We start from the raw sequence: 72089 nt of genomic DNA, 5'->3' as shown, positions 1-72089 counted from the left end.
AAAGCACGTTGATGCTATGGTATTGTTTTCTGTTTACATATAAATGTTCATCGACACTTGGAGCCCCAATTCTAATGTTTGTGCCATCTATGGTACCCACAACACCGGGAAACCTACAGTTTTCCATGAACTCTGCTTGTTTTACTTGCACTTCTTGGCGAGTCAATAGGAATTTTACAAACTGAGTTACAATATCTGGTTCTGATAGTGCATCAATTGTTTGAGTAATGACACGGCTGATTGATGCTTGCGAGGTCCCAAATTCGTCACTGCTGCATTTTACCTGTGGCTAAATATCATAGGGTAATTGCCACCTTCGTCTCAGGACTCGGTGGTCGATTCCGTTCTGTTCGGGATTGAAGTTTGTCCCTCACTAAATCAGCCATTTTTATTATACCAGCACGGTTCATTCTGAAGCGTTTGATGAGTTCGTCGTCATTGTACTCGTTAAATATGTCCCGTCGCTGTCGATAAACTCGCAGTCATCTTTTTAGTTGTTGTTGCTCCGCCATCTTCTCTACTAACAGGAACTTGTTAAGAGCTTAATAGTCCTCCTCAGCACTTTTATCTTAACAGTACTTTTAAGGCCCTAACAAGTTTTCTGTATCACTGTTAGTGCTTAACAGCTAAATGTTAGCCTTAACAGGAATTTGTTACCCTTAACAGCTATTTGCTAACAAGTTTTGTGTATACGGCCCCAGGTGATGTGCTACCGCCACTTCGTATGTGCCGAACACCACTCCTTTCTCCACCCGAACTTTGGAACGTACATGAAGTAACCTTGTCTGGCGGGCATTGTACGAACAACCACTGTGAGGCGTGGAATCAAGCCTTCACACAGATGATAGGCTACGACCATCCTTCCATGGGGATCGCAATCGAGGCTCTACGAAAAGACCAAGCCCTTGTTGCAATAACACTATTGGAAAATACCCGAGGCCAACCACCACAAAAGCGCCAGAGGAGACATACAAAAGACCTTCAGAAAAGGCTTTCCACTTTCTGCAAAGACTTCGAGGCAGGCCAGAGAGACATTGAGGCGTTTCTTAAAGGCTGTGCCTACTGCATCTGCTTTTAATTCGATTTAGATTTATTCTAAGTAGTGCTAACTTTCAAATGTACTATTTCATAACTTAGTGCTGACTTTGTATTTTTCTATACTAAAAATCTGCTATTCATAATATTTAGTATATTGTAGTATTTTCATACAATATCATGTAAACTGGTGCTTTGTATTATTTCATACTTAATACTTTTATACTTTATACTGCATAGCTAGCCTCAATTATACTATTGATTTCCTATTGTCATATATTATTTGTGTTGAATTAAAGCAATTTCCGATTGTTTTATTAATATTCAATATATTGTATTATTTTCATGTACTGTCCCAACAAACATGAAATAACCAAACCAACATCATATCTACTCAGGCACTGCCGATTAAGAAATGTCGGGCCGGTTACGTAAACTCAGATTTCCAGTGTTGGTCCGACTTATAAAGTTATCTGCATGCACACTGGACTATGTCAGCTGGATGCTGGCCCAAAGCAGGGACAATTAACGGGTAACCTAAATCGGGCCTATACAGTACTACATACATACATACATATACCAAGGCTTTTTCCCCCTTACAAGGGGGGGTAGCCAAAAAGGAAAAGGCATAAAATCATTCCCACCCATTCCATCCCTGAATACACTCCACACCCCTCCACCCTCCCTCTTATCTTAGCACCTCCTGAATGACGGGTCATCCCTGCACCTTGTCTACTGCCCTGGGTAAGAAGCAGTGTCGCAAGACACAGAACATCCACAGCAAGGCTGCTTCAATAAATCGGCGACCCCCCCTCTCCGTCCCCCCATTGCATAAAATGAGAGGACGGGGAGAAATCCCTTCGGGCTGCGTCAAATTTTGCTCACACATACTACCTCACCCCCATCCACCTCATGCAATCACATCATCATCCATATACAACCATTCTCCATTCACCCCTGTCTTCTGTCCTCTCCCGTCCTTCCTCAACAGACATTCCCCTCTTCCCCAAAGCCCCCTTCACCCCATCCATCCACCTCATCCTAGGACGTCCCCTCATGTTCACTCCCTCCACATCTGCTTTCCATACCTCTTTTACTAGTCTTTCTTCACTCATTCTTTCCTTGTGTCCAAACCATCCTAATATTCTTTCATCAACCCTATCTCCCAGCTCCTTTTCTACCCCTGTTCTCCTCCTCACCTCCTCAATTCTCACTGTATCTAGCCTAGTAACCCCCATCATACTTCTCAGACACCTCATCTCAAACACATTCAAACTCCTTCTCTCTTCTTCTCTTATGTTCCATGTTTCTACCCCATACAGTGCTGTTGGCACAATCACAGTACTAAATTGGGCCAATTACGTAAACTCAGGTGTCCTGAGTTGGTCCGATTAATAAAGTTATCCGCATGTACACTGGACTGTGTCGGCTAGAAGCTGGGCCAATGCAGGGGCAATGAATGGGTACCCTAAATTGGGCCTACACTACATTGGGCCACATCCGTTAATTCTTATTCCCAGAATTGGTCCAACTAATAAAGTTATCTGCATACACACTGGACTAAGTTCACTAGATGCTGGTAAGTGCATTGGACCAGTAGATATAGTTATTCATTTTCACATTTGACTGCATTGGTTAGACATCGATGCCATTGATGAAAAACTACTTTTATGCCTTTGCTTCATGTGCATAGCTCAATATCAGGCTACATGCCACCTCACTCACCCTTCACCCCTCCCACTTTAACCTATTTCCACACCTGATACATATTTTTGGATGCATTCCAGGATCTGTTAAATGCACCAAGAAGTGTAGCAGGTATGGAAAAAGGTCAATGGAGCAGGGGTGAAGGGCGAGTGTGCATGGCACCTAGTCTGGTCCTGAATCATACACATGACATGTAGGCAGAAAAGTAGTTCTCCATCAAAGGCTGTGACGTCTAACAGATGCAGTCAAATGTGAAAATGAATAACTATATCAACTTGTCCAATGCACTTACCAGCATCCAGTTCACTTAGTCCAGCATAGTATACAGATAAGCATCTAACCAATACAGTCAAATGTGAAAGTGAATGTCATGCACTGCTGATGAAGCTCACAAACTGAAACACACCTGATTATATACAAGTAGACTTTATTAAGAGAAATATGAAAACCAATTTTTAATTACAATGCATACTGCAATAAAAAATGAAAATCTAGTATAGGCCTTATGGTCTCTTGCAGTCTCCTTCATTCTTATGTCCTTACGTAGACTAGTTTCTAGTAGGAACTATATACACATTGATATATATATAACTACATATATATAACATATATATATATAACATATTATATATATATTATATATATAACATATATATATACAGGTAAACGTCGACTTACGATGGCCGCGACTTACGATTTTTCGATTTTACGATGACGACGACGACGATATGATATATTTAACCCCTTCCATACGGTGCCGCACACGTAGGCGTCATGAGGAGCAAGTGGATTCGCGACGCTGCCATATCGGTGTCTTGATTATATTTATTGTAGTCGCCCCTGTGTTTTTACATTCTCTCAAATGTGCCATGAATCCCATTCTCTGTGGTTTTCAAAATTCGCGGGTGAGAGAACGATCAATATAAGCGGTGACTATATTTTATGATGCGAGTATTATTACGACACGTCGTACGGCTGGCATTGGCTGCTGCCCGCGAGATTTAAATTCCGTACTGAAAATACATATTATAGTGTTTGAATATGGTAAAAAGGATAAAAATAATTAAATAAACTACTGTACATGTTTAATAGGCTATATTCAGTATCTCTGTGACCACGGAACAGAGTGATACACAAATTGGGGATCGACTTACGATGAAATCGTCTTACGATGGCTCTATCGAAACTTAATGCCAAGGTCTAAGTAAACAGGTCTAACCGCTGGAGCAGTTCTGCGCAGCTTCTGACGTTGTTTGGATGCGTCCATTTTCTCTTTGTGATACACTGAAGAAAACTGTGAAACGCCAAGGAAGACAGGAACTATAATATTTTATATATTATATATATATATTATATATCATATATATTATATATTCATATATATAGACAGGAATTATAATATTTTATATATATCTATATATATATTTTATATAATATTTGTCAGAATATAACTAATTGAGTGGAGCGGTGCGAGCGCAAGGCGACGTCATTTTCGAACGACGGACCAACTTCAACTGACAGCTATAGGACCCGCTAACCCCACTTTGAACAGCCAGGTGACGTTCACGGGCTCGCTGCGCCAACTCCCTCGAAATTCGGTCGGAAGTGGTTAGACCTTATATTCTTAGATCTTGCTTAATGCCATCGTAAGTCGACGTTTACCTGTATATATATATATATATATAAAACATATGCTAATGTACTCTTTCAGTATAAAAAATATAAAATATTCTCATTTCATATTCTCAAATTTGAAAATATCACATGAATATCAGTGTTGAACAAATTATAGTATTTAAGCCATTAAACAATTGTGAAAGTACAGTGTATGAGCGGTTTTCAAAGGAAACATATATATATATATATATATATATATATATATATATATATATAACATAATATGCTAATGTACTCTTTCAGTATCAAAAATATAAAGTATTCTCATTTCATATTCTCAAATATGAAAATATCAAATGAATATCACAAAGTGTTGAACAAAATATAGTATTTAAGCCATTGAACAATTGTTAAAGTACAGTGTATGTGCAGTTTTCAAAGGAAACAAATATTAAGTAAAAAACATTAGTTATACTGCCCCTCTACCACATAAGTATTGAATGCTTTAATAGTGCTATAACAGACCAAGGTAGACATTGCAATATAACTACAGAACATGACTACACCTACAGGTGTTTCTATCAATTCCCAGTCAATTTGAACATGTGGCACCTTCAGTCATGGATATAAGATGTAAAGCTGAAAACAACTGAGGATAATCTCATATTTATTTCCATTTTGTATCCATGACTGCAAGGATGCCAAATGTTGATACATACATACATACATATACCAAGGCTTTTTCCCCCTTACTAGGGAGGTAGCCAAAAAGGAAAAGGCATAAAATCATTCCCACCCATTCCATCCCTGAAAACACTCCACACCCCTCCACCCTCCCTCCCATCTTAGCACCTCCTAGATGACAGGTCATCCCTGCACATTGTCCACTGCCCTGGGTCAGAAGCAGTGTCGCAAAACACAGCATATCCACAGCAAGGCCGCTTCATTAAATCGGCGACTCCCCCCTCCGTCCCCCCATATAAAGGAGAAGACGGAGAGAAATCCCTTCAGGCTGCGTCAAAATTTTTGCTCACGCACACTACCTCACCCCCCATCCCCCCGTCCATTCCACCTCATGCATCACAACATCTTCCATATACAACCATTCTCCATTCACCCCTGTCTTCTGTCCTCTCCCATCCTTGTAAAAGCAAATGTTGATATTAGCTGGAATTGGGGTCATGGACACAGGATAATGCAAGACACAATCATCCAAGTGATTAACGAAAAAGCTAATTGGGTCAGGGATACAGTAAATAGAAAAAATGTATTGTGGTATATGGACTAAAAGAAAAACAAGGATTGGCGAGGTACATGAGAGAAAAAGAAGAAAAAGAGATAGCAGTAGAAATCCTAAATGAAATTCTGGGGGGAGAAAGAGATGCAAGCATAGACCTGGAAGAGACTTATACAATAGGTCACTATTCTAAGGATAGAAATCGACCTCTAACGATAAAATTAAGGTCACAATTGGTAATAGAAGATATATTTGAAAAAGTAGGCAACTTGGCAAAGAGTGAAAAGTACAATAAGATAGGGATAAAAAGAGAAATGAGTACTGAGGAATTAGAAAACGAAAAGTCACTAAGAGAAGAAGCAAAGGAAAAAACTTGATGAGAACGGAGACAGAATGCAAAGAATTCTATTGGAGAGTAATTGACATTATGTTGAGACAATGGCACATCAAAACGAAAAAACCAAGGACCGAAAAAATAATGGAGAAGGAAGAAAATTAAAAGTGACCTATACTAACATTGACAGATTAATTTCAGGTCTGAACGAACTTAATGATTATCTGTTAGAAGAAAAAACAGACATAATGGGAATTGTAGAGACTAAACTAAGAGGTGAAATACCATCCATCGTTATTGGACAAGGTCTATACAATTACTGGATAAAAAACAGGGACAAGAAACAGGGAGGGGGAATCATGTTCTTGGCCAAGAAAGACCTAAACGTGACAAAAATTGCAGAGGGCAAAGGTAATGTTGAACTGATCATGATAAAAGTCGAAGGCAAGAATATGAAAAGTAGAAAGTTTGTGGTGACCTATGTGCCTCCAAAAACGAATGCTTGGAAAGAGAACGAACATACAAAAATGCTAGAAGATACAAGAAAATCACTAAATGAGATACTAATGGGTAAGGGTAATCTGGTAATTATGGGGGACTTCAATTGCAAAGAAATTTGTTGGGACAGCATGACAGTGCGAGGAGGAGATGACTTGTGGGGCAATGTACTGCTAGACATAACCATGGAGTACACAATGACCCAATGGGACAGTGAAAACACTAGGTAAAACACTAGGTACAGAAACAATGAGGAGCCATCGAAACTACATACATACATATACCAAGGCTTTTTCCCCCTTACAAGGGAGGTAGCCAAAAAGGGAAAGGCATAAAAACACTCCCACCCATTTCATCCCTAAATACACTCCACACCCCTCCCACCCTCCCTCTCATCTGAGCACCTCCTGGATGACGGGTCATCCCTGCACCCTGCCCACCGCCCTGGGTCAGAAGCAGTGCCGCAAGACACAGCACATCCACAGCAAGGCCGCTTCATTTAATTGGCGACCCCCCCTCTCCGTCCCCCTTTGCATATAAGGCGAGGACGGGGAGAAATCCCTTCGGGCTGCGTCAAAATTTACTCACACATACTACCCCACCCCCCACCCCCTGCCCATTCCTTCTCATGCAGTCACAACATCATCCATATACAACCATTCTCCACTCACCTCTGTCTTCCATCCTCTCCCTTCCTTCCTCAACAGACATTCCCCTCTTCCCCAAAGCCCCCTTCACCCCATCCATCCACCTCATCCTGGGACGTCCCCTCATGTTCACTCCCTCCACATCTGCCTTCCATACCTCTTTTACTAGTCTTTCTTCACTCATTCTTTCCATGTGTCCAAACCATCCTAATATTCTTTCATCAACCATATCTCCCAAATCCTTTTTCACCCCTGTTCTCCTCCTCACCTCCTCATTTCTCACTCTATCCAGCCTAGTAACCCCCACCATACTTCTCAGACACCTCATCTCAAACACATTCAAACTCCTTCTCTCTTCTTCTCTTATGTTCCATGTTTCTGCCCCATATAGTGCTGTTGGCACAATCACTCCTTCATACAGTCTCCTCTTTGCATCCATTCCCAAATGTCTATTCCTCATTACACTCTTTAAACCACCAAGGCATTTACTCGCTTCTCTCAATCTACATTCTACCTCCACCTTCACTCCACCTTTTCCTGCTACACTTGCACCCAAGTATCTAAAACTATCCACTTCCTCCAGTCGCTCTCCCTTAATGTTCACTTCCAGTCTACTGCCACTTTCACCCCTTGTACATCTCATCACCTTACTTTTACCCACATTTATCTTTAGCTTTCTTCTATCACATACTCTCCCAAACTCTGCCACCAGCTTCCTCAATCCCTCCTCTGACCCTGCCACAAGCGCAGTGTTGTCCGCAAACAACAGCTGGCTCACCTCCCACTTTTCTCCATTTTCTTTAACCATCTCCAATCCCTGACCCACTACCCTAGCATTCACCTCTCGCACTACCCCATCCATGTATAAGTTGAACAGCCAGGGCGACATAATGCATCCTTGACGAAGCCCCACCTTTACTTCAAACCACTCACTCTCTCCATTTCTAATCCTGACACATGCTCTACTACTCTCATAAAAACTCTTGACAGCTCCCAAAAGCTTTCCTCCTATCCCATAAATCTGCATAACCTCCCACAGTGCCTTTCTGTCTACCCTATCATAAGCCTTTTCCAGATCCATAAAAGCCCAAAAAACATCCTTCCCCTTTCCTATAGCTTTCTCACATAATATTTACAACAGAACCTGAAATAGTGGACAATGTCTAGCACAAGACACCAATTGGAAAGAGTGACCATGTACTCATAGAAACTACTAAAGGAAGAAATAGACATGGAGAGGAATGAAAGGTATAGGAAAGGAAGATTGATGTATGACAAAACAGACTTTGCAAAACTAAGGACATTCTTCCTGAATGCAAACTGGGAAAAATTCTATTTGGAAGAGACAACAGTGGAAGAGAAATGGAATATATTGATGGATAATTACAATGAAGGGGTAAACAGGCATGTACCAAGACAAATGCGAGAGTTGGTTCAACAAAAGATGCAGTGAGGCAAAAGACCAAGGGGACAAAGCTTGGAAAAGGTGGAGAAAAGACAAAAAACAAAGCAAATGGCAAATTTATATAAACTGTAGAAATGAGTACTTTATGTTAATGTGAGAAGAGAGGAAAAAAGGAACCATGAGAAGGATATTATAGATAAATGCAAAGATCAACCCAAGCTATTCTATTGGTATGTGAATGGTAAACTTTAAACCAAACAGGAAATGGTGAAACTACACCAAGGAAATATAGAATACACAGAAGAATTAGAGATGGCCAAAGTCATGAACAGCAACTTTAAATCTGTCTTCACCAGAGAGAAAATACAAAATTGGGACGTAGATAATAACAAGCAATCTCCCCACATGAGTGAGTTTACAACATCACAAAAAGAAATATCAGAACATCTATCAAAACTGGACATCAGAAAATCACATGGCCCGAATGGTATTGCAAATTGGATTCTAAAGGAATGCAAAGAAGAACTAACGGACAAAATACACATCATAATAAATAGCTCACTCAAAGAAGGAAAGATACCTAATGACTGAAAAAATGCTAACATTGTACCAATATATAAAGGAGGAAACAAGGAAGAACCCACCAACTATAGGCCAGTATCACTAACAAGCACTATAGCCAAAATTTGTGAGAAAATCATCAAGAATAGATGGGTAAAACATCTGGCAGACAACAACATATTAAACCCAAGACAATTCAGGTTCAGACAAGGAAGACCATGCACTACAAACTTAATATGCGTCTACTCAAGGCTAATAGACATAGTGCAAGAAAGAAATGGATGGGCTGATTGTGCATTCCTAGACTTGCAAATAGCCTTTGACAAAGTACCATACAGAAAATTACTAAAAAAACTGGAAGACATAGGAGGAATACAAGGGAACCTACGAAAATGGATGAAGGACTTCCTGACTAGTAGAATGATGAGAGTAGTGCTCAGAGAAAAATATTCAGATTGGAAAGAGGTGGGGAAAAGAATACTTCCACCAAGTATTCCCACTTGGATCGTAAGAGGCGAGAAGAAAGGGACGGGAATTGGGACTAGGCATCCTTCTCCTTGTAGATCCACAGGGGAAATTCCTAAAAGAAAAAAAGAAGGCATAAGAGGGGCTGGAAATCCTCGGACCAGCACCCTAAGGTTTGGGTCTTTTAATGTGCGTGGATGTGGTACAGATGAGAGTAAAAGGGAAGAGATAGGTAGTATGTTTGTGAGAAGAAAGATGGATGTGTTGGCTTTGAGTGAAACTAAGTTGAAAGGGGAGGGTGAGTGTAAGTTTGGGAGTGTAAGTGGGAGGTTATCAGGAGTGAAGAGAGGGCGAGGGAGGGAAGAGGTGGCTATTCTAGTAAGTGAAGAGATAGGTAAACGTGTAGTGGAGTGGAAGGAGGTTTCCTCAAGGATAATGTTGATGAAGGTGAAACTGGGAAAGAAGATGTGGGTCTTTGTAAGTGCATATGGGCCTGGCAGTGAGAAGAGTGTAGATGAAAGGGAGGCCTTTTGGATAGATCTAAATGAGTGCATAGAGGATTTGGGAAGAAATGTCAATGTGATAGTACTGGGAGACCTTAATGCTAGGGTGGGAAATGGTCCAATGGAGTGGTTGGGAAATGTGGAGTTCCAGGAAAGAATCGTAGTGGAGAGTTGATGGTGGAAATGTGTCTAGAAAGAGAGTTGATGATAGCAAATACAGTGTTTCAGAAGAAAGTCAAGCATAAGTACACATGGGAGAGGGTGGTGGAGGGAAGGGTGGTAGATAGAGCGCTAATGGATTATGTAGTGGTAAATAGGATTATGATAGGAAGAGTTAAGGATGTACATGTGCTAAGGGGAGAGGGTGGGGGAATATCAGATCATTTTTTGGTGGAAGGTAAGTTGAAAGTGGAGGATAGATGGAGGAAGAGGAAAGGGACAAAAGGTAGGGAGGTTCTTAGAGTGAACTCTTTGAATGAGAAGGAAAAGGAGAAGGAGTACAGAAAGAAGCTGAAGGAGGAGTGGGAGGGAGTAAAGGGTAGAGTAGAGCTGGGTGTGGAGGAGGAATGGGGATGGTTCAAGGAGGGAGTCATAAAGTGTGCAAGGATGGTGTGTGGAACAAGAAGGACAGGGGGGAAATAGAAGAAAGGGTAGTGAATGGTGGGATGAGGAAACAAAGAAGGTTGTAGAAGAGAAGAAGCGAGCTTTCACAGATTGGTTACAAAATAGGACGAGGGAGTCATATGCGAGGTACAAAGAAAAGAAAAGAGAAGTAAAGCAAAAGGTAAAGGAGGCAAAGAGGAGAGTAGATGTGAAATGGGGTAAGAGTTTGACAGAAAATTTTGAAAGTAATAAAAAGATGTTTTGGAAAGAAATTAAGAGAGGAAGAGGAGGCGAATCAAGTAGAGAAGAAAAGGTAAAAGGTGCAGATGGAGAGATGATAATGGAGGAGAAGGCAGTGAGGGGAAGATGGGCAGAATATTTCAAGGAGTTGCTAAATGTGAAGGAGGATAGGAAAGGAAAGATTGCTGCAGTGGGAAGTGCAAAGAAAATGAGAGTGATGAATGAGGAGAATGGAGGAGAAATGAGGAAGGATGAGGTGAAGGCAGTTGTTAAGATGATGAAAGCAGGTAAGGCACCTGGTCTGGATGGATGCCATGCAGAATGTCTGAAAAAGGGAGGTACAGTGATGGTGGACTGGTTGGTGAGGTTATATAATGTTTGTTGGACAGAGGGTAGAGTGCCGGAGGACTGGAGGAGTGCCTGTATAGTTCCACTTTACAAGGGAAAAGGGCATTTTATGGTAAGACAGATATGTGAGAAAGCTATAGGAACGGGGAAGGATGTTTTTTGGGCTTTTATGGATCTGGAAATGCCTTATGATAGGGTAGACAGGAAGGCACTGTGGGAGGTTATGCAGATATATGGGATAGGAGCAAAGCTTCTGGGAGCTGTCAAGTTTTTATGGGAGTAGTAGAGCTTGTGTCAGGATTGGAAATGGAGAGAGTGAGTGGTTCGAGGTAAAGATGGGACTTCGTCAAGGATGCATTATGTCGCCCTGGCTGTTCAACTTATACATAGATGGGGTGGTCCGAGAGGTAAATGCAAGGGTAGTGGGCAAGGGATTGGAGATGGTTAAGAAAATGGAGAAAAGTGGGAGGTGAGTCAGCTATTGTTTGCGGACAACACTGCGCTTGTGGCAGGATCGGAGGAGGGATTGAGGAAGTTGGTGGCAGAGTTTGGGAGAGTATGTGATAGAAGAAAGCTAAAGCTAAATGTAGGTAAAAGTAAGATGATGAGATGTACAAGGGGTGAAAGTGGCAGTAGACTGGAAGTGAACATTAAGGGAGAGCGACTGGAGGAAGTGGATAGTTTTAGATACTTGGGTGCAAATGTGGCAGGGAAAGGTGGAGTGAAAGTGGAGGTAGAATGTAGATTGAGAGAAGCGAGTATATGCCTTGGTGGATTAAAGAGTGTAATGAGGAATAGACATTTGGGAATGGATGCTAAGAGGAGACTGTATGAAGGAGTGATTGTGCCAACAGCACTATATGGGGCAGAAACATGGAACATAAGAGAAGAAGAGAGGAGTTTGAATGTGTTTGAGATGAGGTGTCTGAGAAGTATGATGGGGGTTACTAGGCTAGAGTGAGAAATGAGGAGGTGAGGAGAACAGGGGTGGAAAAGGAGTTGGGAGATAGGGTTGATGAAAGAGTATTAGGATGGTTTGGACACATGGAAAGAATGAGTGAAGAAAGACTAGTAAAGATGTGGGGGGAGTGAACATGAGGGGACGTCCTAGGATGAGGTGGATGGATGGGGTGAAGGGGGCTTTGGGGAAGAGGGGAATATGTTGAGGAAGGACGGGAGAGGACAGAAGAATGGGGTGAATGGAGAATGGTTGTATATGGATGATGTTGTGATTGCATGAGGTGGAATGGGCGGGTGGATGGGGGTGAGGTAGTATGTGTGAGCAAAATTTGATGCAGCCCGAAGGGATTTCTCTCCGTCCTCTTATATTATGCAATGGGGGGACGGAGAGGGGGGGTCGCTGATTTGATGAAGCGGCCTTGCTGTGGATGTGCTGTGTCTCGAGACACTGCTTCTGACCCAGGGCAGTGGACAAGGTGCAGGGATGACCCGTCATTCAGGAGGTGCTAAGATAAGAGGGAGGGTGGAGGGGTGTGGAGTGTATTCAGGGATGGAATGGTTGGGAATGATTTTATGCCTTTTTCTTTTTGGCTACCCCCCTTGTAATGGGGAAAAAGCCATGGTATATGTATGTATGGAAAGAGGTGATCAGTGGATTACCGCAAGGATCTGTACTGGCACCAATAATGTTTGCTATCTATATGAATGACATGGATGAGGACGTGAACTGTTACATGAGCTTCTTTGCTGACGACGCCAAACTGTTAAGGAAAGTAGAAACTGATAAGGACTGTGAAGCACTGCAAGAAGACCTAAATAGGGTATGGAACTGGAGTCAGAAATGGGAAGTGGACTTTAATACTAAGAAGTGTAGCATAATGGAGTTTGGAAAAAGCAAAAACAGAATATCAGGAAAATAGACAATTGGAACCAAGGAGGTAAAGAAAGTAGGATCCGAAAAAGATTTGGGAGTAATTATCACGAACGACTTGTCCTATGATAAACAGATTAACAAAACTGTCGGGGAGACTCACAACTTGCTAAGATCAATAAAAGTGGCATTTGCATACTTGGACAATGACACGATAAAAAAAATATTGGTTACATTGATAAAGCCTAGACTAGAGTATGCAGCGACATTGTGGTCCCCCAGTGCCAAAAAGAATATAAAGAAGATAGAAAGAATCCAAAGAGCAGCTACAAAAATGGCACCTGCACTTGCAAACCTATCATACGAGGAGAGATTGGCTAAACTGGAGTTACCGACACTGGAGCAAAGAAGAGAGAGAGGTGATCTATTGACCATCTACAGAATCATGAAAGGCACAGAGATACTTGATAGCGAGGACTTACTTAACTGGGACAAGAGAAACACAAGAGGACATGGAAAAAAAAAACAAAAAAAAAAACATAGCTATAGAAGAGAAATGAAGAAAAACAGTTTTCCACATAGAGTTTTGGATACTTGGAACAAACTGGATAGTGAAATAGTATGTGCAAAAACCATTCATGAGCTTAAAAGCAAACTAGACACTGCGAGATACAATGGCGGGACACCATGAGCATAACTCCCCTTCCCGCAAAATACAACTAGGTAAATACAATTATATATGGCACAATTATTCCTAAATTAAACAAATCCATATTGTTTTGGTGTGAACAAAAGTATAATTAAACAAATCCATATTCTTTGGTGTGGACAAAAGTATATTATCATCTGATATGAAAGAAAGGCCAGATATACCTTATGAAAGTAAGTTAATTATGGTATGCAGTGGTCTAGCTGTTCTGCATTGGGCAGCAACAATTAGTGTATATGTACCACCTGGACAAATGTTTACCATATTTTTCGGTGTATGACCCGTGGCTTTTTGCCTCAGAAAGGGGCCAAAATTCGGGGGTGCGGGTGATATAAAGGTGTGGGTCATCTGTGGATTCTGGTTAGAAATTGCCCTCTTACGCAGTCAATAAAAAAAAAAAAAAAAAATGAACGATTAGTTTAGCTGGGTGCCCTCTCGGATCTAGGATTTGTGGGGGGACCGACCGGATTCGTCGTATGAAAGTTGATTAAAGTCATAATACAGCGTGTACTATCGAGACAAACAACAAAGAGAAGGTAGGATTTGTCTTACCCGCTTTACATGCTCTTGTTATTAATAAAGGCATTATCACAAATAAAACAGGCTTAACTAAACAGCATGAACACAATACAAGTGACCGGTACCAACACCAACATCGTGTGTCGCGATCAAACAAAAACAAGTGGCGGCCATTTTCGCAATTACAAATTACAAACTGTACCTGATTCCTTAATGCTAAATTTGTGCATTACATGTGGGTCGTTCAAGCATGGAAGAAAATTAAAGAATCGACTATTCAGAACGGTTTCCGTAAATCAGAAATGTGCCATCCTGCAATGTTCGATGCATGCTACGACTCGGAAAAGGAATCGGACGAATCCGAAATCGAAATGGAAACGGATGAGGTCACTGCATCAGAATTGGCCGATTTATACCACAACCTCTTCCATGACGATACAGAGGATGAGGAATTCGATGGCTTCGTGAGCGATGATACGCCTTCATAAACATTGACTGTCGTCTGTGATCACTGACTATGTTTTATTCTAATAACGATGTGCTCCATTGACTCTGTTCATAACAGTTCAGTAATGTGCTCTATTATTGTTCTATTCTATTGAAAACTAACCATTGGAAATTGTTTGGTTTAAAAATTAATTACCAGTGTTTGTATGGCATTTATAAACCAATTGATTAATTACCGGTAAACAACCAAACAGGGTTTTATGGCATTATTTACACAAATTTATGAAGGTTCTTTGTAATATATATATAAGTGCAATAAAATATATTGAAATGTAATTTGTTGGTTATTCTTCATCTTCATCACAATCAGAAATAAATAGGACTGGAGGAATACTGTACTAGTATCATGATCATGAATCGCAATGCCGCGTCTTCGACCCATCCCAAAGGCATCGTAAGATCAGTTGCACACTTTCGAGATCACCCCTCTTTCATCGAAGCTACCACTACATCTAGTGGCAGCTTCAGAAACCAAATTGTGACGAATCCTGAAAAGCAAGATATCACCAAGAAACCTGCTAATATCGGAAAATATATATATATTTTTTTTATAAATCACATAAGCATTGATGAAACAGAAAATTTAGAAAAAGCCTCAGCTTTGAAATTACTTTGATCACCACGTCAACGGCCGGCCGTAACAACAACGGCCGTGAGCTGTGCCTGTGGCCACCCATGCATGGGTAGTATACATTGTCGGATCTACACTGCCGCGCACGCCATATGACTGCGGGTCATACAGCGGTGCGGGTCTTGTGTGGATTTTCACTAAGGTGTAAGGGGGTGCGGGTCATATAACGGTGCGGGCTATAGTCCGAAAAATACGGTACATAAAGGAGGCCTATGATGCGTCACTACTGGTGGAAGCATTGATATCTGAATGCCTCTGAGGACCACCACATCTGTCATGCATTCCTTAAATACTTCATGATGGTTTTTCCAATTTCATCGTCTGTGGTTTGGAAGTTTCTGTTGTCAAGCAAAACCCCTGCAAATACATTGAGGAAAACTTTATGTTAATGGTCTTTATCAACAGCATTACACATTGTTAAATTTTATGTTTAAATTTAAAGATACTTCATCATGGTATTCAGAACTTAACAAGTTATACAATAAAATCAGCAATGAAAAGTTAAACTTAAAATTGGTTTCCAACCATTCCTTATTTGCTCAGCAGTTAAGCTCCAAAAACTTTTTGTGGTGCAGTTACTGTACATAAAAATGGTGCAAGTAAATACTGGCAAGAAAGACTACATGAAGGTTATACCTTCTGTTTCCTCTTCCAAGTTCTGCTTCACTTTGAATATCTCAGGAATATTCTCCATTCTTTGCCATTGCTTGAGCTTGACTATACTCAGCTGAAATGCAAAGAGGAAAGTTTTAGTAACGAGATATTATTTGTAAAAAATAACACACTGTGTAAGCTAAAATATCTGTTAACTTTACTAATAATAACATATGTCAGATATACTATACTATAAACATACCACCTAATTTATTCATTAGTATCAGAACAGTTCTACAGCATACATTCATACACATTAAGATGGTAAATACAGTAGTACTCAGTTTTCAGCCATCAACTAAAATCCAACATATCTTCTGGTCTTATGAATTCTGATCTAAAATAAGTAATCACTTCTGCTACAGCTAAAAACTAGAGTGTATAGTCTGTGTCACAGTACTCTTCTTGGAACTGGAATATGTTGAGGCCAGCCAGGTGACCATGTTTGTGTGTTGTGTATAGGCAATTCCTTCTTGAAAACAAAGGAAATTCACTGATCTATAGATAACTTTTCATGGCTATTATATAGCCGATTATGGCTATTATATAGCCGATTATGGCTATCATATAGCCGAGTATGGCTATTATATAGCCGATTAAATGAAGCGGCCTTGCTGTGGATGTGCTGTGTCTTGCGACACTGCTTCTGACCCAGGGTGGTGGGCAGGGTGCAGGGATGACCCATCACCCAGGAGGTGCTCAGATGAGAGGGAGGGTGGGAGGGGTGTGGAGTGTATTTAGGGATGAAATGGGTGGGAGTGTTTTTATGCCTTTCCCTGTTTGGCTACCTCCCTTGGAAGGGGGAAAAAGCCTTGGTATATGTATGTATGTATTATATAGTCTAGATGTATCTATACAAATTATACAGTAATGTACTGATACAATATAGTTTCACCTAAATTTGATGGTAGCAGCAATACTACTACAGTATGTGGGAAAATATCATTGTCAGTTTCCATATTATTGTGTTGTCCAGAAGACCTCTGATGTCATTGTTTATTTGGCTACCATATTTGTCTCTCCATATACTCCTATTTCTAGCTTACTGCTTCCAGTCCATCAAACCAGCCTCACAATAAAAACAAATACAACAGTGCCTATAAGTCACACATTCAAAGCAACCAATTTAAAAAATAATTTATGGATCATTCAATTTGCTATTTTGCCAACTGAACTATTCAAACTTATTCATATATAGGATATTTAGAAATTAAAGTTACTTACCACATTTACAGAGTACTCTTGCATCATACTGTATCCAGCTTCCTTCTGGGGTGAGTTTCTCCTGGATAGCTCTGTTGAGCTTTGAAGTGTCACAGTATCGTGGCCAATAACATTTCCCATCCAGCAGCCAGGTATCAGGAACCACAGCAATTTCATTTCCTTCCTCAAAGACAATAACTCCAAATTCTGCCATACCTTCCTGCTTTTAAATACAATTGGCTTATAAAAGATACATGAAGGTTCAACATGTACTGTACAGTAACTGTGCAACACAGTCCTCACTGCTCTATGAACATACTGTATTGGTAGCCCTTACTCTATACTGAACTATGACTCCTCTAAGAAGATTTGATCGCCCTCCTTGGCACCTGATGAGTAATGAGGTAAAGTCTAAGTTAGCAATGCCGGATAAGTCTGGGCAGGAATCCCCATTCAGTACATAAAGCAAAGGTTACTCTATCCATTGAGCTAGGTCAAAAATGTGGTATCAGTACATGGCTGTAGTACACTAGCCTATATAATAATCTCAGTATGTCTACTATCAAATCAAATAAAAAATATGGTAACATTTTACATCAGACAACCATTTTTCAACAGAAGGCGCAGTTCATTGCTGGTGGACTGTGTGAAGTAAGGGAAAAGATGCAAACTTTGGCAAATGAGACTGAAGGGGGAAAAGAATACATTTACATTCAATATCTTTATATGAGCATGTTCTTATGCTCTTACTTTCATTACTAACAGCATATATACCCAGAGAACTTGACTGTACAGGATATGTGTACAAATCTTCATAAACTTTGTAGATATATGACAAATAAATGTCTGGGTCTCCTTCATATTTCAATATATCCACTACTTTCCCAACCTTACTATTAATAATTATGCCACAGTTAGCTGGGTTCACTTTGATACAAAAGTTCTTAAGGTATAAAACTTTAAACTGTACACAAGGAAAATCACTTGGTACTGGCCCATTTCTGTGGACTACTTTTGCAACTGGATATTTAGAATTCTTCTCTTCAGGTTCATATGCCTTCATTTCATAAATTCTATTAACTATTTGCATGAGAAAACAGTTAGGTTTTCTAAGCAATTTTTTTTAGGTATCCAAGATAATTCTCAAAAGGAAAGGCACTGAATTTATCAACTGATCCATGTCTATTTACATCATCTGTTAAATGACACAAATTATGAATGTTGTACATAACATGCCTTGAACCATACACATTTCTAAAGTGGTTTACAAAAGCAATCAAATATCTATGTGCTTTTTCCAGTTTCTGGACCTCTGGGTACTGAAAGCAGAAATGTGCTCACACTCAAAAGAAGAAAATTTTTAAAAAACATTCTCATCAATGTGTTTCTGGAGACAAACTGGTCCAGTATACAAAAGAAAGGCTCTGAATTCTGACTACGATGCAAAGTCCAGGAGGAAGACACTGCAGCAATTGATATAAATGGTAAAACTGTAAAGGCAGTCACCACCAAATTTTGAGAAAAAATGCGCAACACTTTCCACTTACCGCAATAGACCAACGCCAACTCCTGTAAAGTTTGGCACCAAAACAAACGACCATAACAAAGGTTCCAATATTTTTTGGCATAGACGTAACATGTTATACTACTTACTTAGCATATTACGCATACCAGTCGAGGATACAACTATTCGCTGCGCTCACAGGGTATAAATCCATATGTTATCAATTATTATAGATATGAGAGATAACCAGTTATTTGAATATATTTTCTCCTGTTATTAACAAAAAAGTAAAACTATAGGTAAGGGTAACTGGATTATTTTTATGTTTTTTACGATACTTAAATAGACAAGAAATAGTATAATGTCATGCACATAACCACGCAATGCCTGCATGGAAAAGTTACTTCAATGAATGTTTTCCAGAAACAGAAACATGGCTTGTCAGTACGTTCTATGTCAATGTGGGATGTTTGAAAAAAACAATATACCTGTGATATTATGCCAGCTACTAAAGTTCCCTGTCAGGATATGAAAGCTCTTGTTCATGCAGTGTCCAAAGTATAGGTATTGACAGTAATTATGTTAAAATGTAAATTGTCATGTTAAAAGGTAAACTGGCCTTACACACATGAAAATAAATCAGCCCTACACAGAACACTCAGTGTTATTTACGAGAAACAATATTTTAAATTAATTGGCCCTACATGAAAATCCCAATATCATTACATATTATGGAATATGATGTCATACTGAATTGGCCCTACACAGAACTCCCAGTATTAATACGGATTACAGGAGACAATATTTTCAGTAAGTTGGCTCTTCATAAAACTTCCAGCATTATTACGGATTATGGAATATGATGTTATAATAAATTGGCCCTACACAGAACTCCTGGCATTAGAATGGATAACGGAAAAAGCTATTAAAACAAATCGGCCCAATATCAAAGACCTGTAATGGATCCAGACAACTTATACCGATGTGAGGAATTAATTGGTCCAACCTTCTGAACTAAGCCCAAAGTTTGCCTTAATTGGCCCGTAATGCCCATGTTTGCTGGGGTAGTGTCAAGTAAACTTATCTTTTAAGCAATAAACACAGTTTCATTTTCATATCGTTATCTTGTTTTCCTTAATTGGGGCTTTTCTAGAATTTGGGGCTTTTTTCCACCTGGGTATTTTCAAGGTGGGGCTTTTTTCCATCAGGGAATTTCCTAAGTGGGGCTTTTTTCCTAGGCATTTTTGTTTTGTCTTTTCGTTGGGGCGTTTTTCTGAACCGCTTGTCTAAGACAGCCAAAAAAATGTTCTAAGCAATCTTGATTTAGTCTGTATGTTAGTAAAAAGGTTACATTAAATCTTTCATTCAACATTTTGTATAACTTTGAGAGGGACATTGAAGAAATGATTAATCCTTTTTGAAATTGATATAAGTGATTTTTTCCACCCACTCTCATTTCTTTAGCAGTTTTAATCATATCTTCCAAAATGTGATTTTATTCTTCCAAATCCCACCCATAGGCATTTCTAGAGGATTTTTTTTAATCTATACGTACCCTTGCATTAAAGAGATCAAACCAACGATCTGATAGCATAATGAATTAACTAGTCATTTCCCAATCATTACTCTTTAAAAGGCCTTGTTCATCAAAATACTTAATTGTTTTACCTGTAGTTTCAGACAACAGTTGTGCAGCTAAGTGAATATTCATTCTTCGATGACCTTGTACATCAATGTGTTTGTCGCCAAGTCGGAATGTTGTTTTTAAGTCTTTTACACTCCTTTTGATTATCTCACAAATGCAAGAATTGGTCTCATTTTTGCATCCATTTTTACCATCCAATTTGAATCCAGAATCTAAAAGATTGTTTCTAATTAGTTTTATGAGATGTGGAGCATCAGCAAAAACAAAAATTTCCCTGTCACTAGAAGCTGGATTTGTGAAGCTATGGTTATCAATGGTGACATCAAGTGTTTGTAAGAGTTTAAGATTTGTTGATCCCATATCCGATACCACAGCAACAACTAAAAATCCAGCTTCTTCCACCTTAACAATAATGTCATACAGTATGTACTTAGTCATATTAGTGTCAAAGTCGTAGTATACTGGCTGTTTCCAAGGGCTTGTCAGTCTCCTTAACATAGCACACTGTAGTCTCTTTTTAGGTTCATATATTACATCAGTGCCTTTTTCGTATGTCCAGTCTGATGCAACACTTGTCTCATCAAAAGATAGTATACCAAGGCGCTCAATATCTGACATTTTTTCTGTTTTTTTCGGTTCAAAAGCTGAATTACTGCTAATAACACACCAGGTTGTAAGTCCAGCTTTGCTATATATATAACGGAAAGGTTGTTTGATATTTGTAGACTTTAAAAAATGCCACTGGAGTCGTTTTTACTCAAATGAACTACAGTCGGCACTGCCAAAGCTCAGTGTGATAACCTCTTTAGTGGTGGCTGGGGACGAATTTAGCGGTCCGAAAGGGGGGCCTGGTCATATATATAACCCCCCCCTACTCCCTATGCCCTTAGGATATAACAAACCCCTCCCCAGCCCCGTTTATTTTTTGTATAATATCGCCCATTCTTGTACAAGAACAAAATCCGTGGTGCGTCGCAGTGTTTTACAGGCAACGGTGTCGCCAATAGTGGTTGCACTGACTTCACAACTCATCGGTTAACCCAGATGAGCGGCCATATTGCAGATATTGGAATGTAAACAAACAGATCTGACGTGTATGTTACAGGCAAAGCTTTTTGGTTACAAATACATCTGTCATGGCAAAAAGGAATTTTTCTAAAGTAAAATTGAAAGACACTTTAGATAGATATTGTGATGGGCTTAACAAGGAGGAGAGGGCGAGGTATGAGAAGAAATTAGCACTTATTTGTGGGGAACATCCATATGAAATAGATGATGCAGCATGGTCTGTCAATGATTCATTGCTACCTGCAATTACCTACCCGGACACAGTGAACTATTTGGTGTTTTCACAGAGTCCTTACACATCTGAGGATTTGAAGAACTTCAAAGCACTTGATGCGTACAACCAGTTTGTGAGTGGTTGGGTCAGGGATACGACAACATGCATTTTAAACAACAGATGCCTGGTCAAAGCAAAGGTGAGGCAATTACTCTTAATTAAGTTTCATGAGAATTTTAGTTAGGCTTAAGTTCAGTTTACATAGCCAGGACTGGTACGAGTTAGATCTATAAACCAAATCAGGTGACTAATGTTGGCAATGTATATGCTAGGATCATTGTCTAATTGCAGGCTTAGGCAACATATTTAACCAACCAACCTGTTAAAATCTACTTTTAATAGACAAATAGTAAAAGTACTTTAATTTAATTTCAGATAGATAAAAAATATCTTCTTGTTAATCATTTGGGCTAATTCTGAATTTTAACTTCCTGAATTTTTTTGTATTTTTTTATCTATTATATAAGTGCATGTGAAGTATGTAATTCTAGGTGCCTAACATAAAAGCAACTTGGCTTAAACAATAAAAGTAACTATTTGATTGTTATTAGGACTAGTAATAGATATTACATGAAATATTTTCAAGCCTGAAGCTCTGTAAATAGATGATACAATTATACATGGTAATATATTGTATTAGTGTTATGAAAAATATCACATATTGAGCTATATAAAAAACTTATCAAGTCTAAGATATTGCAGTCTTAATCTATATACATAACCGAAACTGTATATATTTTTTCTAGATATAAAAAGGTTTAAGATTTAACAATGCGTATACATTTATTTTAAGCACAATTTTATCTTTTTAGGATATGTGCCCCGTGGGGCTACAGGGAGAAGGATGCCTAGTCCCTTTCTTCTCGCCTCTTACGATCCAAGTGGGATACTTGGGATACTTGCAGGGATGACCCGTCATCCAGGAGGTGCTCAGATGAGAGGGAGGGTGGGAGGGGTGTGGAGTGTATTTAGGGATGAAATGGGTGGGAGTGTTTTTATGCCTTTCCCTTTTTGGCAACCTCCCTTGGAAGGGGGAAAAAGCCTTGGTATATGTATGTATGTATGTACAATTTTATCTGGAGTATGAAAATTGAATCTTACAGAAAATAATATGACAATCTAATCAGCCTTTAAACACATACTTGTCTGGTATTTATTAGATCCAGTTGTCATAAATATTGATATTTTGATTTAACGTAATTTTGATGTATTAACAATCAAATTATTCTTATTTCAACTGCCAAACAATCTGATTTCTTTACTAATTTCAAATAACCTAATTATTCACTGAAACTGGAACTAATACCCCTACAGAAATTTAAATGTTTTTATCTTTTCTAGGTACTGTATTGCATTCTTAGAGGCTCAGGGAGAAGCCACTACTTCCATGGTTTATTGCAGACAAGGGTGTATTTTGGCAGCACACTACGCGTATGGCTGGTCTTGGAGAAAGCTGTACACATGTCGCTGCACTACTTTTTTCTGTGGAACCAAACCAACAATAAAGTTAAGGGACTCTAGGACTGTTACACAGTCAAAATCCTTTTGGCTACTGCCTGCTTCTTTGAAAGGTGTGTCGTACAAACAATGCAAAGACATTGACTTTACTTCTGCAAAGACTATGAAGAAGAAACTAGATAGGAACAGACAGCTGTTTGGAATCAGATATTCCCAGCCCTTGTGTTAATAAAAAGTATATCAAAAACCAAATACCAGATCCTACAGATATTGAACTGGCATCATTTTTTTTAAATCATTGTCTTGCACAAGCACGAAACCAGCACTGTTATCTTTATGTGAACCATGCTGTGAACAGTTTGCTCCAAAATCAGTTAGTTTAGATTTCCCCACTGTTCTAACAGAACAGAGAAGAATCAGCATTTCAACTGTCATATGATGAGCTTTTAAATAAGTGCAGAAGTATTAACTTGACAATGACTGAGGACCAAGCAACAGCTGTTGAGAGAGAAACTCGAGAACAGGCTAGTTGTTGTTGTTGTTGTTGTCGTTCCCTAGACTGTCTGTCCGAGCAGTCCCGTCTCCCCAAGGAAGGCCACAGCCGAAACTGGGTTTTCCCACAAATCCTTTATAGAGTGTATGTTGTGTTGTTTGCATGCATGATTGTGTATAATGCAGTCTTCCATTATGTGTTGTATGGTATGGGGTGAAGTGTTACATCCTGGGCAGCTGTTCACAACACGGTCGTCCAGCCTCTTCTGGTAGCTTAGAAGTGCTGGGTGGTGACCGCATCGCAGTCTGGCCAAGTGGACTCTGTCCTTATGTGGGAGAGAGGATTCAGAAGGGTGGATATCAGGGGGTCTGGCATGCAGCAGTGTGTTGTCTTTCAGTGTGTTAATGGAGCGGTGAGTGATATGATTATGAATATGTTTCCGGAGGCTGGTATTTGGTGGTTGTGGAGGAAGAGAAGAGAGTATCTGTGTGTAATAAAGGTCTATGGGTGTAGTTATAATGTTTCTTGGTGTGTGTGGGTGTTCTGCTATGTAGTGTAGCGGGTGTGATGTGTTTGTGGTGGCTGCAGCAAGTGTTTGTGTGCCTCTCATGTCGAGGTGGTCCTTGACTTTGAGGACTTTTGTTTCATGGTGTAAATGGTCTGTAGGTGATGTATTTGTGCAGCCTGTAATTGTTTTTAGGGCTTTGTTTTGTATGATTTGAAGGGTGTTGTGGTGTGTCTCACTGAGATTAGGAGCCCATGCAGGACTCGCATAATTCATCACTGAGCGTATGCATTGTTTGTATATTGTTATATTAGTTTCTTTGTTTTGTCCAAATGTTGTTCCAGTGATTGACTTAAGTGCGTTAAGTCTAGGTGTGCATTTGTTTTTTATGTTTGTGAGGTGTTGTTTGAAAGACATGGATGTATCGTATGTTACACCAAGAATTTTCGGTGTGTTTGTGTGTGGTATTAGAGTGTTGTTGATGTAGAGATGAGGTATGTATTTGTGTTCTTTTGTCCAGTTGGTGAGAAGTGTTGCTGTAGATTTGGTCGGAGCTATTTTGAGTCTGTTTGTGATGAACCATGTGTTGAGTGTGTCAAGGTAAGGCTGGATTATTTCTGCAGCTTTGTCTGTGTTACGATGTGTGCATGTGATTGTTATGTCGTCTGCGTAGGAAGAGATTTGTATTTCTGAGGTGTCTGGCGTGGGTAAGTTATGCATGTATAGATTAAATAATGTGGGGGATAGAACTGAGCCCTGTGGTACTCCGTTCTTAATGTTTCTGATGTGCGATGATTGGCCATTATATGACACATGAGCATTCCTGCCTGCCAGATAATTGGCCAGCCATCTTTTGGTGTTATTGTGCATGTCTGTGTTATATATTTTATTTGTTAGGTTGTGGCGGGGGATAGCATCAAAAGCTTTACTAATGTCCGATGTTATAAGAAGTGTTCTGTGGTGGGGCCTATCTGAATTGATGCCATCTAAAATTCTTTGTGTGAGGTTTGTCAGAAGAGTGTTTGTGGAGTGTAGTGGCCTAAAACCGTGTTGTGAGTCAGCAAGGGGAATATATGGTGTGACAAGTTTAAGTATTAGGCGTTCAATGACTTTAGAGGGGGTGCAGAGAAGTGTGATTGGGCGGTGCGATGTTGGGATTGTTGGGTCTTTGTTCGGTTTTGGAATGGTGATTATTTTACCATGCTTCCAGATGTCGGGTATAGTGTTGCGTGAATAGCTGTAGTTTGCAATGTTTGTGAGTGCGTGTATACCTTGTGGTCCAATGTGTTTTAGGTGGATGTTGCTTATGTTATCAGGGCCACAGGCAGATGAGTGCTTGAGACTATGCATTATGAGTTTTGTCTGACTGTCTATGAAGGGTGTATAGTCTGAGTCTGTGGGAAAGTCTTTCTTACGTCGAATGGTGCGTCGGTCGTCAGGGTGAGATGTAAGATGGCTCGTCTGTGCAAAATGACGTATGAGTGCGTTTGCTTGTTGTCTGTTTGAGGGTAGATTATCTGTTGTTGTGATTATTGCTGCATGAGAGCGTGTAGTGTTAGTGTTGGATAGTGTGATGCTGTTGAGTGTTTTGTACAATTTGCTGGTGTTTGTTTTGTGATCAAGTGTATTGATAAAGTTTTGCCAATTTTGTGTTTTTTGTTCATGTATTTTATTGGCAATCACAGTGTTTAGTGTTTGTATTTGGTCTGCTATGTTTTGAGGGATAGGTGTGGGGGTATCGTGTTTAAGTGTGTCACGTTGTCTGATGAGGCCTTGGATTTCTGGTGTGAAGTTGGGGTTGTGTGATTTTCTGTTGCCTCTAGGGATGTATCTCTTGTCTGCGTTTTGTATGATTGTATTAAAAGCGTGCACAGCATTGTTTATGTTTGTGATTGGTGTACTGTTAAGTGTTTCAAAATGTTGTTCTGTCTCTTCATTAAAGGCTTCCCAGTTAGCTCTCTTGTAATTGGTGTAAGTGTGTCTGTGGCCAGCTGGGGTGCATCTTGTTTTGGTGGTGATGATGATTGGAAGGTGGTCAGAACCAAGGGCTCCGACCACTCTCCATGATGTTGTTGGGGTTAGGCAGGGGGAGCAAAAGGTGATATCAGGAGAGGAGGGAGTGTAGAGGGCTTGGTATGGGATATGTGTATGATTATGCGTGTTGTTCATGATAGTCAATGAGTCGAATTGAGTCTGTATATCAAGCCCTCTGTCTGTGTCAGGGTTGTCGACAAACCAGGCAGATGACTTGGCGTTGAAGTCACCACCCATGATCAGGTTGGGGATTGAGGTTAGTTGGCTGAGTTGAGGTCTGAAGGTGGTTGGAACTGTGGGGGATGATTGGGGGGGAAAGTATATGTTAACTATTGTTAGTGTTGAATTGTTGCCTGTGCGGATACGAATGGATTGGGTTTCTGTTGTGTTATCTGTGGTAGGGAGGAGAATTTTGGTTGTGGCACTTGTGTCCACAAAACAGATGGAATGGTGGATCAGGGTGATGAGTCCACCGCCATTGCCGTCAGTCCGGTCTTGTCTGATGGTGGTGTAATTATGAAATGATGGTGTTTTGTGTGAGTGTCTTAATTTTGTTTCTTGTAGAATTGCAATGTGTATGTTGTGTTGTTTAAGAAAGTGTTCAAGTTCATGTTTTTTAGTGTTAATACCGTCAATGTTGTGTTGTAATATGTTGATGTTGTGTGTTTTGTATGTGTTGTATGTTGCCGTTTGGGGTTGAGGTTGGGGTGGTAGTGGGGAAGGTGTAGAATCTGGGTCAGAGGGGGGGAAAGGAGAGATCGTGGACAAAGGAGGGGGAGTACTAATCGGGGGTAAGGGCAAAGGGAAATTGGGAGTGGGTAAGGGTGTTGGCTGTGGTTGGGGAGGTGGGATTGGGGTTACTGGAGGGCAGGTAGAACATGTCCAAGTGTTTGTGTATTGGTTTGTGTCAGCAAGTGTTGTACAAGTGAGGTGGGCCCAGTTTTTGCACATATTGCACTGAACTGAGCCCTTTGTCTGTCTGCTCGAAGTAATGGGTTTAGAGCATGTTGGGCATGTGTATTTTGTGGTGGGCCCAGGATTGCTCTCTACATCTCCGGCTAAAAGTAGAAGAAGAGGGGTGATCGCCGGAAAATGACCCCTCAGTGCAGAAAAAATGTAACATTGTGTGTTGGAAAAAAAGGATTGTGGTACTCCCCCAGGCTAGTTCTAAACTGTGGTTTAGATTTCGAAGTGGGAGAATAACAGCTTCTAAAATGAAAAGTGTATGTGTGACTGATCCTGCTTCTCCATCAGAGCCTTATAATAGGAATAAGCTATCCTGAAAGCTGTAAATTCTTTTCCAAAGCTACACAGTGGGGATGTGAGCATGAGAAAGATGCAAAGGATATATTTCTTGAACAATTGAAACAGCTTCATGAGAATGTAAAATATGAAAAAAACGTTTTTTTATCAGTGCAACAGTTCCACATATTAGTGCTTCACCTGATGGCATTATTACACGTGAAGAATTAGAACAGAACACGAAAATCTTGGAAACCTGCATGGACCCGAGAAAGTTAATGATAATCGAGGCCCTTTATATCAAGGATAAAAACCCTAACTTGAATATACAGGCACTTGATTTATCAGTGCTACCCAGTATGAGAACACAGGGTAGGCCAGAAGCATGAGGAGATAATTTATGCATAATTTTTAAACTATCATGTGATCTCCCCTAGTCTTATAATTTCGCGTGGTCAAATATTGCACTTTGATGACATTTAACACACTCCCTGAAGAAGGCTCAGTTGAGCCGAAATCCGGATCGGAAAATATGTCCACCTACGCACGAGTTCTACAGAATTTAGACCCTGCTACACAGCGATTAGTGAGATCTTTAGAAAGTTTCTCCAAGAAAATTATTAATGCAGAACACAGCATCACCTTCAACAAAATTTGTGTATTAGAAAACTTTCTGCCTGTATATATTATTTTTCATATAATTTTTTTTATTTACTGGACTTGTTTTATTTTTAGATTAAAATGTCAAACTTACTCATGTCTATTTACACTGTTAATGCAAAATATTTGTTGTTCCTTTGTGCTTCCTGATAAAATATGGATCAGGCATAGTAATAATAATAATAATAATAATAATAATAATAATAATAATAATAAAAAAAAAAAAAAAAATCTTTTACTGCATTCGAATCTTCATGCCTACCGAAACACATGCGATTGCTACTCGTCAGTTGTAACCATAACATGCTGCTAGCATGTCTATACTTAAATTTGCTCCTTAAGTCTTTAGTGATTTCTAGTTAACAGTCTGAAAATGTTCTTCATTAATTAATATTAGCAGGCCACATGATGTATGCATGCATGTATATCAACTGTGCTCAAATATCTATGCATATTTCCTATAAATCATGATTGTTATATCATACTCGAATGAACTACACACCAGAACGGGATGTGTAACTTACATCACCCAGCTGAAAGCGATGACTGATATGGCAGCGGGACCTGCGTGCGCGCGTTCTAGAACGTTCGGGTGAAAGCTCTCATGGCCACTAGTAGCCAGCAAGGATGCGTGCATCAGGAAAAATGGATGCATCCTTGCTGGCACTGCGTTTATGCTGTGTTGCATGTCTGCAAACTGCGTCGTGTGAAAGGTCCCATTGAACTCCATTGAAAGTTAAAATGCGGCGCACTTACGTTAAACCTAATAAATGATTGATGTGGTCCCATCGAGTATCCCTGCACCTACAACCACAGTAAGATGGACAATAAGTAAACAAACATACAAAATGTATTAATACACATTCCCTGAATAAAATAACCTAGCATGTAGCACTTTGTCACTTTGCCTACTTCCGAATCTTTGTTTATATGCTCATACATGTATGTCTCCCAATGGATCCTCGTTTAGCGATGAAATCGCTTAACGACGTTGTCTTCTGAACGATACTCCGTTGTTATACGAGGACTGGCTGTATATACATTGTTTGCCAAGATATTGCTGTTTATTTAACATACTAAAAATGTCCTCAAATAGCACTCGCACCCTGTAGTAATGCATTAAGAAATCGTGAAGTAAACGAATTATTGGAAGAAATCATATATATAAATTTTGGACTACCGAGCTGTACTTAGGGAATCGATTACTTTGCGTAAGAGTAATGAGCAAACAATTAGAGAATTGAGTGGCCTAAAGAGCAAAATGAATGAAAAATGAGGACAAAAATAAAAATGAAGAACTGAAAAAGGAGGTCAAAGAGCAATTACAGGTAGTGACCGGAAAGGTGGAATAGTCAATTAAAGAAACAGACCTCATTGAAATAAAAAAAAATCAATGTAAACACATACATATACCAAAGGCTTTTTCCCCCTTACAAAAAGAAAAAAAAAAAGGAATAGAAATCACTCCCACCCATTTCATTTCCCATATATTCCACTCCCTTCCACCCTCCTATCTTGGCACCTCCTGGATGACGGGTCATCCCTGCATCCTGTCCACTGCCCTGGGTCAGAAGCAGTGTTGCAAGACACAGCAAGGCCAATTCATTATTTCGGCGACACCCCATCTCCGTCCCCTCATGTACATACATACATATACCAAGGCTTTTTCCCCCTTACAAGGGAGGTAGCCAAAAAGGGAAAGGCATAAAAACACTCCCACCCATTTCATCCCTACATACACTCCACACCCCTCCCACCCTCCCTCTCATCTGAGCACCTCCTGGATGAAGGGTCATCCCTGCACCCTGCCCACCGCCCTGGGTCAGAAGCAGTGTCGCAAGACACAGCACATCCACAGCAAGGCCGCTTCATTTAATCGGCGACCCCCCCTCTCCGTCCCCCCTTGCATATAAGGAGAGGACGGGGAGAAAATCCCTTCGGGCTGCGTCAAAATTTACTCACACATACTACCCCACCCCCCACCCCCCTGCCCATTCCTCCTCATGCAATCACAACATCATCCATATACAACCATTCTCCACTCACCTCTGTCTTCCGTCCTCTCCCTTCCTTCCTCAACAGACATTCCCCTCTTCCCCAAAGCCCCCTTCACCCCATCCATCCACCTCATCCTAGGACGTCCCCTCATGTTCACTCCCTCCACATCTGCCTTCCATACCTCTTTTACTAGCCTCTCTTCACTCATTCTTTCCATGTGTCCAAACCATCCTAATATTCTTTCATCAACCCTATCTCCCAAATCCTTTTTCACCCCTGTTCTCCTCCTCACCTCCTCATTTCTCACTCTATCCAGCCTAGTAACCCCCACCATACTTCTCAGACACCTCACCTCAAACACATTCAAACTCCTTCTCTCTTCTTCTCTTATGTTCCACGTTTCTGCCCCATACAGTGCTGTTGGCACAATCACTCCTTCATACAGTCTCCTCTTCGCATCCATTCCCAAATGTCTATTCCTCATTACACTCTTTAATCCACCAAGGCATTTACTCCCTCCTCTCACTCTACATTCTACCTCCACCTTCACTCCACCTTTTCCTGCTACACTTGCACCCAAGTATCTAAAACTATCCACTTCCTCCAGTCGCTCTCCCTTAATGTTCACTTCCAGTCTACTGCCACCTTCACCCCTTGTACATCTCATCACCTTACTTTTACCTACATTTATCTTTAGCTTTCTTCTATCACATACTCTCCCAAACTCTGCCACCAACTTTCTCAATCCCTCCTCTGACCCTGCCACAAGCGCAGTGTCGTCCGCAAACAACAGCTGGCTCACCTCCCACTTTTCTCCATTTTCTTTAACCATCTCCAATCCCTGACCCACTACCCTAGCATTCACCTCTCGCACCACCCTATCCATGTATAAGTTGAACAGCCAGGGCGACATAACGCATCCTTGACGAAGTCCCACCTTTACCTCAAACCACTCACTCTCTCCATTTCTAATCCTGACACAAGCTCTACTACTCTCATAAAAACTCTTGACAGCTCCTAGAAGCTTTCCTCCTATCCCATAAATCTGCATAACCTCCCACAGTGCCTTTCTGTCTACCCTATCATAAGCCTTTTCCAGATCCATAAAAGCCCAAAAAACATCCTTCCCCTTTCCTATAGCTTTCTCACATATCTGTCTTACCACAAAGAAAGGAAAGGAAAAGATGGGGGAGAAATCCCTTCGGGATGCATCAAAATTTTTCTCATACATACTTCCTCACCCCCCATCCCCCACCCACTCCCCCTCATGCATCACAGCCTCATCTATACACAACCCTTCTCCATTCACCCTTATCTTCTGTCCTCTCCCTTCCTCTACAGACATTCCTCTCTTTTGTAAAGCCCCTTTCACCCCAGTGGTGTAGCTAGTGCTTTTGCCGCCCGGGGCTGCCCTCATGTTTGCCGGCCCTTCTCACAAGGAATTCAACAAATGCACATTAACTTCTTAAAGGATATATATGTATGTGTGTGTTTGATTGACAGTTGATGTTAATATATCCTTTAAACTGTCACACTTTATTATGCTTAATAATGTAGAAAAAACTGACATCTATGAGAGACTGATTAACGTAATTTTATATCAATCATAAAAGGACCAAAAATGCCGTGCGGGGTGGACCACCCATACTGCCCCCCCTTAGCTACGCCACTGTTTCACCCCATCCATCCATCTCATCCTAGGACGCCCCCTCATATTCACTCCTTCCACCTCCGCCTTCCACACTTCTTTTACTAATCTTTCTTCACTCATTCTTTCCATGTGTCCAAACCATCCTAATACTCTTTCATCAATTCTATCTCCCAGCTCCCTTTCCACCCCTGTTCTCCTCCTCACCTCCTCCATGGAAACACAAACAGAAAAATAAAAAAATACATTTTAGAGAAATAGTACAAAAGCAGGTGGAGGAAAATACAAAAGAAACAGTTATGAAAGTAATTAAAGAAAAGGAAAATTGGGTGAGAAATACAGTTGACAAAGGTAAGTGCATTGTGGTCCATGGTATCAAGGAAAAACATATATAAATACCAGAGAGAAAAGGAGAAGGAAATAGCTAAGGACATTTTGAAAGAAACACATGACAATGGAAAACTTTTGATAAGGAAATTGACAAGATCCACATAGAACTCAAATGATAGTGAGGAGATATTATTGAAAGCGGTTAAATTGGCAAACAGCGTGAAATTCAAACATATATGAATAAAAAAAAATGAGTGATGAGGAAAAAGAGAAAGACAAAGCTCTCAGAATTGAAGCCAATGACAGAAATGAGAAAAGAACAGATGGAAAAAAACAAGATTTTTTTTTTTTTTTTTTAGAGTACTGGACTTAAGACTGAAAAAATGGTACATCAAAAAAATGGAAACTTAAACCAAAATAGAGAAGAAAATATGAAACTAAAAGTGGCATACACACATATTGATGGCATGATCTCTGGAATTAACCCGCTAAGACCGACAGGCCTTAAATAGGGCTGCATCGCAAACGTCCGACAGGCCTTAAATGGGGCAGCTACTTTCAGCGCTAATAAAAACCGCGCTAAAATTGGTAGCACTGCTATATTTGGCCATGACGTAGTCCTATGGTAGTACTGTAGGCTAGCAGGAAGTAAACTGCTCTCGCCAGCCAGTGTGCCGCAAAATTTTGTGAGAGGCGTGCGCATCGTGTCACGGCGAGAATTTTTACGTATTTACGTATTTACTTATTTACGAAACTATTATTTACAACTATGCATCTGGTGGTGAGCATAAACGTGCCAAAAACGGCATCAACAACCCCTGTTGTTAGTGCACGAGGTGGCAAAGCGGGATTCTGTGAAGCCAATCGTGTCCACCCAGCACTGCATGCCGCCGCCAGAGAGGCGGAGAGTTGCCGCTACCACAATCTTCTCCAACTCTCGGTAATTATTCCGAGACAACTATGGTGAGTAGAGCAATAAAAACTTGTAGGATGATGCATTGTCATGTCTACTAACAGCAGATTTTTTTCCAGAGTAATTCATAAGAGTTGATTTTTTTATGATAATTGCGGTACTGGGAGATTGCTAAATTTTCGACCGTCGGTCTTAGCGGGTTAATGAACTAAATGATTATCTAGAAATAGAGAAACCTGGCATTATGGGAACTGTGGAGACAAAACTGAAAGGACCTCTATCAACAAGTATAGTGGAACAAGGTCTATACAACCACTGGGCAAAAAATAGAACAGGCAGGAAGGAAGATGTCATGATATTGACCAAAAAGGGTCTAAATGTGACAAAGATTAATGAAGGCAAAGGTAATGTACAATTAATTATGATTAAAATTGTAAACAAAAAGATGAAAAGCAGAAACTTTGTAGCAGTGTTTGTACCACCAAAAACACAGGCTTGGTCTGATAGCGATCATTCCAAATTATTGGAAGACACAATGAATGTGCTAAACGAGTTACTGAAAGAGGGTGGTAACATAGTAATCATGAGCAATTTTAATGCAAAGGATATAATCTGGGAAGAAATGATAGTAAAAGGGGGAGAAGAACTTTGGAGCAACATTCTACTGGATATGACCATTGAATACAACTTAATACAATGCATACATACCATATTTTTCGGACTAAAGCCCGCACTGTTATATGACCCGCAGGCCCTTACACCTTAGTGAAAATCCACACAAGACCCGCACCGCTGTATGACCCGCAGTCATATGGCGTTCGTGGCAGTGTAGATCCGACAATGTATACTACCCATGCATGGGTGGCCACAGGCACAGCTCAGGCGGTTGTTGTTACGGCCGGCCGTTGACGTGGTGATCAAAGTAATTTCAAAGCTGAGGCTTTTTCTAAATTTTCTGTTTCATCAATGCTTAGGTGATTTATAAAAAATATATGTTTTCCGATATTGGCAGGTTTCTTGGTGATATCTTGCTTTTCAGGATTCATCACACATCAAAGGCTGACACGTACGTACACAACCTCACAATTTGGTTTCTGAAGCTGCCACTAGATGCAGTGGTAGCTTCGATGAAAGAGGGGTGATCTCGAAAGTGTGCAACTGATCTTACGATGCCTTTGGGATGGGTCGAAGACGCGGCATTGCGATTCATGATCATGATACCAACATTCCTCCAGTCCTATTTATTTCTGATTGTGATGAGAATGAAGAATAACCAACAAATTACATTTCAATATATTTTATTGCACTTATATATATATTACAAAGAACCTTAATAAATTTGTGTAAATAATGCCATAAAACCCTGTTTGATTGTTTACCGGTAATTAATCAATCAATTGGTTTATAAATGCCATACAAAGACTGGTAATTAATTATCAAACCAAACAATTTCCAATGGTTAGTTTTCAATAGAACAGAACAATAATAGAGCACATTACTGAACTGTTATGAACAGTCAATGGAGCACATCGTTATTAGAAAAAAAAAAAAAAAAAAAAAAAAACAGTCAGTGATCACAGACGACAGAGTCAATGTTTATGAAGGTGTATCATCGCTCATGAAGCCATCGAATTCCTCATCCTCTGTATCGTCATGGAAGAGGTTGTGGTATAAATCGGCCAATTCTGATGCAGTGACCTCATCCGTTTCCATTTCGGATTCGTCCGATTCCTTTTCCGAGTTGTAGCATGCATCGAACATTGCAGGATGGCACGTTTCTGATTTACGGAAACCGTTCTGAATAGTAGATTCTTTAATTTTCTTCCATGCTTGAACGACCCACATGTAATGCACAAATTTAGCGTTAAGGAATCAGGTACAGTTTGTAATTTGTAATTGCGAAAATGGCCGCCTGCTTGTTTTTGTTTGATCACGACACACCATGTTGGTGTTGGTACCTGTCAGTGTTGTATTGTATGTTCATGCTGTTTAGTTAGGCCTGTTTTATTTGTGATAATGCCTTTATTAATACCAAGAGCATGTACAGCGGGTAAGATACTGACAAATCCTACCTTCTCTTTGTCGTTTGTCTCGATCGTGCACGCTGTATTATGACATTAATCAACTTTCATATGACGAACCCGGTCGGTCCCCCCGCAAATCCCCGATCCGAGAGGGCAGCCAGCTAAACTAATCATTTTTTTCTTTTTTTCTTTTTTGACTGCTTAAGAGGGCAATTTCTAACCAGAATCCACAGATGACCCGCACCTTTATATCACCCACACCCCCGAATTTTGGCCCCTTTCTGAGGCAAAAAGCCGCGGGTCATACACCGAAAAATACGGTACATACATATACCAAGGCTTTTTCCTCCTTACAAGGGAGGTAGCCAAAAATGAAAAGGCATCAAACCATTACCACCCATTCCATCCCTAAATACACTCCACTCCCCTCCACCCCCCCTCTTACCTTAGCACCTCCTACATGACGGGTCATCCCTGCACCTTGTCCACTGCCCTGGGTCAGAGGCAGTGTCGCAAGACACAGCACATCCACAGCAAGGCCGCTTCATTAAATTGGCAAACCCCCCCTCTCCGTCCCCCCATGCAGAAAAGAAGATGGGGAGAAATCCCTTCGGGCTGTGTCAAATTTTGCTCACACATACTACCTCACCCCCCACCCATTCCACCTCAAGCATCACAGCATCATCCGTACACAACCATTCTCCATTCACTCCTGTCTTCTGTCCTCTCCCGTCCTTCCTCAACAGACACTCCCCTCTTCCCCAAAGCCCCTTTCACCCCATCCATCCATCTCATCCTAGGAAGCCCCCTCATGTTCACTCCCTCCACATCTACCTTCCATACCTCTTTTTTCTAGTCTTTCTTCACTCATTCTTTCCATGTGTCCAATTCATCCTAATACTCTTTCATCATCCCTATCTCCTAACTCCCTTACCACCCCTGTTCTCCTCCTCACCATCTCATTTCTCACTCTATTCAGCCTAGTAACTCCCATCATACTTCTCAGACACCTCATCTCAAACACATTCAAAATCCTCCTCTCTTATGTTCCATGTTTCTGCCCCATACAGTGCTGTTGGCACAATCACTCCTTCATACAGTCTCCTCTTACCATCAATTCCCAAATGTCTATTCCTCATTACACTTTTATCCACCAAGGCATTTACTCCCTTCTCTCAATCTACATTCTACCTCCACCTCCACTCCACCCTTTCCTGCCACATTTCCACCCAAGTATCTAAAACTATCCACTTCCTCTAGTCGCTCTCCCTTAATGTGTTAAGGAAAATACTAGATATAGACACAATGAGGAACCGTCAGAACTAGACTTAATATTAACTTCTGAACCAGATATCATGAACAAAATGGAGTATAAAACATCAATTGGAAAGAGTGACCATATACTAATAGTTTGAATTAAAAGAACAAAAACAATGTAGGTAGGAATGATAAACAGAGAAGGAAGATTAATATACAGCAAAACTGATTTTGTAAAACTAAGAAAAAAAATCCAAAACACAAACTGGGATAAATTCTCCAAAGAGGAAACAAAGATGGAAGACAAATGGAACATATTCAAAGAAAAGTACAAAGGAAGGAATTGATAAATATGCAACAAAGAAGAAGCAAAAAGAAATCTATATAAATTGTTGGTATAAAAAAAGGTGCAGTGAGGCAGAAGAGACAAAGTCTGGAAAAGATGGAAAAGAGACTAATAAACATCCAAATGGCAAACATATATAAAACTTAGCAATGAATATGTGAATATATGCAGGAAAGAAAAGAGAAATCATGAAAAAGATATCATAGACAAATGTAAGGATTAACCTAAACTCTTTTACAGATATATAAATGACAAATTAAAGGATAAACACAAACTTGTAAAACTGCATGAAGGAGATAAAGAATATATGACACAAAAATGACAGAAGTTATGATCAGACATTTCAGGTCTGTTTTCACAATTGAGAGCTCACATATTTCGGAAGATGGACAGCAAGAAAAATCCCCCAAAATGAAAGAAATAAAGGTAACACAGAAACAAATAAGAGACCAAATAAAAACACCTAGATGTTAGGAAATCTCATGGACTGGATGGAATTGCAAATTGGATACTGAAGAGTGTATAGACGAACTGACAGACAAATTATACAAGATAATAGACTTTTCACTCAAAGAAGCAAAGGTACCGCAAGATTGGAAAGATGCAAACATAGTACCAATATATATATATGAGGAAACAAAGAAGATCGTACAAACTTCAGACTAGTATACCTTACAAGCACAGTAGCAAAAATATGCAAAAAAGTTATCAGAAACAAATGGACCAAACACTTGAAAGAAAATAAAATAATAATTCCTAAACAATTTGGCTTTAGAAGTGGAAGACTGTGTACCACAAACTTAATTTGCTTTTACCTAAGATTGAGATAATACAAGAAAGAGATGGCCGGACAGATTGCGCCTTCTTGGACTTGCAGAAGGCAGTTGAAAAAGTACCACACAAAAAATTAACAAGAAAATTGAAATGATAGGAATACAAGGTAAGCTACTGGAATGGATGAGGGATTTCTTAAATGGGAGAAAAATGAGTGTGGTACTTAGAGACAAAAATTCGAACTGGGAAGATATGAAGAGTGGCATCCCGCAAGGCTCTGTATTGGCTCCTTTAATGTTTACCATATATATAAATGATATGGATGAGGGGGTGAACTGTTATATGAACTTCTTTGCTGATGATGGCAAATTACTCAAGAGAGTAAGCACAGAAGAAGATTGCAGATTGCTACGAGAAGACCTGGACAAAATATGGGGATGGAGTCAGATGTGAAACAAATTTCTATATTAAGAAACGTAGAATAATGGAATTTGGAAAAAGCAAAAATAGAATATCAGGTCAATATAAAATTGGAAACGAGGAAGTCAAAAAAGTAGATTCAGAAAGGGGCCTGAGAGTGATCATCAAGTGACCTATACCTGATAAACATGTCAATAAATTAGTTGGAGAGAGTTTTAACTTAAGATCAATGAAAGTGTCCTTCAACTACATGGATGAAGAAATGGTAAAGAAAATAGTGGTTACACTAATAAGACCTAAACTAGAGTATGTTGCAACACTATGGGCACCTAGCACAAAAAAGAACATAAGAAAATTAGAAAGAATCCAAAGAGCAGCAACAAAAATGGCACCTACACTATCAAATTTGACATACAAACAAAGATTGAAGAAATTACATCTATCAACACTGGAACAGAGAAGAGAAAGAGGTGATTTGTTGACCATTTACAGAATTATGAAAGGGATGCAAATTCTCGATAGAGATGACTTGTTAAAATGGGACAGATGAGAAACAAGAGGACATTAAAAGAAGCTAAAGGACAGATACAGAAGAGACCTGAAAAAGAATAGCTTCCCACATAGAGTGATTGATATCTGGAACAAACTAAACAGAGAAACAGTGAGTGCCAAAACTATACACAATTTTAAGTATGAACTGGATGTGAATAAATACAAGAACAGGTCACTACGAGCATAGCTCTCATCCTGTAAAATACAACTAGGTAAACACATATGCATACAGTATACATGTGATATGGTTTAATGTCACAAACTCCCCTCTATCGTAAGGCTAGGATGGTGCCTCTCACAGAGGATTTTGTAGCATGGAATTTCATGAACCATGCCCTTGGTTCAACTTCGCCGGTGGCAAGGTTCAAACCGCCATCTTCTCTACATTCACCATAAGTAACAATGCCCTAATCTGCTCAGGCAGTGAGCATATATACATGCACATATATATGTTTATATATGTACATCCCATGCACAAACACCCATGTACACTGGTATGCAGAACATGTTTAATCCCATATTCATTCCTATCCCTTGATTAATGCAAGACTATGAATAAAGATTCAAATTAGTGTAGTTCAAATTAACTACTATAAAATAATTTACTTCTTTTAAGAATTTGATAATTTGTTCCACTTCAGTATGTTCATTTAAATTTTCTACCAAGGTTTGTCTGATAGCTAATTTGTCCTGTGTTGGTTTTCTTAGAAAAGGCATTCTACTAAAATATGTTTTACCGACTGGTCAACATGACAAGAACACCACTGAGGAACCTGCCTCTGCCCCACTCGTCATCAGGTACTTACGAGTTGCAAAAAGTGAGGTTGATTCGCAACCTAGTTAAAATAATGCTAGACCTCCTGTTTGTTGGGTAGTAGAGCCATAGTTGAGCAGAGGGTCTTATATTCTTTAATTTAAAATTACTCGTCAAATTAGACCAGTGGTCTTTCCACTGGTCTCTGCAACAAGATTTAACAACATTTTTAAAATCTGGAATGGGGATTCCCATGCTGGAACAGTGGTCAAGCCTATTTGCTGCCTTGGCTGCTACATCAGCAGGTTCATTACCAGCAATTCCAATATGGGACAGAACCCAACAAAATTTTACATTTATTAAATTTCTACTGATTAATAGGCAAGTCCAATTTTAACTTCTTGGACCAGATAATGAGATGGAAACAACTTCCCTAAAGATGACAAGAGACTCATCGAGTCAGTGTATACAACATAACTTGTACCATGGGGGCAGTTAGAAAATGCATATATTTAAGGGAGGATGCTACAGGTAATTTATTTTTAATTACAATGTTTGGCATCACCCCAGAGCAGCCTACTCCATCAGGGGTTTCTGATCCACCTGTATATATGCTGATGGCATTCGAGTGCTCAGATACATGTTCATGAAAGTTTGTCTTGAGCTGCGCATCTGAATATTTTTTCAGTAGATTTAAAGTACCATTCCTCATCATGATGATGGTGATATGGTTTAATGTCGCAAACTCCCCCCTATCGGAAGGCTAGGGCGGTGCCCCTTACAGAGGGGATTGTAGCATGGAATTTAATGAACTATGCCCTTGGTTCAACTTCGCTGGTGGCAGGATTCAAATCGCCATCCCCTTGACCTTCGCCTCAAGTAATGACACCCTAACCCACTCAGCCAGTGAGCTTCCTCCATTCCTCATAGACTTTCTCAAAGAAAGTCGATAGACGAAATGTCAGGATTAAAAGCTTCACCTCCAGTCCATGTTTCCTTTACTGTGTCTATACAACTTGTTCACATGGATTTTCAGCAATGAAAAGTTAAGCTTAAAATTGGTTTACAACCATTCCTTTTTTGCTCAGCAGTTAAGCTCCAAAAACTTTTTGTGGTGCAGTTACATAAAAATGGTGCAAGTAAATACTGGAAAGAAAGACTACATGAAAGTTATACCTTCTGTTTCCTCTTCCAAGTTCTGCTTCACTTTGAATATCTGAGCAATATTCTGCCTTCTTTGCCATTGCTCGAGCTTGACCATACTCAGCTGAAATGCAAAAAGGAGTTTTAGTAACGAGATATTTTTGTGAAAAATAACACAGTGTAAGCTAACATATCTGTTAACTTTACTAATAATAACATATGTCAGATATACTGTACTATAAACATACCACCTAATTTGTTCATTAGTATCAGAACAGTTCTACAGCATACATCCATACACATTAAGATGGTAAATACAGTAGTACTCAGTTTTCAGCCATCAACTAAAATCCAACATATCTTCTGGTCTTATGAATTCTGATCTAAAATAAGTAATCACTTCTGCTACAGCTAGAAACTAGAGTGTGTAGTCTGTGTCACAGTACTCTTCTTGGAACTGGAATATGTTGAGGCCAGCCAGGTGACCATGTTTGTGTGTCGTGTATAGGCAATTCCTTCTTGACAACAAAGGAAATTCACTTATCTTTAGATCACTTTTTCATGGCTATCATATAGTCTAGATGTATCTATACAAATTATACAGTAATGTACTGATACAATATAGTTTCACCTAAATTTGATGGTAGCAGCAATACTACTTAAGTATGTGGGAAAATATTGTCAATTTCCATATTATTATGTTGTCCAGAAGACCTCTGATGTCATTGTTTATTTGGCTATCATGTTTGCCTCTCCACATACTCCTATTTCTAGCTTACTGCTTCCAGCCCATCAAACCAGCCTCACAATAAAAACAAATACAACAGTGCCTATAAGTCACACATTCAAAGCAACCAATTCAAAAAATAACTTATGAATCATTCAATTTGCTATTTTAGCCAACTGAACTATTCAAACTTATTCATATATAGGATATTTAGAAATTAAAGTTACTTACCACATTTACAGAGTACTCTTACATGATACTGTATCCAGCTTCCTTCTGGGGTGACTCCTTGATAGCTCTGTTGAGCTTTGAAGTGTCACAGTATTGTGGCCAATAACATTTCCCATCCAGCAGCCAGGTATCAGGAACCACAGCAATTTCATTTCCTTCCTCAAAGATAATAACTCCAAATTTTGCCATACCTTCCTGCTTTTAAATACAATTGGCTTATAAAAGATACATGAAGGTTCAACATGTACTGTACTGTACAGTAACTGTGCAACACAGTCCTCACTGCTCTACGAACAGTATATTGTATTGGTAGCCCTCACTCTATACTGAACTATGACTCCTCTAAGAAGATTTGATCGCCCTCCTTGGCACCTGATGAGTAATGAGGTACAGTCTAAGTTAGAAATGCAGGATAAGTCAGGGCAGGAATCCCCCTTCAGTACATAAAGCCAGGGTTACTCTATCCATTGAGCTAGGTCAAAACTGTGGTACCAGTACATGGCTGTAGTACACTAGCCTATATAATAATCTCAATATCTCTACTATCAAATTAAATAAAATATGGAAACATTTTATATCAGACAACCATTTTTCAACAGAAGTCGCAGCTCATTGTTGGTGGACTGTGTGAAGTAAGGGAAAAGATGCAAACTTTGGCAAACGAGACTGAAGGGGGAAAAGAATACATTTACATTCAATATCTTTATATAAGCATGTTCTTAGGCTCTTACTTTCATTACTAACAGCATATATACCCAGAGAACTTCACTGCACAGGATATGTGTACAAATCTTCATAAACTTTGTAGATATATGACAAATAAATGTCTGGGTCTCCTTCATATTTCAATATATTCACTACTTTCCCAACCTTATTATTTATAATTATGCCACAGTTAGCTGGGTTCACTTTGATACAAAAGTTCTTAAGGTATAAAACTTTAAACTGTACACAAGGAAAATCACTTAGTATTGGCCAATTACTGTGGACCCCTTTTGCAACTGGATATTTAGAATTCTTCTCTTCAGGTTCATATGCCTTCAATTCATAAATTCTATTAACTATTTGCATGAGAAAACAGTTAGGTTTTCTAAGCAATTTTTTTAGGTATCCAAGATAATTCTCAAAAGGAAAGGCACTGAATTTATCAACTGATCCATGTCTCTTTACATCATCTGGATAGATGGAGAAAGAGGAAAGGGACAAAAGGTAGGGAGGTTCTTAGAGTGAACTCTTTGAATGAAAAGGAAAAGGAGTAGGAGTACGGAAAGAAGCTGAAGGAGGAGTGGGAAGGAGTAAAGGATAGAGTAGAGCTGGGTGTGGAGGAGGATCGGGGATGGTTCAAGGAGGGAGTCATAAAGTGTGCAAGGATGGTGTGTGGAACAAGAAGGACAGGGGGAAATAGAAGAAAGGGTAGTGAATGGTGGGATGAGGAAACAAAGAAGGTTGTAGAAGAGAAGAAGCGAGCTTTCACAGATTGGTTATAAAATAGGACGAGGGAGTCATATGAGAGGTACAAAGAAAAGAAAAGAGTAGTAAAGCAAAAGGTAAAGGTTGCAAAGAGGAGAGCAGATGTGAAATGGGGTAAGAGTATGACAGAAAATTTTGAAAGTAATAAAAAGATGTTTTGGAAAGAAATTAAGAGAGGAAGAGGAGGCGAATCAAGTAGGGAAGAAAAGGTAAAAGGTGCAGATGGCGAGATGGTAATGGAAGAGAAGGCAGTAAGGGGAAGATGGGCAGAATATTTTAGGGAGTTGCTAAATATGAAGGAGGATAGGGAAGGAAAGATAGCTGCAGTGGGAAATGCAAAGAAAATGATAGTGATGAGTGAGGAGCATGGAGAAGAAATAAGGAAGGATGAGGTGAAGGCAGTTGTTAAGATGATGAAAGCAGGTAAGGCACCTGGTCTGGATGGATGCCATGCAGAATGTCTGAAAAAGGGAGGTACAGTGATGGTGGACTGGTTGGTGAGGTTATTTAATGTTTGCTGGAGAGAGGGTAGAGTGCCGGAGGACTAGAGGAGTGCCTGTATAGTTCCTTTTTACAAGGGAAAAGGGGACAAGTGTGAATGTAGTAGTTTCAGAGGGATTAGCTTGTTAACCCATTTATGCCGCTCGTTCCGTCAACGCAACGTGAAACAAACTACAACATGATGTCGAGCTACACCGATAGAACGGCATGTTGTATCCTGTAGCTGCTTCCGATACTAGTAGACACCCAGAACTCCCAGTGGAAGGTTCACATGATGTCACACGTCTCATCATTTGAGGGGAAAAGCAAGTGAAAGAAGCTCCATTTTCTGAAATACAATGTCTTCATCAAAAAGGAGGTGAGTAAGGAAAACTATCATCGGGGATTTGTTCATATCTATTTCATAAGAATCTTCTATGTTTCTTTTCATGACAGAACACTTTTGAACCATATTTTCTTTGATAGTATGCTGATGGCAGTTGTGTAAAAACTTTATAAAGAAAAAGTTGTGCTAACGCAACCATCGGCACCGGCCTCTTCATTGAAGTAGTTATTTTGTAACGCATATTTTTTTTTGCGCATATAATTGCAGTGAATGAATACATCTGTGTAGCCTAACTTGTTTGTTGAAAGCATACATATTGTCTACAAACATTTTACGATATATAAATTCCATTATTATTTTTTTTTTCAGAAAAATGAATTTGAACGAGATCTTAGACGAGCTAGAGAGACCTACTATGTCTGACGAGAGTGAAATTAGTGATGAAGATGAATCCAGTGGAATGGTAAAACAAACTGAAACACATGACGTTTACATCATGCCTGCAAATGATGGTGATGTGACGGATGAAGATTCTGGCGAAGAAGAAAGCGTGGATATCTCTAATCTTCCCGGAACACAGCTAACTGCTTTTGCAGTGTTAGATTCCACAGTGTCGCAAGATGATGTAGATGAAAATGCTGAAAGACAAGCATCCCAGAAAAAGAAAATCATAAAACTCAGAAAATGGAAAGCACAGGATCTCCCAGAAAAGACAAATGTTCCATGTTACCCATATAAACCATCAATTGCTGATATTCCACGTAAGCCTAGTGAGACCCTTGAGCTTTTCTTGGATGTATTAGCTATTGATCACCTCGTGAAACAAACTGTAAACTATGCAGTACAGAATGGTAAACATTTATTTACGCTGACAAGTGATGAAATGAAAACCTTCATAGGAATTTTGTTAGTGTCAGGCTACTGTTGCGTTCCACGTCGCAGACTGTATTGGCAGAGACAACCAGACGTGTATAATGAGCTTATTGCTGACTCCATGCGCCGCGATCGCTTTGATGAGATCATGAAATATTTTCATGCTGCAGACAACACAAAGCTTCCCAAAAATGACAAGTATGGCAAAGTTTCTCCCCTCATGGAAATCCTGAATGGCAACTTTCTCAAGTACGGGGAAGTATTTGGGCCAATAAATATATCCATTGATGAGTCAATGATACCTTATTTTGGTCGGTATCCCACAAAACAGTTCATCAGGGGAAAACCTGTACGATGGGGTTATAAAGCATGGGTTGCAGCTGATCCAAATGACTATGTTTTCGATATATCTGTTTACCAAGGCAAAGATGGTACAAAGGGTAAGGCTAATGCATCTTATGGACTTGGTGGAAAAGTTGTACTTGATGTTTTGGATGTGATAGAAAAACGTTATCCAACAAAGAAGTTATCCCTTTACTTTGATAACTTCTTTACATCCCTCAAACTTGTAGAAAAAATCAAGAGCATGGGTCATGATGCTACTGGCACACTGAGAAAAAACCGAATCGAAAAATGCCCATTTACAAATCCTGCAAAGTTTATGAAATTACCTAGGGGAACTGAAGAACATTTTTGTGATGCTGATCAGGGATAATTGCAGAACGCTGGCAAGATAATGGCATTGTAACAATTGCATCATCTGAGTATGGAGTAGTGAAGGCTGAACGCTATGTTGCTTCTCAGAAAAAACGTATGAATGTTTTGATGCCAAATGCCATCCATCAGTATAATTGGAAAATGGGTGGTGTTGATAGGGTAGATCAAAATATTGCTCAGTACAGGCCTTCAATTCGTAGGAAAAAGTGGTACTTTCCAATTGTCACATACTTGTTTACAGTATGTGTAAACAATGCCTGGATTTTTGCAAGAGAAGGAGGTTACAAAGAGGATATGTTGTCATTCATACGTGCTGCTGCTACTGAATGGCTACAGAATCACGGCAAAAAGCCAAATAATCCAGGAAGATCACGATCAGTTCTCAGTGTTGCAGGTGTATCGGCACAAATGCACTATGATAATGTTGGGCATCACATCGTGAAATCGGATCCTCCAAAACGCTGTCATTGCAGGTTGTGTAACAGTCAGACTGTATTCATATGCCAGAAATGTAAAGTATACCTGCATCAAAAGTGTTCAGTGCAGTACCATACCATGTAGGCCAGGAGAATCCTCTGAAAATATATCTAAGATAGGTTGTACTATTTCTTTATCAAGGTTTTTCTTTTTTATTATCACATGCACCTCATTTCTCCACTTTGAGAGCTGTATTATCTCTAAGGGCTGTATTCTTTGGTTTCCTTTAGTTTATAATAAAGAAATTCAAGGTTTCCTTTTTAGTCAGGAAATTCTAATTATGTATCAAAAGTGAATTTTATACATCATTTTTAAAATTCTTCTTAAGCAATATGTATTGCGGTCAAAACGCCACTCGTTGCGTTTGCGCAACAACACATTTTCATAAATAAAATGAGAACCATTGTACATATGGAGTAATTTTCATCATATGTTTGCAGTTTAGGTTCACATTATGCATATATCAAAGCGGCAACATCAAATTCTTACTTTCATTTTTTTTCGGCTTAAATGGGTTAAGTGTAGTAGGGAAGGCTTATGGGAGGATCTTGATTGAGAGGATTAGGAGAGGAACAGAAGGAGTAATTGGTGAGGAACAGTGTGGTTTTAGGACAGTTAGAGGTTGTGTAGATCAGATCTTTGTGGTAAGACAGATATGTGAGAAAGCTATAGGAACGGGGAAGGATGTTTTTTGGGCTTTTATGGATCTGGAAAAGGCTTATGATAGGGTAGACAGAATGGCACTGTGGGAGGTTATGCAGATATATGGGATAGGAGCAAAGCTTCTGGGAGCTGTCAAGAGTTTTTATGAGAGTAGTAGAGGTTGTGTCAGGATTGGAAATGGAGAGAGTGAGTGGTTCGAGGTAAAGGTGGGACTTCGTCAAGGATGCATTATGTTGCCCTGGATGTTCAACTTATACATGGATGGGGTGGTGCGAGAGGTATATGCAAGGGTAGTGGGCAAAGGATTGGAGATGGTTAAAGAAAATGGAGAAAAGTGGGAGGTGAGCAAGCTGTTGTTTGTGGACGACACTGCGCTTGTGGCAGGATCGGAGGAGGGATTGAGGAAGTTGGTGGCAGAGTTTGGGAGAGTATGTGATAGAAGAAAGCTAAAGATAAATGTGGGTAAAAGTAAGGTGATGAGATGTAAAAGGGGTGAAAGTGGCAGTAGACTGGAAGTGAGCATTAAGGGAGAGCGACTGGAGGAAGTGGATAGTTTTAGATACTTGGGTGCAAATGTGGCAGAAAAAGGTGGAGTGAAAGTGGAGGTAGAGTGTAGATTGAGAGAAGCGAGTAAATGCCTTGGTGGATTAAAGAGTATAATGAGGAATAGACATTTGGGAATGGATGCTAAGAGGAGACTGTATGAAGGAGTGATTGTGCCAACAGCACTGTATGGGGTAGAAACATGGAACATAAGAGAAGAAGAGAGAAGGAGTTTGAATGTGTTTGAGATGAGGTGTCTGAGAAGTTTGATGGGGGTTACTAGGCTAGATAGAGTGAGAAATGAGGAGGTGAGGAGGAGAACAGGGGTGGAAAAGGAGCTGGGAGATTGGGTCGATGAAAGAATATTAGGATGGTTTGGACACATGGAAAGAATGAGTGAAGAAAGACTAGTAAAAGAGGTATGGAAGGCAGATGTGGAGGGAGTGAACATGAGGGGACATCCTAGGATGAGGTGGATGGATGGGGTGAAGGGGGCTTTGGGGAAGAGGGGAATGTCTGTTGAGGAAGGACGGGAGAGGACAGAAGACAGGGGTGAATGGAGAATGGTTGTATATGGATGATGTTGTGATTGCGTGGGGTGGAGTGGGCAAGGGGGTGGGGGGTGGGGTAGTATGTGTGAGTAAAATTTGACGCAAACTGAGGGGATTTCTCCCCATCCTCTCCTTTTATCCAATGGGGGGACGGAGAGGGGGGGTCGCTGATTTGATGAAGCGGCCTTGCTGTGGATGTGCTGTCTTGCGACACTGCTTCTGACCCAGGGCAGTGGACAAGGTGCAGGGATGACCCGTCATCCAGGAGGTGCTCAGATAAGAGGGAGGGTGGAGGGGTGTGGAGTGTATTCAGGGATGGAATGGGTGGAAATGATTTTATGCCTTTCCCTTTTTGGCTACCTCCCTTGTAAGGGGGAAAAAGCCTTGGTATATGTATGTTAAATGACACAAATTATGAATGTTGTACACAACATGCCTAGAACCATACACATCTTTAAAGTGGTTTACAAAAGCAATCAAATATCTATGTGCTTTTTCCAGTTTCTGGACCTCTGGGTACTGAAAGCAGAAATGTGCTCACACTCAAAAGAAGAATTTTTTTATAAACATTCTCATTAATCTGTTTCTGGAGACAAACTGGTCCAGTATACAAAAGAAAGGCTCTGAATTCTGTGGCTTTGTATCTATCAACTTCATCTAAACTTCTTGGTTTTCTGTTAAGTTCACAAGGCATGTAATTTGCAAGTTCTTCCACAGATTTTCTTTATCAGGTCAGTTAGACCTAATGGAGTTTTACAAATTGTCCGAGGGTCCGAAGGCAAATTTGCATCAAATTGCAAATTTAAAATTTCAACAAGGTCTCTTAGAGCGCAGTGCTTAATCTGGTGTTTGATGACCCAGTTCTTAACCAAGGTTTCAGTGTCTACAGATTTGTAGGGCAACAACACTTCCATTTGTGCATCATTTTCAAGGTTTTGGGTGATTTCGGCCAAGGATTCTTCTGGGCCAAAATCACCAGAACTCTGCAGGGTAGGACATTTCGGCCAGTCCTCCAAATATTGCTATTATTATTTACTTATTATTGAAAGAAAATATATTATTAAAAGAATTCTAAAAAATTACTCATATATCATTTGAAGTAACAATATTTTTTGCACATACTGTGTGAAAATGAAATTAAATTTATTAAACAAATTATCTAAATTAAAATTATACAACTTTCGTGTGTGGACTAAGGTAAATGGTGTTATTGTTGCACCAAAAGTTGCCTAACATTGTCATTGATAACACGGAGTCTAGGGTTAGATTGTTCAAAAAAATAATTCTGGCGTTAGTTTATCTTGATGTTAAATGTCATGGTAATGCTCTGTGTTACCATGATGTTTAATGTCAAGATAGATTTAAAGCCAAGATAGTGCAAAAATTTGTTTTGAACAACCCAGCCCAGAAGTTCAACATCATTAGTGAGCATGGAGGGGGGAAGGGCATCGAATGTAGAATGTTTCGGCCACAGAAGTTTTGGCCAGAACTCTGCAGGGTAGGACGTTTCGGCTGGTCCTCCAAATGTTGCTATTATTATTTACTTATTATTGAAAGAAAATGTATAATTAAAAGAATTTTAAAAATTGCTTATATATATATCATTTCAAGTAACAACATTTTTTGCACATACTGTGTGAAAACAAAATTAAATTTATGAAACAAATTATCTAAATTAAAATCATACAGTGCACCAAGCCAGGGCACCAAGCCTTCAAGCTTAAAAGGTTATTTTCTCTGGGCCGAAATCACTGGTGATTAGAAAAACCTTGGGCCGAAATCACCGGACCGAAATCACCTTGGGCCGAAATTACCTGATCCCATTTTCAATTTCACTTTCCTCTGTCTCTGATTGGTCTCTACTACTATAACTGGTCAGCAGCTCATAAGGATTGTCCACATTATTACTGCTGGTATCATCAGAGCATAGATATGCACCTACTTGTACCTCATAATCATTTAAACTGGTACTACATTTGTCCTTTCTCTGATGTTGAATTAACTCTGCTTGTACTGGCAAGAGGTAAATATATAATTAAACGTAAAACTCGTCAGATAAAGTATGGTAGCGGAGGGGCAACAATAAACGAATGTTGTTTAGAAAAATGTGTGATAGAAGTTATCTGCTCACAAATAACCTGTTAATGGTGAGTTTATTGGTTCTTTAGATTTTCGGAATATCATAAATGAAAGGTCATCAAAGAAGCATCATTGTAAAAACTTAAATGAACGGTAAATTAACAAGTTTAAAAGGAAATATTTGTGGTAAATATAATTTATGTAAGTGCAGTGGATACCCAGAAAGTGAAATAAATAAGGATCAGAAGGTGATTAAAGCATAAATAAGACAAGATTAAGGGGGCTGGTGGAACGACCGACGACAACAACGAAACTGGAACTAGAACAATTATGACGGACAACAAAAATAAAACTCGGGCAAGCGCAAATGAGGATCAAAAAGACGAAAAATGTGGAACATTGGTAAAGGATAATGATAAAGCCATAGCATACGAGATCTGTGAGGCATGGTTTCATAGGTGCTCGGACAAAAGGTCCCCGGACAAAAGGTCCTGAAATCTGCACCCCTGGGACAAAACGTCCCCAACGGCCTAGGTGGGTGGTCAAAATGTCCCCAATTTTTTTCTTTTTTCTAAAAATTTGTCAGATGTGTTTTACTTTATTCCTTTATACAATTGACATTTATACAATTGATATTTCTGAAACGTTTGCTTACACAATTGGCTCATAGATTTATGGGTTGGGTCGAGTATAAGATATTTAATAAAATATCAAATATTATTGTACTTTGTGTTTATATATAGAGATTCTCCTGAATTTAAGGGTTGTTATAAAACCACAATTAACTATGTCCCAAAATGTATAAACAGTTGATAAAAATCAATATTTGTTGAAAAAAATGGGGACCTTTTGTCCTATATATCGGGGACCTTTTGTCCTAGGGGTGCAGATTTCGGGACCTTTTGCCCGGCGACGTTTTGTCCGGGGACGTTTTGTCCTACATTCGGTTTCATATCAGATGTGAAAATATGTCAGAAGAAATTTACAAATTTATGGTGGAGTAGGAGGTTGGGGAACAACTGCTAAGGAGTTGTAAACATTGTAAGAGGGGGTGTTCCAAATTACATAGGAGAATGAGCAAAATAGAGAAACAACAGAGTGAAATGGGAAAGAGGCAAGATAAACTACAATTTATGGTGAAGGAAATCAGAGAAGAAATAACAGTTGACCAAGAAAGAAAGAAGAAATTGGATAACAAAGTGGGAAACTTAGAAGTAAAGGCTATAGAAATCGGGGAAATAACTGGCAAAAGCACTGAAGATAGAAAAGTTTTGGATGACAGATTAGGGATCCTAGAGAATAAAGTGATAAATTTAGAGGGAAAAATTGAATCATGTGATATGGTAAAGGAGGATAGTGTGGTGGATACTTCAAAGGAAAGCAGAAACACTGGAGGCATAAGTCGAGGATTAGGTGAAACCTTCTACCAGGAAATCAGTGATTTGAGGGAGAGAGAAAATAATTTTGTGATATATGGGGCGCCTGAATCTACAGCAAATGGAGATAAAGAAAGAATTGAACATGACAGGGAATTTGTCAAGAAGCTACTTGTAACATGTAATGCAGAACAACACCAGGAAAGGCTGTTTAGAGTGTATAGGTTGGGTAAACAATCTGGTAACAAACCGAGGCCTCTTCTTGTAAAGCAACATGACAACTTAATGAAAACCTGCATATTCAGAAATGTAAAAAGATTGCATGGCAACAAGGAATATGAGAATGTGAGGTTGGCACATGATCTCAATAAGAGGGAGAGGGAACAAGAGGTAAAATTATGGAGGCAAAAAACTTGATATCAGCGGGGAAAGGCAAACATATAGTGGTTGGCCCCCCATGGAAATGAAGGGTAGTCAAAACCAGGGAACTTCCAAACTAAGAATTGGAGGGAATCCTTGCAAAAGTGTAAATAGTGTAAACAGGAAGGATTTATATATCATGTTTAGCAATGTGGACATATTTAGTTTTGATAAAAGGTTAGAATTAAGTACTAGAATATGTGAATTGGAAAATACACCTCATATCATAGCTCTGCAGGAGGTCAAACCAAAAATTTTAGATATGAAAGGACCAATGCAGAATATAATATGGAAGGATACGATCTCATTGAACAGAACTTACATAATAACATAGGAAGGTACAAAGTTTAATCTATTCGATCTGAAAACCAAATATTGTGAGTACTGTGGTGTACTGATAGAATGTGGAAAAGAGAAATTAATGGTCATATCTATATACAGAAGCCCAAACAGCGATGAAAGAAATAATGCTGGGCTGCTCCAACTGATGCCAGAGAATGATATGAATGTGCAATATAAAGTACTACTAGGGGACTTTAACCTTCCTAACATTAGTTGGAGCAGCTACACAACAGAATCTAGTCATATGGATTACAATAGTCAATTTATTGAGAAAGTGAGAGATTGCTTTTTTACTCAGCACATACTTGATATCACCAGAATAAGAGGGGACAACACTGGAAATACACTAGACCTAATATTTACTAATGATGAAACAATAATTGGAGAAATCAGTGTAGAAAGCCCGCTGGGAAAAAGTGATCATGCAAGCATTCTGTTCACTTGTGACACTCAGGAGCAGATGGACAACAGTAAGCAACAAATTTATATGTATGAAAAGGCAGACTATCAGCTCATGAAAGAAAGGCTTGGAATTGACTGGAACCAGTATTTGCAGGATTTGGGTACAGAGGAAATGTGGAAGAAATTCGCCAATAAACTACATGAAGTGATCGAAGAATGTGTTCCTAGGAAACACATCAGAGCGGTAAATAAGAATAGTACAAGAAAAAATGAAAACCTACCAATGACTAGGAAACTACGGGCTAAGATTAAAAGGAAACAAAGATTGTGGGAAAAATTGAAGAAAATTAAACAGGAAAATGATGTAACACTAAACAGGAAATACCAGGACACAGAAAGAGAGTACAGAAGAGTCAATAACCAAATTAGAAGACAAACCAGGAATGCTGTGAAATCAAAAGAGAGGGAAATAGCAAGGTATGTGAAGGAGAATCCGAAGGTGTTCTGGAAGTATGTAACATCAAAGACGAGAACAAAGGCCCACATTGGAGAACTGTATAAAAATGAAGAAAAAACTCAAAAGGCATCAAGTGACAAGGAAAAAGCTGACATACTCTAAGAGCAATTCTCGAAGGTTTTCATACATGAGTCAGATGAAGATCCACCTAGGGCGGCAACCAGGGAGGCAACAATACTGGATAGTATGGTAATCACTGTAGACAAAATAAGGAATGCCCTGCAAAAACTCAAGAAGAACAAATCACCTGGACCAGATGGGATACACCCAAGGGTAATTAAGGAACTGATGGAGGACTTACTGGAACCACTGAGAATCATATATAACAGCTCACTGCAGGAAGGTGTGGTACCCGAGGACTGGCGTATTGCCCATATCACGGCCATCTATAAGAAAGGCAACAAATGCGATCTAGGACATTACAGACCTGTCAGCCTAACAAGTGTCCTATGCAAGGTTATGGAGTCACTGTTGCGGGAGGAGGTAATTAGACATATGAAGGAGAATAAGTTATTTAGTGAGAAACAGTTTGGCTTCATTTCTGGAAGATCAACTACATTACAGTTAATAAAGGTACTGGATGACTGGACTGAGGCAATAGATGAAGGATTGGCTGTGTATGTAGTGTAATTGGACTTTATGAAAGCCTTCGACCGAGTACCACATAAACGTCTGATAGAAAAAATATCAAGCTACAGGGTAGAAGGTAAAATATTGAGATGGATTCAGAACTTTCTAACGGAGAAAACAGAGGGTGTTGATAAATGGAGAGGCTTCTGGATGGGAGGAAAAAACAAGCGGAGTCCTGCAGGGATCTGTTCTTGGCCCCCTTGCTTTTTTGTAATATTTATCAATGACCTGCCAGAGGCAGCAGTGAACGGAAGTAAAGTGTATCTATATGCAGATGACACTAAGATATAAAGGACAATACAAAGCACGGAAGACTGTGATAGGTTACAGTGGGATCTGGATGAGCTCAAAGAATGGACAGAGAGGTGGCTCCTAAGTTTTCATCCAGAGAAGAGCAAGTATATGAGGTTAGGGAGGACCACAATGGAAGAGAAGGGTTATAGTATGTACGGCAACATCAGTAAGACAGGAAATGAAACAGACATAGGGGTGATCATAGATGATAAACTAAACTTCTCCATACACCTGGCAGAAAAGATCAATAAAGCCAATATGTTAGTAGGGCTGATCAGAAGGACCTTTCAACATTTAGAACCATACATTTTCAAGCCTCTGTACACGGCTCTTGTAAGGCCGCACTTGGAGTACGCCAACCCGGTTTGGTGTCCCGATCTGGTGAAGGATTTGGAGGCTGTGGAGAATGTACAGCGGAGAGCAACTAAATTATTGCCATCCCTCAAGGAGTTATCATTCGAAGAGAGGCTGAGGAAGTTGAGCTTGCCCACCTTGGCGTACAGGAGATCCCGGGGAGATCAAATTGAGACCTACAAAATTGTCACTGGTTTATATGACAGAAACTGCACTGAGGGTCTCTTTGAATTTAGAGAGGGGTCCAGTACAAGGGGAAATAGTCGAAAAATATCTAAGCCAAGAGCGAGGTTGGACCTGAGAAAATACTCCTTTAATAACAGTCATTAATAATTGGAATGAGCTGCCAGAATGGGTGGTGAATGTAGACACAGTCAAAAGTTTAAAGTTTTGAGGCAAGGCTAGACAAATTCTGGGACAAGAACAAATATAAAAATATTGAGCACAAATTAACACTGCACGCGGCCAGCACCAACATCACACTAGAAATCAGGCAGCTACACTGGAGTCATAGGTCAAAGAAGGCCTCTTCTAGTAAAATCATAAAAATGTCAACTGTAATGCTACCGGCAACATCCTCGACATTTTCTTGCAAATAGGATACAAACTCTCGCTTCTGTCTCCGACGCAAAGTCCAGGAGGAAGACATTGCAGCAATCGGTATAAATGGTAAAAGTATAAAGGCAGTCACCACCAAATTTTGAGAAAAAATGCGCAATACTTCCCACTTACGGCAATAAACCACCAACAACAACTCTATTGTTTGGAGCCAAAACGCCAATGACAAAGGTTCCAATATTTTTTGGCATAGACGTAACGTGTTATAAATCCATATGTTATCTGTAGATATGAGAGATAACCAGTTATTTGAATTGATTTTCTCCTATTATTAACAAAAAAGTAAAATAATAGGTAAGGGTAACTGGATTATTTTGACGTTTTTTTATGTTACTAATGTGCATGACATTATGTGCATGACATTATATTAATTCTTGTCTATTTAAGTATCATAAAAAACCGTAAAAATAATCCAGTTACCCTTACCTATAGTTTTACTTTTTTGTTAATAACAGGAGAAAATAAATTCAAATAATTGGTTATCTCTCATATCTACAATTGATAACATATGGATTTATAACACGTTACGTCTATGCCAAAAAGTATTGGAACCTTTGTTATTGGCGCTTGTTTTGACGCCAAACTATTCAGGAGACGCTGCTGGTGTATTGCGGTAAATGGGAAGTGTGGCGCATTTTTTCTCAAAATTTGGTGGTGACTGCCTTTACACTTTTACCATTTATACCAATTGCTGCAATGTCTTCCTCCTGGACTTTGCGTCGGAGACAGAAGCGAAAGTTAGTATTTGCAAGAAAATGTCGAGGATGCTGCCGGTAGCATTGCCAGTACAAGCAGAGTTAATAACATCAGAGAAAGGACAAATGTAGTACTAGTTTAAATGATTGTGAGGTACAAGTAGGTGCATATCTATGCTCTGATGATACCAGCAGTAATAATGTAGACAATCTTTATGAGCTGCTGACCAGTTATAGTAGTAGCGACCAATCAGAGACAGAGGTAAGTGTAATTGAAAATGGGATCAGGTGATTTCGGCCCATGGTTTTTCTGGGCCGAAATTACCAGCGATTTCGGCCCAGCGAAAATAACCGTTTAAGCTTGAACGCTTGGTGCACTGTATAATTTTAATTTAGATAATTTGTTTCATAAATTTAATTTCGTTTTCACACAGTATGTGCTAAAAAATGTTGTTACTTGATATGTATGCAATTTAGATTTTAAAATTCTTTTAATTTTATATTTTCTTTCTACAATAAGTAAGTAATAATAGCAACATTTGGAGGACTGCCGAAACGTCCTACCCTGCAGAGTTCTGGCCGAAACATCCTACATTCGATGCACTTCCCCCCTGCATGCTCACTAATGAAGTTGAACTTGGGCTGGGTTGTTCAAAACAAATTTTTGCACTGTCTTGGCATTAAATCTATCTTGACATTAAACATCATCATCATGGTAACACAGAGCGTTACCATGACAATGATTTAACATCAAGATAAACTAATGCCAGAATTATTTTTTTTAACAAACTAACCCTAGACTCCGTGTTATCAATGACAATGTTAGGCAACTTTTTGTGCAACAATAACACCATTTACCTTAGTCCACACACGAAAGTTGTATAATTTTAATTTAGATAATTTGTTTAATAAATTTAATTTCATTTTCACACAGTATGTGCAACAAATATTGTTACTTGAAATGATATATAAGTAATTTTTTAGAATTCTTTCAATAATAAGTAAGTAATAATACCAACATTTGGAGGACTGGCCGAAATGTCCTACCCTGCAGAGTTCTTGTGATTTTGGCCCAGAAAAACCCTGGGCCGAAATCACCCGAAACCTTGAAAATGGTGCACAAATGGAAGTGTTGTTGCCCTACAAATCTGTAGACACCGAAACCTTGGTTAAGAACGGGGCCATCAAACACCAGATTAAGCACTGCGCTCTAAGAGACCTTGTTGAAATTTTCAATTTGCAATTTGATGCAAATTTGCCTTCGGACCCTCGGACAATTTGTAAAACTCCATTAGGTCTAACTGACCTGATAAAGAAAATCTGTGAAAGAACTTGCAAATTACATGCCTTGTGAATTTAACAGAAAACCAAGAAGTTGAGATGAAGTTGATAGATACAAAGCCACAGAATTCAGAGCCTTTCTTTTGTATACTGGACCAGTTTGTCTCCAGAAACAGATTAATGAGAATGTTTATAAAAAAATTCTTCTTTTGAGTGTGAGCACATTTCTGCTTTCAGTACCCAGAGGTCCAGAAACTGGAAAAAGCACATATATATTTGATTGCTTTTGTAAACCACTTTAAAGATGTGTATGGTTCTAGGCATGTTGTGTACAACATTCATAATTTGTGTCATTTAACATACATACATATACCAAGGCTTTTTCCCCCTTACAAGGGAGGTAGCCAAAAAGGGAAAGGCATAAAATCATTTCCACCCATTCCATCCCTGAATACACTCCACACCCCTCCACCCTCCCTCTTATCTGAGCACCTCCTGGATGACGGGTCATCCCTGCACCTTGTCCACTGCCCTGGGTCAGAAGCAGTGTCGCAAGACAGCACATCCACAGCAAAGCCGCTTCATCAAATTGGCGACCCCCCCCTCTCCATCCCCCCATTGGATAAAAGGAGAGGATGGGGAGAAATCCCCTCGGTCTGCATCAAATTTTGCTCACACATACTACCCCACCCCCCCGCCCACTCCACCCCACGAAATCACAACATCATCCATATACAACCATTCTCCATTCACCCCTGTCTTCTGTCCTCTCCCGTCCTTCCTCAACAGACATCCCCCTCTTCCCCAATGCCCCCTTCACCCCATCCATCCACCTCATCCTAGGACATCCCCTCATGTTCACTCCCTCCACATCTGCCTTCAATACCTCTTTTACTAGCCTCTCTTCACTCATTCTTTCCATGTGTCCAAACCATCCTAATACTCTTTCATCAACCCTATCTCCCAGCTCCTTTTCCACCCCTGTTCTCCTTCTCACCTCCTCATTTCTCACTCTATCTAGCCTAGTAACCCACATCATACTTCTCAGACACCTCATCTCAAACACATTCAAACTCCTTCTCTCTTCTTCTCTTATGTACCATGTTTCTGCCCCATACAGTGCTGTTGGCACAAACACTTCTTAATACAGTCTCCTCTTCGCATCCATTCCCAAATGTCTATTTCTCATTACACTCTTTAATCCACCAAGGCATTTACTCGCTTCTCTCAATCTACACTCTACCTCCACCTTCACTCCACCTTTTCCTGCCATATTTGCACCCAAGTATCTAAAACTATCCACTTCCTCCAGTTGCTCTCCCTTAATGGTCACTTCCAGTCTACTGCCACTTTCACCCCTTTTACATCTCATCACCTTACTTTTACCCACATTTATCTTTAGCTTTCTTCTATCACATACTCTCCCAAACTCTCTCACCAACTTCCTCAATCCCTCCTCCGATCCTGCCACAAGTGCAGTGTCGTCAGGAAACAACAGCTGGCTCACCTCCCACTTTTCTCCATTTTCTTTAACCATCTCCAATCCCTGACCCACTACCCTAGCATTTACCTCTCACACCACCCCATCCATGTATAAGTTGAACAGCCAGGGCAACATAACGCATCCTTGACGAAATCCCACCTTTACCTCGAACCACTCACTCTCTCCATTTCCAATCCTGACACAAGCTCTACTATCATAAAAACTCTTGACAGCTCCCAGAAGCTTTCCTCCTATCCCGTATATCTGCATAACCTCCCACAGTGCCTTTCTGTCTACCCTATCATAAGCCTTTTCCAGATCCATAAAAGCCCAAAAAACATCCTTCCCCTTTCCTATAGCTTTCTCACATATCTGTCTTACCACAAAGATCTGATCTACACAACCTCTAACTGTCCTAAAACCACACTGTTCCTCACCAATTACTTCCCACTGTTCCTCACCAATTACTCCTTCTGTTCCTCTCCTAATCCTCTCAATCAAGATCCTCCCATAAGCTTTCCCAACTACACTTAACAAGCTAATCCCTCTGAAACTACTACATTCACACTTGTACCCCTTTCCCTTGTAAAGAGGAACTATACAGGCACTCCTCCAGTCCCCCGGCACTCTACCTTCTCTCCAGCAAACATTAAATAGCCTCACCAACCAGTCCATCATCACTGTACCTCCCTTTTTCAGACATTCTGCATGGCATCCATCCAGACCAGGTGCCTTACCTGCTTTCATCATCTTAACAACTGCCTTCACCTCATCCTTCCTTATTTCTCCTCCATTCTCCTCACTCATCACGGTCATTTTCTTCGCATTTCCCACTGCAGCTATCTTTCCTTCCCTATCCTCCTTCACATTTAGCAACTCCCTAAAATATTCTGCCCATCTTCCCCTTACTGCCTTCTCTTCCATTATCTTCTCTCCATCTGCACCTTTTACCTTTTCTTCTCTACTTAATTCGCCTCCTCTTCCTCTATTAATTTATTTCCAAAACATCTTTTTATTACTTTCAAAATTTTCTGTCATACTCTTACCCCATTTCACATCTACTCTCCTCCTTGCAACCTTTACCTTTTGCTTTACTTCTCTTTTCTTTTCTTTGTACCTCTCATATGACTCCCTCGTCCTATTTTGTAACCAATCTGTGAAAGCTCGCTTCTTCTCTTCTACAACCTTCTTCATTTCCTCATCCCACCATTCACTACCCTTTCTTCTATTTCCCCCTGTCCTTCTTGTTCCACACACCATCCTTGCACACTTTATGACTCCCTCCTTGAACCATCCCCATTCCTCCTCCACACCCAGCTCTACTCTATCCTTTACTTCCTCCCACTCCTCCTTCAGCTTCTTTTCGTACTCCTTCTCCTTTTCCTTTTCATTCAAAGAGTTCACTCTAAGAACCTCCCTTCCTTTTGTCCCTTTCCTCTTTCTCCATCTATCCAGATGATGTGAATAGACATGGATCAATTGATAAAATTGCTTAGAAAACCTAACTGTTTTCTCATGCAAACAGTTAATAGAATTTATGAATTGAAGGCATATGAACCTGAAGAGAAGAATTCTAAATATCCAGCTGCAAAAGTGGTCCACAGTAATTGGCCAGTACTAAGTGATTTTCCTTGTGTACAGTTTAAAGTTTTATACCTTAAGAACTTTTGTATCAAAGTGAACCCAGCTAACTGTGGCATAATTATAAATAGTAAGGTTGGGAAAGTAGTGAATATATTGAAATATGAAGGAGACCCAGACATTTATTTGTCATATCATATCTACAAAGTTTATGAAGATTTGTACACATATCCTGTGCAGTGAAGTTCTCTGGGTATATATGCTGTTAGTAATGAAAGTAAGAGCCTAAGAACATGCTCATATAAAGATATTGAATGTAAATGTATTCTTTTCCCCCTTCAGTCTCGTTTGCCAAAGTTTGCATCTTTTCCCTTACTTCACACAGTCCACCAACAATGAGCTGCGGCTTCTGTTGAAAAATGGTTGTCTGATGTAAAATGTTACCATATTTTATTTAATTTGATAGTAGACATATTGAGATTATTATATAGGCTAGTGTACTACAGCCATGTACTGGTACCACAGTTTTGACCTAGCTCAATGGATAGAGTAACCCTGGCTTTATGTACTGAAGGGGGATTCCTGCCCAGATTAATCCGGCATTGCTAACTTAGACTGTACCTCATTACTCATCAGGTGCCAAGGAGGGCGATCAAATCTTCTTAGAGGAGTCATAGTTCAGTATAGAGTGAGGGCTACCAATACAATATACCGTTCATAGAGCAGTGAGGACTGTGTTGCACAGTTACTGTACAGTACAGTACATGTTAAACCTTCATGTATCTTTTATAAGCCAATTGTATTTAAAAGCAGGAAGGTATGGCAAAATTTGGAGTTATTGTCTTTGAGGAAGGAAATGAAATTGCTGTGGTTCCTGATACCTGGCTGCTGGATGGGAAATGTTATTGGCCACAATACTGTGACACTTCAAAGCTCAACAGAGCTATCAAGGAGAGTCACCCCAGAAGGAAGCTGGATACAGTATCATGTAAGAGTACTCTGTAAATGTGGTAAGTAACTTTAATTTCTAAGTATCCTATATATGAATAAGTTTGAATAGTTCAGTTGGCAAAATAGCAAATTGAATGATTCATAAGTTATTTTTTAAATTGGTTGCTTTGAATGTGTGACTTATAGGCACTGTTGTATTTGTTTTTATTGTGAGGCTGGTTTGATGGGCTGGAAGCAGTAAACTAGAAATAGGAGTATGTGGAGAGGCAAATATGATAGCCAAATAAACAATGACATCAGAGGTCTTCTGGACAACACAATAATATGGAAACTGACAATTATATTTTCCCACATACTTTAGTTGTATTGCTGCTACCATCAAATTTAGGTGAAACTATATTGTATCAGTACATTACTGTATAATTTGTATAGATACATCCAGACTATAATAGCCATGAAAAAGTGATCTAAAGATCAGTGAATTTCCTTTGTTGTCAAGAAGGAATTGCCTATACACGACACACAAACATGGTCACCTGGCTGGCCTCAACATATTCCAGTTCCAAGAAGAGTACTGTGACAGACTACACACTCTAGTTTCAAGCTGTAGCAGAAGTGATCACTTATTTTAGATCAGAAGTCATAAGACCAGAAGATATGTTGGATTTTAGTTGATGGCTGAAAACTGAGTACTACTGTATTTACCATCTTAATGTGTGTGAATGTATGCTGTAGAACTGTTCTGATACTAATGAACAAATTAGGTGGTATGTTTATAGTACAGTATATCTTACATATGTTATTATTAGTAAAGTTAAGAGATATTTTAGCTTACACAGTGTGTTATTTTTCACAAAAATATCTCGTTACTAAAACTTTCCTTTTTGCATTTCAGCTGAGTGTAGTCAAGCTCAAGCAATGGCAAAGAAAGCAGAATATTCCTGAGATATTCAAAGTGAAACAGAACTTGGAAGAGGAAACAGAAGGTATAACTTTCATGTAGCCTTTCTTTCCAGTATTTACTTGCACCATTTTTATGTAACTGCACCACAAAAAGTTTTTGGAGCTTAACTGCTGAGCAAAAAAGGAATGGTTGTAAACCAATTTTAAGGTTAAGTTTTCATTGCTGATTTTATTGTATAACTTGTTAAGTTCTGAATACCATGATCAAGTATCTTTAAATTTAAACATAAGATTTAACAATAAGGATGTGTAATGCTGTTAATAAAGACCATTAACATAAAGTTTTCCTCAGTGTATTTGAAGGGGTTTTGCTTGACAACAAAAACTTCCAAACCATAGGATGAAATTGGAAAAACCATCATGAAGTATTTAAGGAATGCATCAGACTGATGTGGTGGTTGCAAGAGGTATTCAGATATCAATGCTTCCACCAGTAGTGACACATCATAGGCCTCCTTTATGTAAACATTTGTCCAGGTGGTACATATACACTAATTGTTGCCCAATGCTGAACAGCTGGACCACTGCATACCATGATTAACTTACTTTCATAAGGAATATCTGGCCGTTCTTTCATACATACATACATACATATACCAAGGCTTTTTCCCCCTTACAAGGGAGGTAGCCAAAAAGGGAAAGGCATAAAATCATTTCCACCCATTCCATCCCAGAATATACTTTTGTTCATACCAAAGAATATGGATTTGTTTAATTATACTTTAATTCACACCAAAACAATATGGATTTGTTTAATTTAGGAATAATTGTGCCATGTACAATTGTACCCAGGTGTTTGTGTCCATGACCCCAATTCCAGCTAACATCAACATTTGGCATCCTTGCAGTCATGGATACAAAATGGAAATAGATATGAGATTATCCTCATACACTGTACTTTCACAGTTGTTCAATGGCTTAAATACTATATTTTGTTCAACACTTTGTGATATTCATTTGATATTTTCATATTTGAGAATATGAAATGAGAATACTTTATATTTTTGATACTGAAAGAGTACATTAGCATATTATGTTATATACATATACCCCGTCTGGGGTATTGGCTGCTTGTTATTGTGGCAAAGTAACATGCAGTCGATACTTTAGGGTCTATATGGGGCGCCCCTACGGACCAGAGCCACACATCATTTTGTCTATGATAGAAGAAATTCTGTTCATAGAGAAATGATGACACTTTTATACTACGACTGTCCCTCCGTTATGCTGTCCCCCAACCCCTTGTTGCTGTCCTGTACCATTTCTCTGAGTATTCTCTTTCTGATTGGGGGAATTCCCTGTGGTGGGGGAAAAGAATACTGCCACCAAGTTTTCCCACTTGGATCGTAAGAGGCGAGAAGAAAGGGACGGGGAGAGGGACTAGGCATCCTTCTCCCTGTAGCCCCAAGGGGCAACTTCCTAAATCGAAAAGAAAAGGCATAAGGGGTGCTGGCGGGCCTCGGGCCAGCACCCTAAGGTTTGGGTCTTTTAATGTGCGTGGATGTGGTACAGATGAGAGTAAAAGGGAAGAGATAGGTAGTATGTTTGTGAGAAGAAAGTTGGATGTGTTGGCTTTGAGTGAAACTAAGTTGAAAGGGAAGGGTGAGTGTATGTTTGGGAGTGTAAGTGGGAGGTTATCAGGAGTGAAGAGAGGGCGAGGGAGGGAAGGGGTGGCTATTCTAGTAAGTGAGGAGATAGGTAAACGGGTAGTGGAGTGGAAGGAGGTTTCCTCAAGGATAATGTGGATGAAGGTGCAACTGGGAAAGGAGATGTGGGTCTTTGTAAGTGCATATGGGCCGGGCAGTGAGAAGAGCATGGAAGAAAGGGAGGCCTTTTGGATAGATTTAAATGAGTGCATAGAGGGTTTAGGAAGAAATGTCAATGTAATAGTACTGGGAGACCTTAATGCTAGAGTGGGAAATGGTCCAATCGATGGAGTGGTTGGGAAATGTGGAGTTCCAGGAAAGAATCGTAGTGGAGAGTTGATGGTGGAAATGTGTCTAGAAAGAGAGTTGATGATAGCAAATACAGTGTTTCGGAAGAAAGTCAAGCATAAGTACACATGGGAGAGGGTGCTGGAGGGAAGGGTGGTAGATAGAGCGCTAATGGATTATGTAGTGGTAAATAGGATTATGATAGGAAGAGTTAAGGATGTACATGTGCTAAGGGGAGAGGGTGGGGGAATATCAGATCATTTTTTGGTGGAAGGTAAGTTGAGACTGGAGGATAGATGGAGAAGGAGGAAAGGGACAAAAGGTAGGGAGGTTCTTAGAGTGAACTCCTTGAATGAAAAGGAAAAGGAGAAGGAGTACGAAAAGAAGCTGAAGGAGGAGTGGGAGGGAGTAAAGGATAGAGCAGAGATGGGTGTGGAGGAGGAATGGGGATGGTTCAAGGAGGGAGTCTTAAAGTGTGCAAGGATGGTGTGTGGAACAAGAAGGACAGGGGGAAATAGAAGAAAGGGTAGTGAATGGTGGGATGAGGAAATGAAGAAGGTTGTAGAAGAGAAGAAGCGAGCATTCACAGATTGGTTACAAAAGAGGACAGGGGAGTCATATGAGACGTACAAAGAAAAGAAAAGAGAAGTAAAGCAAAAGGTAAAGGAGGCAAAGAGGAGAGCAGATGTGAAATGGGGTAGGAGTATGACAGAAAATTTTGAAAGTAATAAAAAGATGTTTTGGAAAGAAATTAAGAGAGGAAGAGGAGGCGAATCAAGTAGGGAAGAAAAGGTAAAAGGTACAGATGGAGAGTTGATAATGGAAGAGATGGCAGTGAGGGGAAGATGGGCAGAATATTTTAGGGAGTTGCTGAATGTGAAGGAGGATAGGGAAGGAAAGATAGCTGCAGTGGGAAATACGAAGAAAATGAGAGTGATGAGTGAGGAGAATGGAGGAGAAATAAGGAAGGATGAGGTGAAGGCAGTTGTAAAGATGATGAAAGCAGGTAAGGCACCTGGTCTGGATGGATGTCATGCAGAATGTCTGAAAAAGGGAGGTTCAGTGATGGACTGGTTGGCGAGATTATTTAATGTTTGCTGGAGAGAGGGTAGAGTACCGGAGGACTGGAGTAGTGCCTGTATAGTTCCTCTTTACAAGGGAAAAGGGGACAAGTGTGAATGTAGTAATTTCAGAGGGATTAGCCTGTTGAGTGTAGTAGGGAAGGCTTATGGGAGAATCTTAAATGAGAGGATTAGGAGAGGAACAGAAGGAGTAATTGGTGAGGAACAGTGTGGATTTAGGACAGGTAGAGGTTGTGTAGATCAGATCTTTGTGGTAAGACAGATATGTGAGAAAGCTATAGGAAAGGGGAAGGATGTTTTTTGGGCTTTTATGGATCTGGAAAAGGCTTATGATAGGGTAGACAGAAAGGCACTGTGGGAGGTTATGCAGATTTATGGGATAGGAGGAAAGCTTTTGGGAGCTGTCAAGAGTTTTTATGTGAGTAGTAGAGCATGTGTTAGGATTGGAAATGGAGAGAGTGAGTGGTTTGAAGTAAAGGTGGGACTTCGTCAAGGATGCGTTATGTCGCCCTGGCTGTTCAACTTATGCATGGATAGGGTGGTGCGAGAGGTGAATGCTAGGGTAGTGAGTCAGGGATTGGAGATGGTTAAAGAAAATGGAGAAAAGTGGGAGGTGAGCCAGCTGTTGTTTGCGGACGACACTGCGCTTGTGGCAGGGTCAGAGGAGGGATTGAGGAAGCTGGTGGCAGAGTTTGGGAGAGTATGTGATAGAAGAAAGCTAAAGATAAATGTGGGTAAAAGTAAGGTGATGAGATGTACAAGGGGTGAAAGTGGCAGTAGACTGGAAGTGAACATTAAGGGAGAGCGACTGGAGGAAGTGGATAGTTTTAGATACTTGGGTGCAAGTGTAGCAGGAAAAGGTGGAGTGAAGGTGGAGGTAGAATGTAGATTGAGAGAAGCGAGTAAATGCCTTGGTGGTTTAAAGAGTGTAATGAGAAATAGACATTTGGGAATGGATGCGAAGAGGAGACTGTATGAAGGAGTGATTGTGCCAACAGCACTGTATGGGGCAGAAACGTGGAACATAAGAGAAGAAGAGAGAAGGAGTTTGAATGTGTTTGAGATGAGGTGTCTGAGAAGTATGGCGGGGGTTACTAGGCTAGATAGAGTGAGAAATGAGGAGGTGAGGAGGAGAACAGGGGTGAAAAAGGATTTGGGAGAGAGGGTTGATGAAAGAATATTAGGATGGTTTGGACACATGGAAAGAATGAGTGAAGAAAGACTAGTAAAAGAGGTATGGAAGGCAGATGTGGAGGGAGTGAACATGAGGGGACGTCCTAGGATGAGGTGGATGGATGGGGTGAAGGGGGCTTTGGGGAAGAGGGGAATGTCTGTTGAGGAAGGAAGGGAGAGGACGGAAGACAGAGGTGAGTGGAAAATGGTTGTATATGGATGATGTTGTGACTGCATGAGGAGGAATGGGCGGGGGGGGTAGTATGTGTGAGTAAATTTTGACGCAGCCCGAAGGGATTTCTCCCCGTCCTCTCCTTATATGCAAAGGGGGACGGAGAGGGGGGGTCGCCGATTAAATGAAGCGGCCTTGCTGTGGATGTACTGTGTCTTGCGACACTGCTTCTGACCCAGGGCGGTGGGCGGGGTGCAGGGATGACCCGTCATCCAGGAGGTGCTCAGATGAGAGGAAGGGTGGGATGGGTGTGGAGTGTATTTGGGGATGAAATGGGTGGGAGTGTTTTTATGCCTTTCCCTTTTTGGCTACCTCCCTTGGAAGGGGAAAAAAGCCTTGGTATATGTATGTACATATACATATATATTTATTTATTCATATATATATATATTTATATATATATATATATGAATATATATATATATATATATATATATATATATATGTATATATATATGTTTCCTTTGAAAACTGCATACACTACTTTCACAATTGTTTAATGCCTTAAATACTATAATTTGTTCAACACTGATATTCATGTGATATTTTCATATTGGAGAATATGAAATGAGAATATTTTGTATTTTTGATACTGAAGAAGTACATTAGCATATGTTTTATATATATATATAATATATATATATATATGTATATATCAATGTGTATATAGTTCCTACTAGAAACTAGTCTACGTAAGGACATAAGAATGAAGGAGACTGCAAGAGACCATAAGGCCTACACTAGAGTTTCCTTTTTACTGCAGTATACATTGTAATAAAAAATTGGTTTTCATATTTCTCTTAATAAAGTCTACTTGTATATAATCAGGCGTGTTTCAGTTTGTGAGCTTCATCAGTTTTGCATGACATTCACTTTCACATTTGACTGTACTGGTTAGATGTTTATCTGTATACTATGGTGGACTAAGTCAACTGGATGCTGGTAAGTGCATTGGACAATTTGATATAGTTATTCATTTTCACATTTGACTGCATCTGTTAGACATCACAGCCTTTGATGGAGAACTACTTTTCTGCCTACATGTCATGTGTATGATTCAGGACCAGACTAGGTGTCATGCACACTCACCCTTCACCCCTACTCCATTAACCTTTTTCAATACCTGCTATACTTCTTGGTGCATTTAACAGATTCTGGAATGCATCCAAAAATATGTATCAGGTGTGGTAATAGGTTAAAGTGGGAGGGGTGAAGGGTGAGTGAGGTGGCATGTAGCCTGATACTGAGCTATGCACATGAAGCGTAGGCATAAAAGTAGTTTTCCATCAATGGCATCGATGTCTAACCAATGCAGTCAAATGTGAAAATGAATAACTATATCAACTGGTTCAATGCACGTACCAGCATCTAGTCGACTTAATCCAGTGTGTATGCGGATAACTTTATTAGTCGGACCAATTCTGGGAATAAGAATTAACGGATGTGGCCCAATTTAGGGTACCCATTCATTGCCCTTGCATTGGCCCAGCTTCTAGCCAACACAGTCCAGTGTACATGCAGATAACTTTATTAATCGGACCAACTCAGGACACTTGAGTTTACGTAATTGGCCCAATTTAGTATAGGCCCGATTTAGGTTACCGGTTAATTGTCCCTGCTTTGGGCCAGCATCCAGCCGACATAGTCCATTGTGCATGCGGATAACTTTATAAGTCGGACCAACACCTGAAATCTGAGTTTCCGTAACCGGCCCGACATTTCTTAATCGGCAGTGCCTGAATAGATATGATGTTGGTCCGGTTATTTCATGTTTGTTGGGTAGTTCGTCCACACATCCATCATCGTCGGCCAATGCCGATGTGTTATTGCTAGTATCATTCTGATAGGGAAGAGAGCAAGTTGGTATTAATAAAATGAATTGTGTGTGTTAATGCAAGCTGTTTCAATAAAGTAAATGCAACCTAAACATGCTTTCAGATACCTGCAACTGAGGATGAATGGCAAACAGGGTGATGCTAAACATTGTAATTGAAAATAAATTACCTGTAGCATCCTGCCTTAAATATATGCATTTTCTAACTGACCCCATGGTACAAGTTATGTTGTATACACTGACTCGACGAGTCTCTTGTCATCTTTAGGGAAGTTGTTTCCATCTCATTATCTGGTCCAAGAAGTTAAAAATTGGACTTTCCTATTAATCGGTAGAAAATTAATGAATGTAAAATTTTGTTGGGTTCTGTCCCATGTTGGAATTGCTGGTAATGAACCTGCTGATGTAGCAGCCAAGGCAGCAACTAGGCTTGACCACTGTTCCAGCATGGGAATCCCTATTCCAGATTTTAAAAATGTTAAATCTTGTTGCAGAGACCAGTGGAAAGACCACTGGTCTAATTTTACGAGTAATTTTGAATTAAAGAATATAAGACCCTCTGTTCAACTATGGCTCTACTAGCCAACGAACAGGAGGTCTGGTATTATTTTAACTAGGTTGCGAATCAACCTTACTTTATGCAACTCGTAAGTACCTGATGACGAGTGGGGCAGAGGCAGGTTCCTCAGTGGTGTTCTTGTCATGTTGACCAGTCGGTAAAACATATTTTAGTAGAATGCCCTTTCTAAGAAAACCAACACAGGACAAATTTGCTATCAGACAAACCTTGGTAGAAAATTTAAATGAACATACTGCAGTGGAACAGAGTATCAAATTTTTAAAAGAAGTAATTTATTTTATAGTAGTTAATTTGAACTACACTAATTTGAATCTTTATTCATAGTCTTGCATTAATCAGGGGATAGGAATGAATATGGGATTGAACATGTTCTGCATACCAGTGTACATGGGTGTTTGTGCATGGGATTTACATAGATAAACATATATATGTGCATGTATATATGCTCACTGGCTGAGTGGATTAGGGCATCGTTACTTGCAGTGAAGGTAGAGAAGATGGCGGTTCGAACCTTGCCACCGGCGAAGTTGAACCAAGGGCATGGTTCATGAAATTCCATGCTACAAAGTCCTCTGTGAGAGGCACCGTCCTACCCTTACGATACAGGGGAGTTTGTGACATTAAACCATATCACATCACATGTATACTGTATGCATATGTATTTACCTAGTTGTATTTTACAGGATGAGAGCTATGCTCGTAGTGACCCGTTCTTGTATGTATCCACATCCAGTTCATTCTTAAAATTGTGTATAGTTTTGGCACTCACTGTTTCTCTGTTTAGTTTGTTCCAGACATCAGTCACTGTATGTGAGAAGCTATTCTTTTTCAGGTCTCTTCTGTAACTGTCCTTCTTTAGCTTCTTTTCATGTCCTCTTGTTTCTCATCTGTCCCATTTTAACAAGTCGTCTCTATCGAGAATTTGCATCCCTTTCATAATTCTGTAAATGGTCAACAAATCACCTCTTTCTCTTCTCTGTTCCAGTGTTGATAGATGTAATTTCTCCAATCTTTGTTCGTATGTCAAATTTGATAGTGTAGGTGCCATTTTTGTTGCTGCTCTTTGGATTCTTTCTAATTTTCTTATGTTCTTTTTGGTGCTAGGTGCCCATAGTGTTGCAGCATACTCTAGTTTATTTTCTTTACCATTTCTTCATCCATGTAGTTGAAGGACACTTTCATTGATCTTAAGTTAAAAGTCTCTCCAACTAATTTATTGACATGTTTATCAGATATCAGGTCACTTGATGATCACTCTCAGGCCCCTTTCTGAATCTACTTTTTTGACTTCCTCGTTTCCAATTTTATATTGACCCAATATTCTATTTTTGCTTTTTCCAAATTCCATTATTCTACGTTTCTTAATGTAGAAATTCATTTCACATCTGACTCCATCCCCATATTTTGTCCAGGTCTTCTCGTAGCAATCTGCAATCTTCTTCTGTGCTTCCTCTCTTGAGTAATTTGCCATCATCAGCAAAGAAGTTCATGTAACAGTTCACCCCCTCATCCATATCATTTATATATATGGTAAACATTAAAGGAGCCAATACAGAGCCTTGCGGGATGCCACTCTTCACATCTTCCCAGTTCGAATTTTTGTCTCTAAGTACCACACTCATTTGTCTCCCATTTAAGAAAACCCTCATCCATTCCAGTAGCTTACCTTGTATTCCTATTATTTCAATTTTTCTTGTTAATTTTTTGTGTGGTACTTTTTCAACTGTCTTCTGCAAGTCCAAGAAGGCGCAATCTGTCTGGCCATCTCTTTCTTGTATTATCTCAATCTTAGGTAAAAGCAAATTAAGTTTGTGGTACACAATCTTCCACTTCTAAAGCCAAATTGTTTAGGGTTTACTATTTTATTTTCTTTCAAGTGTTTGGTCCATTTGTTTCTGATAACTTTTTTGCATATTTTTGCTACTGTGCTTGTAAGGGATACTAGTCTGAAGTTTGTAGGATCTTCTTTGTTTCCTCATATATATATTGGTACTATGTTTGCATCTTTCCAGTCTTGTGGTACCTTTGCTTCTTTGAGTGAAAAGTCTATTATCTTGTATAATTTGTCTGTCAATTCATCTATACACTCTTCAGTATCCAATTTGCAATTCCATCCAGTCCATGAGATTTCCTAACATCTATGTTTTTTTATTTTGTCTCTTATGTCTTTTTGTGTTACCTTTATTTCTTTCATTTTGGGGGATTTTTCTTGCTGTCCATCTTCCAAAATATGTGAGCTCTCAATTGTGAAAACAGACCTGAAATGTCTGATCATAACTTCTGTCATTTTTGTGTCATGTATTCTTTATCTCCTTCATGCAGTTTTACAATTTTGTTTATATCCTTTAATTTGTCATTTATATATCTGTAAAAGAGTTTAGGTTGATCCTTACATTTGTCTATAATATCTTTTTAATGATTTCTCTTTTCTTTCCTGCATATATTCACATATTCGTTCCTAAGTTTTATATATGTTTGCCATTTGGATATTTATTAGTCTCTTTTGCATCTTTTCCAGGCTTTGTCTCTTCTGCCTCACTGCACCTTTTTTTATACCAACACTTTATATAGATCTCTTTTTGCTTCTTCTTTGGTACATATTTATCAATTCCCTCCTTTGTGCTTTTCTTTGAATATGTTCCATTTGTCTTCCATCTTTGTTTCCTCTTTGGAGAATTTATCCCAGTTTGTGTTTTGGAATTTTTTTCTTAGTTTTACAAAATCAGTTTTGTTGTACATTAATCTTCCTTCTCTGTTTATCATTCCTACCTACATTGTTTTTGTTCTTTTAATTCAAACTATTAGTATATGGTCACTCTTTCTAATTGGTGTTTTATTCTCCATTTTGTTCATGATATCTGGTTCAGAAGTTAATATTAAGTCTAGTTCCAACGGTTCCTCATTGTGTCTATATCTAGTATTTTCCAAAGGATTACAAAGGTGGAGCATGCCAACAGGAGACCTTTTGGTCCATATCTAGGTCGGATGCAAAAAAAAAAAAATAATAATAATAATAAATAAAATATAATAATGTAAATAACAAATAGAATACATAAATAAATGCATAGGTATAGTTAAATAATAAACTAACAGGTAAATAGTAAATAATAATAAATTAACATATAACTAATAATAAATGAAAATCAGACAGACAAACGATAACAAAACAAAAACAAATAATATAAAATAAATTATAATCATTACAGCATCTTGCTTAGGTGTTTATCTAAATGATTCTTAAAGCTTCGAACTAAACTACATTGCACTACCTGTGCAGGAAGTTTATTCCATTCATTAGCTACACGGTTGACCAAGTTGTTTCTACCTACTTCCAAATTGAATCTATTTCTGGACAGTTTGAGACCATTGTTTCTTGTCTGATTCTCATTCAATGTGAAAATTTTGTCACTTTTGATGTTGTCAATTCCCTTTAGAATTTTGAAGACCTGTATCAAGTCACCTCTGAGTCTACGCTTTTTTAGGGAAAACAGATTCATATGTTTTAGTCGATTTTTGTGTGATTTATTTTTGATATTTGTAATCAGTTTTGTGTCTCGCCGTTGTACTTTTTCCAGTCTGTCAATGTCTTTAATGAGATTCGGTGACCATACGGAAACAGCATATTCCAAATGTGGACGAACTAACGATTTATAGAGCTTGTTAATGAGTGATGGACTTTTGAAATCAAAAGATTGCGCAATCAGTCCTAGAATCTTATTTGCTTTCTCAGAGTCTGAAATACACTGCTTAGATTATTTGAGGTCGTTACAGATAATTACGCCGAGATCTTTTTCACTATCCACTTCTGTTAACGAATTTCCAAATAACTTGTAATCGTACTTACTGTTATTTTTACCTATGTGCATTGCCTTGCATTTACTTGTGTTAAATTTC

At 39.5% G+C, this 72089-nt stretch overlaps 2 protein-coding genes across 3 annotated transcripts; one reads left to right on the top strand and one right to left on the bottom strand.

Annotated features, from left to right (window-relative positions):
* Positions 1-15195: 15195 nt before the first annotated feature.
* Positions 15196-54569, bottom strand: LOC143022499 (uncharacterized). Its single transcript, XM_076180724.1, has 6 exons — positions 54521-54569; positions 41277-41449; positions 40330-40420; positions 17276-17477; positions 16034-16124; positions 15196-15754 (listed from the first exon to the last, which is right to left on the bottom strand). The coding sequence occupies exons 2-6, from the start codon at positions 41404-41406 to the stop codon at positions 15672-15674; spliced, it is 597 nt and encodes a 198-aa protein (XP_076036839.1). The 5' UTR covers positions 41407-41449; positions 54521-54569; the 3' UTR covers positions 15196-15671.
* A 444-nt stretch (positions 54570-55013) lies between these two features.
* On the top strand, positions 55014-62388 carry LOC143022498 (uncharacterized). 2 transcript variants are annotated; one of them, XM_076180722.1, is made up of 3 exons: positions 55014-55143; positions 60257-60434; positions 61293-62388. In XM_076180722.1, the coding sequence occupies exons 1-3, from the start codon at positions 55024-55026 to the stop codon at positions 61340-61342; spliced, it is 348 nt and encodes a 115-aa protein (XP_076036837.1). In that variant the 5' UTR covers positions 55014-55023; the 3' UTR covers positions 61343-62388. The 2 variants fall into 2 exon arrangements, with proteins under 2 accessions (XP_076036837.1, XP_076036838.1); XM_076180723.1 differs by having other exon boundaries at positions 55020-55143; positions 60257-60456; positions 61293-62382.
* The last annotated feature ends 9701 nt before the right edge of the window (positions 62389-72089 follow it).

This window comes from Oratosquilla oratoria, unplaced genomic scaffold, assembly GCF_046742065.1.
Source record: "Oratosquilla oratoria isolate Oo_2021 unplaced genomic scaffold, ASM4674206v1 SCAFFOLD104, whole genome shotgun sequence".
NCBI lineage: Eukaryota > Metazoa > Arthropoda > Malacostraca > Stomatopoda > Squillidae > Oratosquilla > Oratosquilla oratoria.
The sequence above is the reverse complement of the archived record's forward strand: the minus strand, read 5'-3'. Positions and strand labels throughout refer to the sequence as shown.

Excerpts from the sequence above, each read along its gene's own strand:
- LOC143022499 (XM_076180724.1), bottom strand. The coding sequence starts at position 41,406 with ATGAAATTGCTGTGGTTCCTGATACCTGGCTGCTGGATGGGAAATGTT. Across the intron at positions 17,478-40,329 it reads CTTGGAAGAGGAAACAGAAG|CAGGAAGGTATGGCAGAATT; the intron begins GTATAACTTTCA and ends TGTATTTAAAAG. Across the intron at positions 16,125-17,275 it reads AAGAGTACTCTGTAAATGTG|CTGAGTATAGTCAAGCTCAA; the intron begins GTAAGTAACTTT and ends TTTGCATTTCAG.
- LOC143022498 (XM_076180722.1), top strand. The coding sequence starts at position 55,024 with ATGGGAAGTGTGGCGCATTTTTTCTCAAAATTTGGTGGTGACTGCCTT. Across the intron at positions 55,144-60,256 it reads CGTCGGAGACAGAAGCGAAA|CAGGAAGGTATGGCAAAATT; the intron begins GTTAGTATTTGC and ends TGTATTTAAAAG. Across the intron at positions 60,435-61,292 it reads GAAGCTGGATACAGTATCAT|CTGAGTGTAGTCAAGCTCAA; the intron begins GTAAGAGTACTC and ends TTTGCATTTCAG.